This window comes from Scardinius erythrophthalmus (assembly GCF_964197995.2).
Source record: "Scardinius erythrophthalmus genome assembly, chromosome: 2".
Classification (NCBI taxonomy): Eukaryota; Metazoa; Chordata; class Actinopteri; order Cypriniformes; family Leuciscidae; genus Scardinius; species Scardinius erythrophthalmus.
In genome coordinates this window covers 62,300,691-62,361,638 of record NC_138222.1, presented here as the reverse complement: position 1 = coordinate 62,361,638, position 60,948 = coordinate 62,300,691, and the positions used below count along the sequence as shown (strand labels likewise).

General features: G+C 40.2%; 2 protein-coding genes and 1 pseudogene across 3 annotated transcripts; 1 reads left to right on the top strand and 2 right to left on the bottom strand.

The window, feature by feature from the left end:
- Positions 1–3,184: 3,184 nt before the first annotated feature.
- slc12a10.3 (solute carrier family 12 member 10, tandem duplicate 3) lies at positions 3,185–25,639 on the top strand (the record flags this gene model as incomplete). The annotated part of the gene is given in 27 exon segments (XM_081349280.1): positions 3,185–3,430; positions 3,553–3,642; positions 4,055–4,130; positions 4,305–4,400; positions 5,008–5,147; positions 5,435–5,545; positions 5,635–5,681; positions 5,683–5,741; positions 9,577–9,707; positions 9,809–9,893; positions 10,011–10,171; positions 12,081–12,188; positions 12,271–12,394; positions 12,480–12,581; positions 13,978–14,133; positions 14,239–14,338; positions 14,416–14,527; positions 16,049–16,183; positions 16,264–16,370; positions 16,468–16,550; positions 16,668–16,751; positions 17,398–17,496; positions 20,736–20,847; positions 20,925–21,011; positions 21,099–21,231; positions 25,048–25,115; positions 25,501–25,639. Coding segments are annotated over 27 exon segments (2,991 nt in total).
- Positions 17,677–20,618, bottom strand: LOC308685828 (SWI/SNF complex subunit SMARCC1-like; annotated as a pseudogene). Its single transcript has 4 exons — positions 20,593–20,618; positions 19,758–19,814; positions 19,416–19,594; positions 17,677–19,083 (listed from the first exon to the last, which is right to left on the bottom strand). The product of its transcript is annotated as an SWI/SNF complex subunit SMARCC1-like (transcript).
- A 1,948-nt stretch (positions 25,640–27,587) lies between the features above and the next one.
- Positions 27,588–43,354, bottom strand: slc12a10.1 (solute carrier family 12 member 10, tandem duplicate 1; the record flags this gene model as incomplete). The annotated part of the gene is made up of 26 exons (XM_081352726.1): positions 27,588–27,726; positions 27,906–27,973; positions 28,064–28,199; positions 28,289–28,375; positions 29,030–29,141; positions 29,254–29,358; positions 29,453–29,518; positions 29,600–29,682; positions 32,319–32,425; positions 32,657–32,791; positions 32,890–33,001; positions 34,000–34,099; positions 34,191–34,346; positions 34,541–34,642; positions 35,150–35,273; positions 35,386–35,493; positions 36,535–36,692; positions 37,503–37,587; positions 37,769–37,899; positions 38,402–38,513; positions 39,234–39,344; positions 39,432–39,571; positions 41,171–41,266; positions 41,577–41,652; positions 41,741–41,884; positions 43,046–43,354. 26 exons carry the CDS (start codon positions 43,352–43,354, stop codon positions 27,588–27,590), a joined length of 3,102 nt encoding a protein of 1,033 aa, XP_081208852.1.
- Between the last annotated feature and the right edge of the window lie 17,594 nt (positions 43,355–60,948).

The following is a 60,948-nucleotide window of genomic DNA, read 5'->3' as shown; positions in this document are numbered from 1 at the left end:
GTCAGCTCAAATATTAGAGAGGTGGCGCTCCGGGAGTCCCCCGGTAGCGCGTCATCGTCACCGTGTCCTCCATCCGAGTCAGAAAGGCCGAGCACGGGATTGTGCAACTAAAAGCCGGCTTAGTTAATGCTAACGTTACAGCAATTACAATGACCGCAATTCTCCGGGTTCTCCTAAGCTTCTTAGGCGTGTAAAGCCCAAGCAGACCGCGCAGAACGAGAGGGTCCTTAGCGGCGATGAGAGCACCACACGCGGCGGGGCTGGCTCGTTGTGATAGGCTGTTCCCTGAAGAAGCGGCGGTTTAGACAGTCACATAGCCATGGGTGGGCCAGCGGTGAAGAACTCGGAAAAATCCGTGGCGGGCAGCCATGTAAGGAGGAGCAGGTGAAGGACAGCGAGAGCGCGGGCGGCTCCGGATGTAAAAAACACAGCGGATAGGCTGAAGAAACGACTGTCACTCACTCACGTCTGGCGGAGGCTGATCTGGCGATATGTCCTCCTGAAGACTCGAAAGTGAGCAGCGTAACGTTAATCCAACCGAACTGTGTCAGTGCAGAGATCGCGAGAAGCGAATGTCATCTGAGGAATAGCAGCGCGCGGAGAAGTTATATGCCTAGGTAAGGGGTGTGGCCTTACCTGGCATTGGCTGCGCGCTTCTGTCTGTCTAGCCAGACTTGGTGCAACTGGATGCTTCTGCAGAGGTCAGGTACGGATGCCCTTCCCATAGGTGGATCTCGAAATGAGATGATGAAAGAGAACATGTTGCTTATGTTTAAAATGTAACGTATACCTCATGCTTACACATGGTACAATCCACTTTCCACATTAATTAAATTCTCCTTCAGTGTATACATTTGTGGTACATTTGCATCAGTGGAAAACATTCCTTTCCTTGTAAAGAATTTGCCAACTGTACATTATCATTGTTACATTGCACACATACACCTATGTTCATCTCCCTCCCAGCTCCCATCCCTGTGTCTGACATATGATCCTTACACACATGGATTCATGCAATCTATAGCTCATGCATTTTTAACTTCATAAGATAATAAAACTGATTATGAATAAAAATAAAAATAAATCAATATATATACATAATATTAAATGATGAAATTACATTAAAAGATGAAATTTTAGTCTTCATTTACAAAAAAAAAAAAAATCACAATACATCATTTATTGTTTTGAGTTAGTAATCTTTATTCACATTAATCTTACATGTCTCAAGCATTTCGAAAGTGATCTCAACAAATTCTCAGATTGTGTTCAGATCTCCCAAAGTCTGCCATCAAAGGTCAGAGATCTCAATATGAATATGAACTCAAACATTTCCCATATAATCATTCATTTGATAGCACTAGACACTTACTGTTGGACAACTATTGACTCATTTAGGTTTGTTTTTTCTACATTTGAGACAAAGTAGATGAGCAATGAATTAGCAATGTCTGAGCAAGAGTCCCATACCCATTCATTTCCATTTAATCATTGTCAACTGATGTATTAAAGGGGTCATATAAGTTGATTGCACTGAAATGTGTGTTGGCAGTGCCTGTACACAACCATCCTATCAGAATAAAAATCCATCCAGTGGTTTTGTTTTAATCTCTTTATATGTTTGACCCTCTCTGAAATCAAGCCGTTCGATATTGTGACGTCATAATATCCAACGCCCCTCCCGCGATTGTGATTGACAGCCGTGTTTCAACACAAGACCCGCCTTGAGCGAGCTCTGACAGCCGTCGTCATAGTAGTCCGCCATTGTTGATATGCTGGAGCAGAATGGCGTCGGTCTAAGTGATTGTGGTGTTCTGTTCTTAGATGTAATAAGGAACACAGCAGTCATTTGGATGTTCCTAAATCCGAGCGGTTGAAGATGCAGTGGCTGAGTTTTGTTTTTGAAGCGATATGCCCAAAGGATTGACGCGGGGATTCCCTCACGGGGATTCCCCACGATCGTCTGTGCTTTCCTGTTTGCGCGAATCATTTCACACCAGACAGCTTTACAAACGAGAAAAAACGGATCGGTACCAACGTGTTCCTGCTGAACCTCCAGAAGATGTGAGTGTAATGTTTTATTAACCTTTATATTAATATTTAAATTAATCTTTGCGAAATTTGCAAACCTTGCTGCAGGCTTCATGATGAATGCATCTAAGGTTTACACTCAGGGTACATTACGGCATGTTTTCTATGTACGACGTTCTCAATATAATTCTTAGTCCCTCGTTTATAATGAACAATGCGTGGTTATTGTGTTAGAAACGGTGTACACAGAACAGAGGGGCGGGGTGAGCAAAGCTCATTATCATTTAAAGACACATGCACTGAAACGGCGTGCTGAAAACAGAGCTGTTTTTGACCAGGTAAAATGAGTGTTTTCTTACAATACTAATGAGAATTTTTAATTAAAGTATATTACAAACTTTTAATTTAGACCCTAAAGAATCATATTAGCTTTTACAAAAATGGCATTATATGACCCCTTTAAAAATATAATCTATGTCTTTTTTATTTCCTTTGAGGTGTGTGAGCAGGTTTGAGGTGTTGCACGCTGCTCTGATAACAGATGGATAAACTTTAAACTTGCTTGAAAGCATGGTAAATCCCAGGTTAATGACATGTTTCCAGGCCTACACGCAAGTCATTCAGACCAGTAAACTCAATCAAGTGTCTATCTGCACATCAACATGATCTATAATCATTTCATTTATGATGGTGACTTTGGCTGAAGGAGATCTGATCTTCATATGTCCAAACTTCAGTGTTTGTTTTGCTTCTTGCTTGTAATGTTGGCTAGTTTTATATTAATCAACTTTTTTTCTACATGACTGAGTAAGAGTTTAGCTTTTGGCAGTCTCTATTTGAAAGATCTATTTCAAAGATTGCTAGAGAAAACAATATTACCACCAATCATGGTTCTGCAACAATGTTTGTGTATGCATGATGTATGTTTGTGTGGGTGTATGCAAGTTGGCTGAATTAAGGTATAAAAGAAAACGCAACTACTTTTTCTGACAGCAGTTGAAGGTCACTCGGCTCGCTGGATGCGTGGAATGACTCGGCACTGTGATCGTCTGGTGTGATTTCTGTGGATCTGAAGGATCATTTTATGATCTTCACAAGGATTTAGGCAGAAGGGGGCAGGAAAATCACAGGCAAAAGTACCACAGAATCCACGATGGTCAAAAATATTGATCGCATCAGAAACTTAATCCCGGGTCTGCGCCGCCCGGACAACAATATCCCGTCTCAAGGTGTTACCGTGGATATGGGAGAGTTTGATTATGGGAAGGAGCAGGACAAGAGAAAAATGTCATTCTACAATCCGCTTGACCCTGTGCCAAAATATGAATATTACGCTAAAGACACGTGGACGGGACGTATAAAAAGCACCAGACCATCACTGGATGTTCTGCGCAAACCAGTAAGTGGTTATTTGAATGAAAAAAATATCTAATTGAATCTAAATTAATATTGTACATAATATTGTTTGGATGGCAACACTTTGACATTTGGTGTTGATTTTCTGTATGTTTCTGTCAACAGCCGGATCCTGATGATCTTCCTCCACCACCAGAGGATGATGGACGGCCCAAAGTAAAACTTGTTCGCTTTGGATGGGTTCTGGGAGTCATGGTGAGAAAACATGAATCATATATTTGATCTCTTTAACATCGCAAGAAGTTTCTCCTAGAAGTTAAATAGCGAGCTAATGTTTAGGTCTCCCACTTCTCTGAAGTAAGTTTCAAGACATCTCAATGTTAGAGCTGTAACCTTGTGCTTAGGGTCATTCAAAACTCTCCCAATGTCTCCTCTCACACTGTCCTATCAAATAAAAAAGGCAACAAGCCCAAAAATGTCTTAAACTGTTCATATTTGTCCATAGTCCATTTTATACCTCTAAACTGACTAGATATGGATGAATTTCAGGTCACTTTTCACCCCATTGTCAAACGAAAAAATAAAGTACATTTCTCCCAAATGGTCATAATGCATATGAATGGTTTTGAGTTTTTTTTTGTTTGTAATTTTTTGCTATTCATTTCAGATTCGCTGTATGTTAAACATCTGGGGAGTCATTATGTTCCTCCGGCTGCCGTGGATCACGTCTCAAGCCGGAATCAGTGAGTCAATTCATCTGATTTATTTTATTTAACTTCAGTCAAAGTCACCTTTTTTTCTTCAATGCCATTTAAACAGTAAAATGTTTCCTCTCTCAGGGATCTATAGACCAGTTTTACAGACATTTTACATATGTGCCCCAGGAAATGCCTTAAATGTAGCCTTTTTGCTTGTAGTTCTGACCTACGTCATTATCCTCATGTCTGTCACCATCACAACGATCACGGCGACGTCAGTGTCTGCAATCTCCACCAATGGGAAGATCTACTCTGGTGAGTCAAATGAATTGTTTACCATGAAAAAGCAACATGTTTTAATGAGAACGAATGAATTCATACGAATAAGCCTCCAATTCATCAAAACTAGGGATGTCAAAAGATTAATCGCGATTAATCGCATCCAAAATAAAAGTTTGTGTTTACATAATATATGTGTGTGTACTGTGTATAATTATTTTGTATATCTAAATACACACACATGCTTGTATATATTCAAGAAAAATGTGTAATTTATATATAAAAAAAATATATTTATATATAATATAAATTATATATAAATATATACAGTATATGTATGCAAATATTTCTTAAATATATACATGCATGTGTGTGTATTTATATATACAAAATAATTATACACAGTACACACACATATATTATGTAAACACAAACTTTTATTTTGGATGCGATTAATGGCGATCAATCTTTTGACAGCCCTAATCAAAACATAAAATAGTTACGAATTGTCAAGAGATTTTTTTTTTATTTCACCCGAGAATAAAAATGTGGAAGAACTGCATCATTTTTTTTTTTTTTTTTTTTAAACAAATGTAGGGATATTTTTTATTTTATTTTAAGCAAACCATGATCTTTTCTCCAGGTGGCACGTACTTCATGATCTCTCGGAGTCTGGGTCCGGAGCTCGGAGCGCCCATCGGATTGCTCTTCGCCTTCGCCAACGCTCTCGCCTGTTCGCTCAACACAGTGGGGTTTGCAGAGACCGTCAGAGATGTTATGAAAGTGAGACACACTTTCAAATGAATGTATTTATTGTTGGGTTTCAGGAAATTCAGAGAGCTGCTTGAAAGAAAAAGCAGTAAAAAGTTCAATATTTTACCAAACACTGTCCATATTTTCTATGAAGAAAATGTAATATTTTTAATGTGAGAAAATAACATTTCGCATAAATAAATGCAAGAAATTATATTTCGCATGAAGAAAAGTAAGTCATTTTGACATAAAAAAAAAAATCGAATTCTCAGAACCGCTGTTTTTATCTCCCTCACAATCATTTTCTCTCTTCTCAGGACAATAAAGCTCAGATGGTGGATGATGTCAATGATGTGAGAATCATTGGGACAATTACTGTCGTCATCCTGCTCTGCATCACATTTGCTGGCATGAGTTGGGAGGCAAAGGTATGGTCCCCTGCTCCTGTCTTTGCTCGTTTCCCAATACTTGATGGCATGACTGCCATTTGTTCTTATTGGTTTTCGCTCTACCACAGGCTCAGATCCTGTTCTTCATTGCACTCTTGCTCTCCTTGGCCAATTACTGGGACGATCCTTCCCCCCAGCACAGAGAAGCAGGCTGTGGGATTTTTCGGCTACCAGGGTGAGTAAACAAGATCCAGATCTAATGCAGGCATTAGTGCATCCAGTAAACTTTGGTTTATTATTTGGGGAGTCCATATTGTGTCCTGAGACAACAAAACAAATAAAGAAATGGAAGGCCATTTCCACCATATGTAAAAAATCAGCGTGAGACATCATGCTTGTCTGCTCTGGTTTTCAAAGAGGACCTATTATGTTTTTTGTTTTGTTTTTTAAATAGATGTTTGTCAAATTTGGGAAAAATAATGTTTTTGAACATTCAAGCATAAAAACCTATTCCAGTAGAGACCAAAAACGAAATCAAGTCTTTGTAAAAGGTCATAATATGACCTCTTTAACCCTCTGGGGACCAAAAACGCGCCGGCGCGTTTTGCTCGTTTTTTTTTTTAGCAATGAAAAATAAACACAAAATGCTCTGTTAATTTTGATCTTTAATTTTCGTGTTATACATCAATCGATCCTGTTCAGTTTCAATTTTTTTTCTGTATACTCACAATAAAAATAAAGTGTTTTGCTTTTTGACAAATAAAGAAACTTTAATATGATGCGATTTCTGCCTTCCCTCTATCAGTAAACTCCCATTTGAAACGCGTTCGAAAATGATCTATAACTCCGCGAAAATTCAGTCAAACAGGCAAACAGACCCACGGGCATAAAGCTTGAGATCGCAGCTGTTAAATGAAGTCACTTATATAAAAAACAAATATTATCAGCTTCTGTAATCTGTATAAAAAGAGAGCGACTCCAGTCGACCTCATTACGAGATGATTCACACTAATGTGACCACTCCCCCGAGAGCGCGTGCTATTCAAACGCAAATTCTGAGAACTATTTCAGAGCTGTGAAACGCCCACATCAGCTGTAAACAAAGCGCGTCGCGACTCCTCGTGAGTGAGACATTATAGCCTACCTTATGGAAAAAAGTTTCCTCAGAACAGTGCTGATATGAGGAGCAATATATCCTGATATGAGGAGCAGATCCCGCTGAGGAGTGAGGTAGGCTGTTTTCTTTTCTCACGTGTGGAATAACGTTAGTGTAGGCCTATGCAAACCGCAAAAAGATGAATCGCATTTCTATAATATGACTCGCCTTTCTGTGAGATGAATGAAGGGGACATATTTGTAAAGACTGTTTAGTCTAAATATGAATCGCGCGTCTGTTTGTGAAAGAATAAACTGCTTTGCTATAGCCTACTGAGATGAGTAAAAATCGACTGGAATATGTTGAAATAAAATGTATTTGTATAAGCAACATATTAACCTGCAAAAAAATACTATTTTTGTCAAAAATAAATTCATAGACTAAGATGTTAGATGTTCCAATGTTGGCTATATTCAAACTAATGAATACATATGATAAAATGTAGGCCTATAATCTTTTTTATTTTTTTTTATTTTTTTTTAAAGAAAGAGTACACTTGAAATATTGTTGAAATTGTAATTATTGTTGTAATTGTAACATTTTTAATAAAATAGCAAAACATATTTACAAGAGAGATGTAAGCGAAATCTTAAATGGTCAATATAAGTCTTCTAAATACATCTTTTGTCTCTGCATTGTGGCTCAGTCAGTTTCACACCTGAGTGAATGGCTAATTATGCAGAGTGGGTGTGGGACACTGTAATCTGGTGTAAACTACTCCTCCCCCTCGCATATTGGCTTTCCAAGCAAAATCTGTTTTACACCATTTAAATCAATGTATTTTTTTTTTGTGAACGATAAAGCAAGACTATTTTCACATAATTTTGAAGCTAGAACTCAAAGGAACAACATCAATTACTCAAAAGTCTTGTGGACACATATTTAATATGTGTTTTGTGTTCTTAAATCAGCAACTTTCATTTTATTTTTTTCCAATAACCACGCATAAACATTATTCTCTTAAAAATACAAACATCTACATGCACGTTGCTCGCATATTATGGTAGCCCTGTTTGTGCTATATAGAGTGAATTTACACCTTAGCCATTAACATGTTTATAAATAACTGAAAAAAGCACAAATATCAAGGCATGTCAGAACATCTCAAGGACCCCAAAAACAGCTTGGTCCCCAGAGGGTTAAAGCAGTTATGGCACTGATTATCCAGAAATTAGAGACTCATCCTTGTATCCTGAACGTTGTCACGGGACGGGGAATCAAAAGCCCTATTCGCACAGGATAAGTATTATATGGTGACCTCTAGTAATTTGTAATAATTGCGGAGGCTGTCTGTGATCTTAATCCCGTGCGAATCGGTCATGTCTGTAATTTGTAAAGTAAAAATTCCACCGCAAATGACCTACCATATTTTGTCGAACACCGAGGTCCTGTGATAATATTAGTCCCGTGCGAATCGGCATCTCTGTGATTTGGCGGGGTCGTTTATAATTTTTTCAAGGTTTTTGTTTCCTGTGCGCTTTTTTATCCATCTTTCGCGAAGAATGGAGGCTGCGTTGGAGTATTTTGATAGTATTTTGGGTGCTGGGTCATATCGCTATAGCAGCTACACCATGATACGATATAACTATACAATTTGCAGAAAGAGAAAGCTGAAAACCATCAGAAGAGCAAAACAAAAATAATGATTAGATGGAGATGACATATAACAGCATGCGGTAAGGAACATTCTTCTGTTTATGATCATACAGCTAGACCTATAATAACAAGACATTTCCAAGCATTTCCAAGCCTATTGACATCATACCCGGGAGATAAGTCAGTAATTTCAAGTAAAATCACAGGCTTCGTTTATCCCGTGCGAATGCGCCACACGAAATTCAGATGTGGGTGGGTAATTTCTAAATCACACAAGGTCCCCAGATAATACTAATCCAGTGCGAATAGGGCTAAAGACGGCAGACAGAGATGAGGGATCCAAATACAGGGAGATTTTAATGAAAATAAACAATCATAACAAAAGTCAGGAACAATATAACGCTGAAAAAAACAAAGAAAACACTGGGAACTGGAGACACCAGCATGACATCAAACAACGACCGACAGAGAACCAGAGAATAAAAGGGCTATTTAAACAGAGGGGTAAAGGAGCTTAACAAGGTAAACTGATACACCTGGAACAGACTAATGAAAGTGGAAAAGACTACAAAACCTTCAACCTGGCCACAGAAAACACGGACAAACTACAACATAAAAGTCCCATGGAGCACAAGACACAGAAGCAGATCTGTAAAAGTTGTTAATATCACAGCCAGGGGTGCGTTTCCCAAAAGCATCGTTAGCCAACTATGTTCGCAAGTTCCGTCGTTATCAGCATAGTTCAATGAGTCAGTGTTTCCCGAAACCATCGTTCTAACGAACATTCGCAAACAGCATCGCAAAGTTGTGTAGTTGGAACATCAGCTCTCGACCTGATGTGGTTAGAAGCATAGTTTCTATTTTGTATGACATGTGGAATTAATAAATCCTTATCTTGAGCAAAATAAGCAATCTGACATTCAGCACAATCTGTGTGTTTTATTTAGAATACATACAAATGTAATTTACGTCTTTTAGTTTGTCAAGAGATTTAAAGCACCGTTTTTGAAGAGTGCGCGTGTGTGAACGTGATCTAGTGTGTAAGAATGAGCCTATGATTGAATCTGGAAATAAAGCAAAATAACTGAAAAAAATGAGAAATAGTCTCAGATGTCATGTCTGTAATTTATAGCAAAATATCTTGCGTTAATTCGATCTCAAACAGATTCATTAAAAGAAGTTATTACTCCACCACGTGCGTGGTGACGTCATTAACCAACGTGGTTGAACGACCAATTTACAACAATACAGTTTCGGGAAACCCCAGAGCGTTTGACGAAGGTACTGCTAAACCTAACCACAGTTTTTGTTCTTCCAGCTGATATTTTCATGTCCAACCTACTGCCTTCCTTCCGGGGTAAAGATGGATCTTTCTTCAGGATGTTTTCCATCTTCTTCCCCTCCGCCACTGGAATTCTGTCTGGTGTCAATATCTGTGGAGATCTCAAGGTAATCTTATTATTTTTCAGGAGTAGAGCGTGTATAAAAGGAAAGTCGGTGTGCCTTTAAAACGCTAAAGAAATGAGGCATGTTTGTCCTTGTTTTTCCAGGATCCAACAGGTGGGATTCCTAAAGGGACACTGCTGGCCATATTCTGGACCACCGTGAGCTATTTATTTATCGCAATCACATGTGGTGAGATTAGACATTTTTCTGCTCTGTTTTGTATCTTAAACTCATGCAATTAGTGAGATGTGCATCTTATTGTTGATCCGTTCACCTCACTGAATCACTTCCTCTCTTCCTCCTCAGCTTCAACTGTTGTAAGAGACGCTTCTGGCATTCTGAACGATAGTTTAGCGCTACCAAATTCTTCGATCCACTGCAGCGGTCTGGGCTGTAAATTTGGCTGGAACTTTGACCGGTGTGAACAGAACTACACATGTAGCTCTGGACTGGCAAACAACTTCCAAGTGAGCCTTCCGACCCTGTTAGCAATTTTTTTTGTTTTTTTTATGTTTGGTGAACTTATTGCTGGAAGGTGGAGTAGATTTTACATTCACACTAATGCATTTAACAAAATGAGAAGTGACACTACATTTTTAAAGGGGTTTTATCAGTACATATATTCTTGGGGAATCAAGCCCATGACCTTGGCATTGCTGTTGCTCATATTTGTTGTGTCCAGTACAATGCTGTTACTGTTAAGTAAAACTATTAAAAACTTATTTTGTTCTTGCCATAACAAACACAGTTACAGCAGACAGAGAACAACCAATGTTAAAATAAAGAGTCAAACTGTCCAACTAAAGCAAACACTGATCACCATAATGATGATTGTTATCTATTGTCAACATCTAAACCTCTGTTATCTCTCAATAAGTCTTACCGTAAAACTTCAAATAATAGCCCGGGCTTCTATTTACCCAAATCGCCGAACTGCACCGGCTTGTATTTGAGACAGGCGTCTATAAGAGACAGGCCTTTAATTTAGTGTTGAGATGTTCAAGCATGACAGTAGGAGGTTACCACATTATATTATGTTTTATTTATAATTAATTCGAATGTGTTTAACAAATCATTATTAATGTAAGAAATGTCTTTGGCTATTGGCAGCATAAAAAAAATACATAAAAAAAACGAAACGATGTGACAGCACTGGGCAGAACACAAGTTACCGCTAAAATACATCGAGCATATGAACTTGTTGCCCGAAACACATCAACAAGAAAAAATGAAGGCTACCCTGTAAACAACTGCAATCGTGATAGAAAATTACTCTATTCATCACTATCATCATCCCCGCGATCCTCAATTACAAGTTCATTGGCGAATTCCTCCTCCACTTCTCCCTCGCCAACCTCCGCTAACTCTGCCTGCCTTGCTTGCACTAACAGCTCCCGCCCGATGCACACGGCTCTCCCTCTTTAAAACAATGGATAAGGTGATCCTCGCTTACTACTGTCAGGCCACATACCTAAGGATAACATCCCGAAGTTAATGAAATATGTTATCTCCTCTTTCTCCCTCTGAGTCCCTCACACACACACACGAATAGTGATGAGTCGTTCATGAACGGTTGCGTCTGTCACGTGAAATCTAATCAAAACATAGACCAGACGATCTGACGGGTATTAGAAGATCAAATACAACCCGATACTAAAAAACAGACCAGGCCTCTATTTGAGACCGGCCTTTATTTACCCAAACCTGTCGTCACACCAGGCGTTTAAAAGAGACAGGCGTCTATTTGGGACTCGGCTATTATTTGAAGTTTTACGGTAATTGTTAAGTAAGTGAAGCTGGTGATGCTGTCTGTGGAGTTGTTCAATCCTCCTCTGCTGAGATCTTGAAATATTTTATCTTCAGTTGATTTGATGTAAGGCTGTGGCTGGAAGTCAGTTGTAGTCCTTGTGTTTCTCTATTCTTCAGGGATTCTGCTTGCTATCAAGTAAAGTCACCTTTATTTATATAGCGGTTTTTACAATACAGATTGTATCAAAGCAGCTTCACAGTGAAAACATGAAAATAATACAACAAAGTTTATTTCTAGAAGAAAATGGCATCATCGTCCAAAAGGCAGATCAATAATTTTGTTGAATTTTAAATGTCCCCAACCAAGCAAGCCAAAAGCCAAGGCAACAGTGGCAAGGAACCAAAACTCCATCAGTGACAGAATGGAGAAAACAACCTTGGGATAAACCACTCTCAGTCGCTCAGTCAGTTTTCCTCTGGCCAACAAGCGAATAGTGTGTGATTATTATTATGGATGAATGAAAGTATGGCTGGCTGTCTGGATGGATGGATGGCTGGTTGGATAGATTCATGCCTTAATGGATAGATGGATGATTGGATGGATAACTAAGGCTGTTTTTCCTCCAGATTCTTACCACTGTTTCAGGAACTGGCCATTTGATTACCATCGGGATCTTTGCCGCCACCTTGTCGTCAGCGCTGGGTTTCTTAGTGTCTGCACCTAAAATATTTCAGGTAGATGATGTGACTGTTTAATGATAATGTTGTCTATCTCAAATACAGTTGATTGTGACATTGCGTGTGTGTTTTCATACAGTGTTTGTGTAAGGATAACATCTACCCCTACATTGGCTTCTTTGGGAAAGGTTATGGGAAAAACGATGAGCCTTTACGAGGATACATGCTTATGTTCACCATTGCTTTGGCTTTCATCCTCATTGGTGAGTCCTGGATCTCCTCCAGATCAGTTACTGGGGTGTTTCTCCCTGCAGACGCTTTAACATTTGCTGTCATTGGTCTTTTCAGGTGATCTGAACACAATCGCTCCTCTGATCTCCAACTTCTTTCTCTGCTCTTACGGCCTCATTAACTTCAGCTGCTTCCATGCGACGGTCACCAGATCACCTGGTGAGAACTTCATCATCATCATCATCATCAGTTTTGAACTGTATAAATGACAGACTGGATTAACAGACAAACTATATGTAAATAACCAAATAAATAAATGTTAAAATGTATTCATAAAAAAAAATATATATATATATATACAGGTGCTGGTCATAAAATTAGAATATCATCAAAAAGTTGATTTATTTTAGTAATTCCGTTAAAAAAGTCAAACTTGTATATTATATAGACTCATTACATGCAAAGTGAGATATCTCAAGCCTTTATTTGTTATAATTTTGATGATTATGGCTTACAGCTTATGAAAACCACAAAATCAAAATCTCAGAAAATGAGAATATTACATGAAATCACACAGTAATTACACAGTGATACCATGGTCATTGAACCAGGTTTTGGTTCTTTTGGCAGTGTGGGCCGGTGCAAATCCTGCTGGAAAATGAAGGAAGCATGAAATGCTCTGAAAATGTCCTGGTGGACGGCTGCGTCGACTCTGGATTTAATAAAGCACAGTGGACCAAAGTCCTCTTTTCTGATGAGAGCAAATTTTGCATCTCATTTGGAAACCAAGGTCCCAGAGTCTGGAGGAAGAATGGAGAGGCACACAATCCAAGATGCTTGAAGTCCAGTGTGAAGTTTCCACAGTCTGTGTTGGTTTGGGGAGCCATGTCATCGGCTGGTGTTGGTCCACTGTGCTGTCCACTCAACACAGCCGTCCACCAGGACATTTCCAGAGCACTTCATGCTTCCTTCAGCAGACAAGCTTTATGGAGATGCTGACTTCATTTTCCAGCAGGATTTGCACCGGCCCACACTGCCAAAAGAACCAAAACCTGGTTCAATGGCCATGGTATCACTGTGTAATTACTGTGTGATTTCATGTAATATTCTCATTTTCTGAGATTTTGATTTTGTGGGTTTCATAAGCTGTAAGCCATAATCATCAAAATTATAACAAATAAAGGCTTGAGATATCTCACTTTGCATGTAATGAGTCTATATAATATACAAGTTTCACTTTTTTAACGGAATTACTGAAATAAATCAACTTTTTGATGATATTCTAATTATATGACCAGCACCTGTATATATATATATATATATATATATATATATATATATATATATATATATATATATATATATATATTAGATCTTTTGTTGCCTTTTAAGGCAACATTTTTTATAAAACAGTCATTTAGAATTATGCTTCGGTTAAGTTTAGACACTTTAACTTTTTTAATTGTAATATGATTATTGATAAATGAATGGAAATTAAGATATAAAGTTTATCATGGCTCTGTGAGAGACTGAAGATGGGGTTAAAATATATATTTACAGTGATTTAGTCCATAATCTGTGTCTAATATTCGTGTTTGTTGTCTGTCTCGTGCAGGCTGGCGGCCGCAGTTCCGTTACTTCAATCCATGGACGTCTCTGTTTGCTGCTTTCTTGTCTTTTGTCCTCATGTTTCTGTTCACATGGTGGGCCGCTCTTGTCACGTCCGCTATCGTCCTCTGCCTCTTAGGCTATGTCACCTATAACAAGCCTCGTGTGTATATGATGCATATTATGACTTTTTCCAATTAAGATTAATAAAGCATAATTTATCTTCAGTTATTTGAATGCATTGACTGTTGTGTTATCGTCTGTCCAGAGATTAACTGGGGATCATCTTATCAGGCCAGTTTCTATAATATGGCTTTGTCCTTCTCGATGTCTCTGACTGGTGTGAGTGATCATGTCAAAAACTACAGGTAAGACTGTACAAGTAAATATTACCAATATGATCTGATCACAACACACCAGCCGTTCATGATAAGTTCTCTCTTAGGCCTCAGTGTCTCGTTCTGACCGGCCCTCCGAACATCCGTCCCGCTCTGGTGGACTTTGTGGGCACTTTCACCAAAAACATCAGCCTTATGATCTGTGGGAACATTATCATGGTAAGAACTGCAGCTGGGCCATTTTTGATGCACACTGTTAAACTGGCAATATGAACATAATGTATGGGTTAAATTCAAAATGAAATACAAAATTCCTATAATTTCTTATATAAAGATGTTTTCATATTGTGCAAAACTCTGGCCCATGGTTGATATCCTTAACAAAAACTATTAAAAACATTTCCATCATTTGAAATGGAGCTGAAATAAAATAAAATGCCATTATGTGAAGGGTGGAACCAGCCTGACAGGTTGCGGCAAACGCGGGCCGACATCGCTCTGCACACTTCAGACGGGTGGGAGGCTTGGGTCGACAGAAATAAGCAGCGACGGCTTCTTTCAACAGGGGAAAGATTAGTATCCCTTTTCCTTCACGCCGTCAACCGTGGTGAAGGCAGCTGAAAAGGAGTAATGGACATGCGCTGAATAGGGGGTGCACCATGACTTTGTCAGTTCTTCATGGACCTCTGGGAAGAATGGGGTTGGTCGCCTGCTGGTGGTGCCCCGGCTGCAGGAACCACTCTTCGGGGCGGCTGCGGTCGGGCTCTTCCAGAGCCGACCAGTCCAAACCCAAAAAATGATCTGCCTTGGTAAGGACACAGATGAGCTCTGAGTCCTAACGAGTCTACTCAGTCTCATTCTGAGTCATCACCGGAGTTCACCCAGTTCTCAGCCAGAGACATTGGGCCCTATTTTAACGATCTAAGCACATGGTCTTAAGCGCACGGTACAAGTGCACTTAGGGTGTCCGAATCCACTTTTGCTAGTTTAATGACGGGAAAAATGGTCGGCTCTCCCGGCGCATGGTCTAAAAGGGCTGTCCCTATTCTCTTAATGAGTAATGGGTGTGTTTTGGGAGTAACGTGCAAAAAAACAATCAGAATGTAATTTCCCATTAACTTTAAAAGCCAGTTGATAAAGTGCATTTGCTTTTTTAACAACGTGGTGAAGGACGTGAAAATGATAACTGCGTCGGGCTGAAACTAGCAAAAAACACTTGCGTCATGCCTGGCGCTTCATTGCACCAGATGTTTAATAAGGCCCATTGTGTCACCAAAATCCTCCTTGGAGACGCCAACTGAAACCATGCCGCTCGCTCCAGATGATGGGTGATGGTCATCGCAGGCGAATCAGCAAGCTCTGGGGAGAGCAAGGCATGCGGGTGCTGGGCCCTGTTACTCCTCCCTGTGACTCCGCTGTTTCTTCCATCTCGGCTCGAAAGGGGAAGAGAATGGGAGAGTGTGCAAGCCAGAATCGCTCTCTTTAAAAAAAGTGATCCGTGAACGGGCTGAAAAGGCAGGCTGAAAAGCCATTTGTCTGAGCAGTGTTCAGACAAGAACCAATAAAGATTCAGTATTCTGAGAAAATAGGGGAAAGGTCATACATGATTTACAGAAATCAGATCGCTACACATTTGCTTAGTATAGCTGATTCTCCTTGAATTTTAACATCAAATGGCTTATTCAGTGTGCACTCAAGATGTGAAGATGTCGTGGGTTTATTGCGCTCTCATGCTTTCAGGAGGACGAGAAGTCCAGTTTTCCGCAGCACAGCACTGATATGCTGGTGGACTGGCTGAATCAGAGGAAGGTTTGTTCTTTCTACACGTCCTTCAATGCCGGCAGTCTGAAAGAGGGCGCGTGCAATCTCATGCAGGTAAGACCGTCTCTAATCTGTTCTAACACCTTTTTCTTCTCCTCATAACATCCTTCTCAAAGACTCAATCATCTTTCTAGGCTTCAGGTCTTGGTAAACTGAAGCCGAACACCCTCGTTATGGGATTCAAGATGAACTGGAAGGAATGTAAACCTGAGAGTTTACAGGACTACGTCAACACCATCAGGTGGGTTCAGATGCTGCTTCTGTTCACAAATATCAGTTTAATTGTCATGCAGTTCTTTGTATATTGATGTTGATGTTTTTTTTGTTTTTTTTTTCAGCGATGCATTTGACTCCAGCTACGGCATCGCGATTCTGAGAATGATGGATGGATTAGATGTTACAGATGCATTGGAGAGTTCAGGTGTGTACTGTGTGTTTTATACAGTATAATAACTAGAAAATTGATTAATGCTGCAGTTTGAGGCATAAGATAAAATCTTATGATGTGTTTTTTTTTTTTTTTTTTTTTTGGCTGAAGGTCGATCATCAGCAATTGACAATCCGGCATTCGACGCAGATGAAGTCAAGCAATCCGAAAATGACGAGACAGACCGGAATTCAGGTAACCGGTCTTTTTTTCTGCTCTCATAAATATAATTTGACAAACCCTGAGGACATTTAACACCCAGGTCAATAACTATAATGATAATGATAAATATTTAGTTTTTAAAAATCTTTCTAAATGTGAAATAATTTTAGAATTATTTCTAAATAGTCCACAACACAACACAGCTATACTGATAACGACACAGAGGAATGATTGATCATATGAATCATTTTCAGAATGATTTTTTCCTGCCTATAAATGATAAAAACACTGGCAGCCAATCAGATTCAACTTTACTTTAAAGAGCTTGAGCAGAAAAAGTGTCAGACGACAAAAATGTAGCATGCGTTTATAATAAACAGAATGATACTTTGCGTTGTTGTGGATGCTAAAATAGTTATCGTTATAGTTATCCTTACAGTTATTGTTCTTGGTGTGAACGGGCCTTAAACAATCATAATCTAATAGAACATTATAATCAACACTTCAGGTCTTGAAGTGTTGATTATAATCTAATAGAACATTATAATCAACACTTCAAGACCTGATCTCATCACTCAGTCAGCCAATCAGAATGCTTCCATTATAATCAACAAAGCTGTGTTGTTTCAATTAAGCTTTATTTGGTGGGATCTGACCCCTTTTTTGACTCCCCATCCAGATATTTCTGATGATGGCTCGAATGATCAAGTAAGGTCAGTGTTTCAGACAAAACAGGGCAGGAAGACCATTGACATCTACTGGATCTCTGATGATGGAGGTGAGATGCGACTGCATGAATGATACTTAAACTCACTGTTAAAAAAAAACAAAAACAAAAAAAAACCCCGCCATGAAGTTCCAAACTGGTTCAGTCTGGGTTGGTATTGGTCTAGCATCTGGACCAACATGGTTTTGGTCTGGTAAAGGCGGTCAAAGCTCAAGGGGGTCTGATAAACCTTCAGCACTGAACAACTCTAGCGTGGCCTCTTGCTCTCGAGAACTCCTCTAAAGCTGTCTTGGCAGCTGCAGAGGCCACTCGAGGGTCGACCACAGATGCAAAGAAAGCAACAGTGCTCATTACAGGGATCCCTGACTGGCTGAAGGGAACAGACTGATAGGCCAGAGGACCCACTGAGGCTTCAGAGTTCTCTAGTTACAGGTCCTCTATGGGAAACCGCAAGAAGTGAAGAATACAGTCATCCTGTGTGCTGCTGCCAACGTGCTCCGACACCTTATTCCAGTCATCTTTATACATCTCCAAAGCCTCCAAAAGCAAGAGTGTTTCCTGTTCTGTCCATTCTCTCCCTGCATTTGTGCCTTTACTCTTCGGATGTTTCTTAGCATAAATGTCAATCCGTTGACCAACAATTCTGCAGATTAGACAGATTTTTTCTAAATTTCTTAAAGGCTGAAACCTGTTGTAGGTTTGTGTTGTAGTCTGTGTTGGGTCTGTGTTGTAGTGGGACAAGTCCGGATGGTGAGTCTGTAAGAACGTTAAAGTGTGGTGTAGGGGGTTGGCCCATGGGGAGGGATTGACTTTCTGCATCTACCTGATAATTTATCAGCCCCCACTGATAAATCCTCGAAGACGAATTATCCAAAAACGAATTAATCCTTTTAAGTGCACCCACATCTCTTGTTTAGTCTGCAGGAGGTTGAGGTCTAATACTCATGAGGGTTAAGCCGGTATGTGTCAATCATGAAGTTGCGGTATGCAAGATATATTTCTGGTGTTTTGGACTTATTTTTCACATTGAAGAACTCGGGCAGAGCTCGTCTCTCTATATGAGGAATACAGTTGTAGTCGAACCAAGAGGCATAAGTGGGCACAATAATGTGATGCGTTTGCTCTGTGGCACTCTCATCCCCCTCCATCCCACGGCTAAACTCCCTCTGATCTTCCTCATCTCTGACACCAGAGAGCAGGTCCTCTTCTTGATCATCTAAATCAGCCATGATCCCTCCTTTAACTGGAGTGTTTTCACTGTCTTTTTTTCAGGTTCACATTTTTAGGCAGAATGACTTCCTCCATGTTAGGGACTGGCGTGGGATCCTCCATGTCTTTTGTGAGATCCTCCTCTGGCTCCGGCCTCTTCTGGTTGGCCACGCCTCTTATACATCCCTAAGCTTTTCTTTCCTACCTACTTTTTAGACTCAGATGATGGTGGAGTGGGGGAGTGCCGCCGCTTCTTCACAGGTTTCTCTGTGCTTTGGTAGATACGCCTGCGGAAACCCATACTGTTCCCATTCTTGTCAATCTCATAGTCTTCCTCGTACATCCACTCATTATATGTGTCAGTGTCAAGAATCCATCTGGCATGAACCTTCAAACACCTGTCTGGGTTTGGAGGTTCCTCTACATTTGCTGATTTAAGTGACACATACCCCAATGAACCAACACATGCCGATCCAATTGCATGACTGGTCAAAGCCACTCTTCTTCATCTGCTGTGGAGGATGATGGGTATACCTGGTGTCTTTGAGTTTAAGTGCTTGCTTCTGTTCAAGATCAGGGGACAGGTACACCACAGGTCTGTTAATGGTGGTGATTCACCGCAGCCCAAGCCCAAGGACAAAGAAAGAAGTGAGGTCCTTTTGTGGGCCTTGTGGGATGGTACAGGAGATTCATCCCGGAGTTTGCCTCCATCGCCACTCCACTGACCAACCTACTAGCTAAAATGGTGAGGAACCCCGTACCTTGGACAGAAGACTGTGAGACAGCATTCAGAACCCTAAAAGAAAAGATCTGTTCATGTTCGGTCCTGCAAATTCCTGATTTCACCCAGCGGTTCCTTGTTCCAGCATAGGAGCTGTCCTGGCCCAGGGGACCACTGGGGCAGAGAAACAGCTGGTGTTCCTCAGCCACAAAATGTTGCCTAGAGAAACAAAATATTCAGCCATCGAGAAAGTGTGCCTCGCCGTCAAGTGGTCCCTTGACAGCCTCCTGTATTACTTGCTTGGAAGGGAGTTTGAGCTAGAGACAGACCACCCGGTGGTATTTGGCACTTTGGCCCTTCCGCTACAAGGTCCGCTACATACCTGGCAGGATGAATGTTATCGCTGACTACCTGTCTCGGTATCCGAACAGTGCGCTGCCTGGAGAGGAGGAAGGTGGTGTGAAAAAGGGGACCTGATCTGGCGGTGAAATAGCACTGGCACACACTTTTTAATTACATGATTACATTCATTCATGCAGTATTTCCTGTCCATAATACATACTCAGACATTCAAACATTTGATAAGTTTGTTGTAAATGTTGAAGTACATCACATTGTGTTGTATTGTATGTCAGACCTGTTGCATGTTGAGTGTTGTTGAATTATGGGTCGGAGGAGGCGGCGGCGAAAACGAGCCCTGAGTGCGCATCACCTTTATGCCGCTATAGATATCTCCCGCCGACACTGGAAACAGAATAAACTATTTGTGCCTCATGAGGGGGAGGCCGTTATTGTTTGTGCATGTTGAGGGTGATCACTTGTGAATGCATTGGATGTTTTATATCATTGTCTTTCTGATTTTTATGTTTGTATGTCACATATGGTAATATATGTGTAGTATATGTTTATTTATATGTGAATACATTTACCATACACCTGTTATTGGTAGGCTACTAAAGGGCACCCAAAAGGCTTGAACTTTTTCTCTTGGTAGGCTGGATGAGTGAGTGAGTGAGTGAGTGAGTGAGTGAGCCACGAACGAATCACCACCTGTTAAGTATATAGTGGATACGTGGACATATTTTTGGAGTTTGTTCTCTTTTGTGTTGGAAGTATTTGTTTTGTTACTTTGTTATTTTATCCCTTCAGCACTTGTAAATACTTTGCACTTTTTAGTTTTCACGCTACTTCAGTGTAAATAAACACCACCATTGCACCGTAGAGTAGCTGCGAGTTGGACCATCATTTTATTTGTATGACATCTTGGACAGTTCCTCGTCCAGAAGGTGGGCAGTCGAACCCACTTTTCTACAGTTTGCGTTCCCATTTTATTATTCTGAAGGCTGTTGCTCTCTTTCAGGTCTGACTCTTTTAGTGCCGTATTTGTTGACCAGAAGAAACCGCTGGAAAAAGAGCAAAATCAGAGTGTTTATCTTAGGAGACCAGCAGACCATGAAGGAAGACCGTAAAGAGTAAGAGTATCGATGATCATCATTTCTTAACTAGATAGTTTTGATATGCAGACAAGTCAATGTGTTTCTCATTTCAGCATGAAAATGCTGTTGAAGAGATTCCGACTGGAGATCGAGGACATTGTCGTGATAACAGACGTGGATAAAGCTCCTCTAGCTAAAAAGTGAGAAACGTGCACAAGTAAACATGCAGACAAAAACATGCAGGTTTGTAGTAATTGTTGTGGTTTGCTTCCTCCCTGTTCCTGTAGTTTGCAGCGGTACGAGGAATCCATCGCCCCCTTCATGCTGAGTGAGGAACAGGCTGGAGGAGACGTACAGGAGCTCAAGAGACTGAGTCCATGGAAAGTTTCCAACAAAGACCTGGAAGCCATAAAACCCAAGGTGTGTGTGTGTGTGTGTGTGTGTGTGTGTGTGTGTGTGTGTGTGTGTGTGTGTGTGTGTGTTTGTCAGCTATTGTGGACTATGTGTTTGATCGCAACAATCAAGCTAGCATACAAACAAGCATTACTCACCGGGAGAATTTACCAACAGCCGCTGCTACCCCATGATTCCTCCCGTGGGTTACATCTAATGGGAGAAGAGCCTACGGCCTTCCAGCAGTATGTATGCCCGCTGTCTGTGCATCAATGGATGGCTTTCCAGTCTTGTGAAAAAGTCTATAGAGACAGTCTGAACACCAAACGCCAACGCGAGACGAGCTTTTGTTGCTCCGGTGATCCAGGAAAGTGGATAATGCTTGTTAAACTGTTAACCGGGGTATTCTTTAAGAACGGACTTTTTACAGCTGAAAGCCATATTGGTAAGCCTTTCGGATTACAACTCCTGAAATATGTGGCGCGAGTTTTAAAGAAGTTCCCGGTGACACAATCATATCCTGAAGACTTAACATCGGTCTCGATTGCTGACTGGATCCGTGAACAGCTGCGCTATCTGCGGGAAACTGTCCTGCCCTCACTGCGGACGCGAGCGACTCAACCCAAGCGGAACAGAAAGGTGAGCAGGAATAAACTTGCATACCTGTGGCAGCACAGAAGATCTAAAGCGATTCAAGTCATTTTAAACAACAGTGAATATCCTGTCCGTCCATCGTGCTCTAGTGATATCACAGTTATACAAACTTATTATGACAATAAATGCCTAAATCAGAGGCGTAATGATGATCTCCCACCTCCACCATGGTATTTTAACGTGCCGCCAATGAGACCAACTTTTTTCCCTGAAACCACGCACTTCACATTTAAGGAAGTAGAGACTGTCTTAAAAAACCTCCCTAACAATAAAACAAGTGGTAAGGATGGTGTGACATATGAGAATTTTAAAACCACACAGTCATGTAAGATTTTAACAACTATCTTTAACGTCTGTTTGGAAAATAAGAGGGTACCAGATTTATGGAAAGGAGCACTAATCCATCGTATTCCAAAAAAGGACAACATTCCTGATGATCCATCGACATGGAGGGATATATCCCTTCTACCCACCATCTATAAAGTGTTCATGAAATGCATACTGGCCAGAATTCTCCCTTGGTTGGTGGAAGCTAACATCTTATCCACTAAGCAAAAGGCATACATCAATAGACAAGGTATGAACGAGCATGTATTTTGCCTCAAAACAGGGATAGACGACTTTAAGCATGAGTCATGTAGACTGTATTCAGTCTTCTTAGACTTTAGAGATGCATTTGGAACTTTGTCTCACGATGTCATGATCAGATCACTGGAGGAAATACAGCTACCTCAACTGTTCATAGACATAGTGAAAGATGTATATAGTGGCTCCTTTATTGAAGTAATCTGTGGAGAACAGCTCACTCATCCAACACCACTCCAGATAGGCATTAAAACTGGCTGCCCTTGGAGTGCAATTAATTTTATAATTGCCATCAACCAATGGTTAAAGTGGATGTGTCAATGTGCCCCCCCTGACGTGATATCTCCTATCCCAGTACAGGGCTATGCAGATGATGTCCAGATTGCCTCCAGAGAAGAGAGCGTCATTAAAGACATGCTGGCCAGGACAGACTCTTTTCTGAAGTGGTCCGGCATGGAGATTAACAACACTAAATGTGCTGTTCTGTACGAGAGGAGAAGTGGAGGGAACAGGTGGTACCGTTCAAAAACTGATAAATGCCCAATGTTCACAGTAGCAACAAAACCTGTACGTGTATATTCTCTTCATGAGACATACACATATCTTGGACATAAAATTAACATTGCAGGAGAATGGAAGGAGCAAGTAAACATCATCTTGTCAGAATTTACATCCAGGCTGGACCTGATTGACAGATGCCCACTGCCACTGACTCTGAAGTTAGAGGCTATTAGACAGGTGGCGCTGTCTAAAGTACAACATCTATTCTCCAACGTTCATATCCAACAGAAAGTGCTGAGTGAAATGAATAACACGACAGTGAGCTTAGTGCGAAAGTGGTTTGGACTGAACACGCACAGTACCCGTGATATTATCTTTCACCCCAGATGGGAAGGAGGGTTGGGGGTACCAAACGTGATATGGATTTATACCAGCGTGCGGATTTCCCATCTTCTGAATATGCTGAATAATGATGACAAAGATGTGAGAGAGCTGGCCCGATCCTCCCTGTTCCTGGACCTCCGGAGACGCAAGGTGCCGCTGGCCAAGGAGTCGGAGCCACACTTCCTCGGCTTTAAAAGAAAACCCAGCGGGAAACTTGACACCCATTCTGCTGGCTTTGGTGTCTGGTCGGACTGGCCGGACCTGAACGATCTTTGTGTCCGAACCGGAGTATCACTGGAGTGGGTGAGGTCTGACTCTGCGACTGTGAGGGTCTCTGAGGACATCATTACTGACCCCCTGACCTCTGTCAGGGCAACAGCCACATACGGTGGTCACAGTCACACGTTAACATCCACAGGTGCCCGGACAACTCTCCTGGACCTACACCAGTATCACGAGAAACAACACTGGACTGGACTGAAACTTCAGGGGAAGCTTGCGTGTCTCTCCTCTGCTGATCACTCTGTTTCTCACTCATTTCTTAAGAACACTGCACTCAGTGAGGACATTGTTATTTTTGCAGTAAAAGCCAGACTACAAGTTCTTCCAACTAGACTCAACCTTTCTATCTGGTTTCCAACAGCTCAGGTACCTCATTGTTTGCATCACACTACAGAGCAGATCACTGAGACACTGCCGCATATCTTGAATGGCTGCCATGCCTATAAAGGAATGTACATCGCACGCCATGACAGAATAGTAGATCTTATAGTGAAAGACATATCAAGTAATTTCTCATCTTCAGTAAAAATGTACAAACATTCTTGTGTAAAACCATCTATGTTTCAGAATTGTAATAGCTCTGAAGCTTTTTCTCATGTGTCTGCTAATACACCAGATGTGGTTGTGGTTAATGAGGAGATCAGCGAGGTGTTCATTGTGGAGGTTGCATGTACCTTTGACTATAGTATGGAAGAAGCATTTATGACTAAGATTATTAAATATCAACCACTTCTAAACATCATTTCAGAGTTAGGTTATCAGAGCCGACTATTTGTGTTCATATTTGGCAGCTTAGGACACACACACAGGCTGGTTGTAAGAGGGCTTCAACAACTAGGGATGCCCAAAAAGAGGGCTAAACGGCTAGCGAAGTACTGTGCCCTGTCTGCTATTATAGGCAGCCGTCATATCTGGCGGAGACGGTGTTACTTGTATCCATAACAACTGAGTGATGTTAAATATTGTGAAGATCTGCTGTATGCCACTGGTCCATGATTATGTACATGCATTTGACTGCATCTATAGTATTTGTGTCCCTGTAGATCATTTCTTTTAAGTGGACTTAAATAAATATTTAAAATGTGTGTGTGTGTGTTTCTTTTTTTCTTGGTTGTACAAATGTTAAATGAATACAAAATCGAATAAAACATTATGGGAACATTACTTTTTAATATTTTCTGAATGTTCTGAAACTAGACGAATGTTCAATTGAAAATTTCAGATAAAAACATTCCATAAACGATATACGAATAAGGTTTTTGTGCTATTTTGTGCTAATGTTTTGAGAACATTATTAAAGACTGTAACTATTCACTACTTTGAATGAACATTCTGTTAATGTTACTGGAAATATTTTTGTTCATATCTTGCCAGAAAGTTATGAGAATGTTCCCCATTAGCTTGGATCCATCAGTTCCTCTATTTTTTTATTTTCAGTTGGAGAGGACGGTGAGACTAAACGAGATCATCAAGAAGAACTCCATACATGCAGCTTTAGTTGTAATGTGAGTATAAATTTGATATAAAATTAACAATAAAATAAACACTAAAATAAAATTAAAAAAACTAATAAAAATGACAAAAACACTAAAACTAACTAAAATTGGTAACACTTTAAAAAATGTTCTCATTTGTTAATATTAGTGAAAAAAAATACAATTGTTCATTATCGGTTCATATTATTTCAGTGAATTAACTAATGTTAACATAACACTTTTGATTTTAGATTATTATTATTTTTTTATTTCTTCATGAGCACAGTTTGTATTTGTCTCTAAAACTAATTTTGAAGCATCTAAGAAGGTGTTTGATTGGTAATGTGTATATTTAATGTCTCTTCATCAATAATGTGTGTGTGTGTGTGTGTGTGTGTGTGTGTGTGTGTTTCAGTTCTCTTCCAGTCCCTGATGTCAACTGTCCCAGTTCTCTCTATATGGCCTGGGTGGAAGCGCTGAGTTACGGGATCCACTGTCCCGCCCTGCTCATACGAGGAAACCAAGAGAACGTCATGACCTTCTACTGCCAGTAAAACACTAACAATAATGTGAGTTCATCATTAAACACAATCATTCCTGAAGGTGAAGCTGCTGTCAGTTTCAGTCATGTGAAGATGTTAAACTTGCTGTGAATCAAACCTGTTGAACTGAAATGAGCTGCTTAATCCTTTTGTACACTGATTGTATTACTGCGGATGTATATTTATATCATGTTCATATGGCTGTGTAATCTTCGAGGATGTCAGGTCAGACAGATTCGACTTGAAAGAATACAATAGAAATACAGTGCAGTTATGCTGGTGGAGGGAAGCAATAAAACTTTGTTTTGTGCAATTTAAACAAGACAGAAATATAATATTTTAAAATGTTTATTTGTTCTTGCTTTGTAAAATTACATTTCATTGATCAAAATATTATAATGAAAATTTGAGACAATTTTACATTTTGACTGCATATAAATACTAGATCATTATGAATTACAAGCATGTTCTTGATCTGCTTTTCAATGTGAAAAAATATAATTTAGCACAATGATGAACATCTCAATTTCCATTGATTGTCTCATTACACCAAGTGAAAAAAAAGTTATAAAAGTTGTTCAATCACATGGAAAGATTTTAAGCATCACAACTTACAGAATACACACTACTGCTGAAATAAACTCAGATTGCATGGAGTGTTTCTGTTTCTGTGTATTGGCCCCCTTTCAATAAAATAATAATTAAAACTGAAGATATTACAGTATTTATCACATAATTAAAATGACAAATTATTTAAATTACACTTTAACTCTAGTAACTTCAGCCCTTCACCATACAAGACCTTGACACAGACATGGGTTCAAGTTCACAGCAAAAAGAAAAATTAGAAATACAATAATACATACTATATACTGAGCTTTAAGCAAGAGGATAAATTAGCAAAAAAGAATAAGGCAAAACACACATTTGATACACTGAAAAAATCTAAATTTACAGTGGCCTCAAATATATTTAAATTTATACAATGCCATGTCACGGGTTCAATTATCAGCGAATGCATTAATGCATGTAATATATTTAATCATAAAGTGTAATATATTTTATATATAATACATGTTATATAAATTATATGCATATATTTCAAAGTGTGATCAGTGTTTGAGGCTGCTGTAGCTTATTTTAAAGTTTTTTTTGCAGCAAACGACAAGCAAAATCTATGAACTGCTCATGGCCAAGTGAGTCGACACATTAAGGCAAGACACCATAGGTAAAAAGGGTTAAAAAAATTAATAGATATTATCACCATAGTTGATTGATTACATTAAGAACTGCAATTGTTTTTGTAATACAATTATTTTCTGAAATGTTATTTATAAATATGCATATGAGGCAATATGTAATGAAATATGCACTAGCTTGCATACATTTCCAGAAAATAAATCTGAACAGTGGATAAAGACAGGTTAAAACTTATTGTTTGATTTTTTTTACAGATAACTGTTTTTATAGAGGGGATTTTGGAAGATCTCTTTTTATCACAGCATAAATCAGAAAAAAACTCTCAACAGACAGACAAAAATAAACACCATGTTTTTAGTAATACAATGTTGAATAAAATGATATGAATTATATATGAACAAACCCCTCAGTAAAAGCCTTTAGAATATAGATGCGAATAAAACTGTAAATTTTGGTGTATAAGTGCTGCTATAAGTCTAGAAAAAAACCTTTTTGAGAAAATGTCTTTTAAAGATATAAATTTTAAGTGAAATCTACAGATGCAAACAGACAAAATAAAATAAACACCTAAAAGTGTATTTTGGATGTTTTTTTTGGAAGTCTGAAATAAGACATTTTTTAAAAGCAAACTAGCCAAAAAATCTCAAACTTGACCAGTGGATGAAAAAAAAAAAACAACAACAAAAAAAAAACCTATGCGTTTTGCCTGAAGTGTCTTTGCCTTAAAGATCCAGGATAAGCCAGTTAATCACGTGAGACTTTACTGGCAGTAGAAGGTCATGACGTTCTGCTGGTTTCCTCGAATGAGCAGGACGGGACAGTGCAGACCGCAGCTAAGCGTGTCCAGCCAGGCCATATAGAGAGATCTGGGACAGTCGGCCTGCGGTACGGGGAGAGACCTGAAACACAGGGGTGTTAATAATTAACAGCTGTGTTTACCCTCCAATTATGATTCTTAACATTACAGATATAAATGATTTATGAGGCTCTAATATTATCAGATTGTGCTTTCTTTGTGTATGAATCACATTTTGACCAGCAGCCAGTAATGGTTAATGGTCTCACAGTCAATACTCACACTAGAACCAGCGCGGCGTGCTTCGAATTCCTCCGTATGATCTCGTTCAGATGCACTTTTTTCTCCGACTATCAAAGGAGGATGAAAAAAATGAGCTGCCAAGTGGGATTTATGATTGTAGCAGGACACTGAGGTCCAACACACACACACACACACACCTTGAATCTCAGTGCGTCCATCTCTTTGTCCGTGACTTTCCATGGACACTCTGTCCTCTGCTGTTGCGCCGTCCTCTCGTCCAGCTGTGCCTCGTTCAGCCTGAAGGGGGCGAGCGTTTCCTCGAAGCGCCTAGTACTAATGACAACTAAGATGTTCTGTTCCTGTTTGGTTGTTAAAAGTCTTATATTTCACATTAAATTCAACCCTGTTTGGGGCAAACCTACTTTTTAGCAAGTGGTGGCCGTTCGCTGTCCGTCATCACGACGACATCGTGAACGTCCAGTCGGAAACGCTGGAGCAAAGTCATCATTCTGAGCAAACAAAAACATTTTATTAATAAATTAGTTACTCAAAATAGGAGAAAATAGAGATAGAGTGAGATACAGTTACTGACAGCTTTTATGTACATTCAATATACAAGCAGGCTTACGATACAAGACACTCTTCGCCATAAAGTTTCCAATGATTCAATGACTCTCCTAATTCTGTTGTGTCAAATAACTGCTGATTTGAGGATTCTAATGAACGAGTCTGAATTTGATGATTCAGATTATTCATACAATGACAGCTGTGGTGAAATATAATGATAATTAATATGAATGATTCTGATGATCCGCATGATTTGAAATAACGAGGTCTAATGTTCTTGTTAAATCTGATCATTTCAGTGAATATAGAGTAAGATATCATTTGATCTCGGGAGAATTTGATGGAGAAATGCTCCAAGAGCTCATATTGAGATGCCTGACTTTTTTGATCTCAGACTTTGGTATCTTGTCAAATCTGAGCACAGTTTGAGACATTACTGAGATCTCTTCTGCTTCTTGGAGTCGTTTTTTCTCAGGAGAAACATCAGGAGACTTATTTAATCTAAATGCTGTCTATAAGAATTAACCGAGATATTCAGATATCCTCTGTCATAATGATTCAGATGATTCTGATGATTAAAGATTCACGAGTCTCACTCTTTGCGGTCGTTCTCCATGGTTTGCTGCTCTCCAATGATGAACACTCTGACTTTGCATCGTCTCCAGCGTTTTCTTCTGGTCAACAGGTACGGCACTAACAAAGTCAAACCTGAGACGGAGAGCGAGGATCACATTACTCAATGGTTTAGACTTAACTGAAGGGTTATCAAACCCAAATGATGACGACTGAAGCCTGGTAATGATTACAGTCCGTATCTCACCTCCATCGTCAGAGATCCAGTACACGTCAATGGTCTTCTTCCCTTGTTTATTCTGGAACACAGTTTTGATCTGATCGTTCACCGTGCTCTTTGTGTTGTCGACGTCTACGAGGGAGAAACAGATGAGAAGAGAACAAAGAAGTGAGATAAGGAGTGAAGAACAAAGAGAAGACTCATCGATCGGCTTGAGTTGATTCACCTGAATCGGCGTCTGAATTCTGCTGATCAGACTCGATGGCCTCGTCCATCTCAAAGGCCTGATTGTCTGTCAGAAACACAGGACACAATTACCGCGATAATCCACATGTACATTACAAGCACACACACATTTGCACACGGGACATACCCTCAGTCTGCAACTCGTCTCGGACGTCCAGACCGTCCATCATGCGCAGAACACACACTCCGTGGTTGGAGTCGAAAGAATCGCTGAAACCAAAGGAAAATACTTCATTTCTGCTTCTGGCAGAGTGAATCTCACAACAACATGTCCAGGTCACGTTTCAATATTTTACATAAAAGAAATTAAGCCTTTTTTAGGACCATTAATAGTATTAAGCACATTCTCCCTTTCAAAATTGAAAATGGAGGTTCTCTTTAGAATAGCATACTTTACAGCAGGGGTGTCAAACTCATTTTCACTGAGGGCCACTTCAGCATTATGGCTGCCCTCAAAGGGCCGGTTGTAACTGTAAGACTTTTAAAATGTTAATATAGTGTCTCTTTATTTGATTATTACTTATTTAAGTTACAAATATTGTATATGCATTTGGAGGGGTGTTTCTAGGTTTTAAAAACATCTGGGGATGAGCCCGAAACATCAGGGGCTGGGTAATAATGATTTGATACAGAGAATAATGTATTATTGTATATATGCAAGGGTAAACTGGCTCAAAAATTCAGCCCTGGCACTGTAGCCACACCAGCACACATTAGCACACAGTTATGCATATTGAAATGTGAGGTAGTTAGGGTGGTTCGGGGGCTTGCTCCCCCGAGAAAATGTGGATTTCTCGGACCTACATATGTGCATTTTAAGGTGTTTAAAGGCCAAAAAATTAGGATAACAATAGCTTTAAAAGCATGTCAGTGGGAAGTAGCATAAATTATTTGTCAAGATAACAGATTCTTAAAAATGAGAATGAGGATAAATATTGCAATGAATGATCCAGACTACAAAATGGAAATGCAGAATGTTTCTGCTTATTGTTGACAATACACAATCACATATTCCAAACAGGAATGGCCTTAAATGAGAAATCTTTCAAGGATTATTTTGCATAGATGTTACATTTCAATCAAACACCAGTGCAAACGTTTTGTGTCCAGAGGCAAATGAGCAATTTATATTAGCATTAAAGATTGGTTTCAGCAACTTGTTTCTTTCCTGAGTTAATCATTGTTTTTGGCACTAATCAGTTTTAAGTTCAATTGTTCACTCATAAAGACAGTCACTTGTCGCCACCTACTGGCTTAATGATGCAAGTGGCGCAAACACAGATAAGCGGAGTGATACAAATGGTGCAAAAGTTAATACTGGTACCTACAGTATTTTAAAATAATATAAAATATCAATATATTATTCTTCAATCAGTTCTATGCAGCAGAATCAGATTTAACAGATTTATTTTTTGACCAATTGTCAAAATAAAGTATAGTCCTACAAAGCTATTTTCATCAAAGCATGAGCAGAGCAGGGAGAGGACCAGTGGACGAGAGGATCGTGATTCGTGTAATTTTACCAGTGTTGCCCAGCACGGCTATACACACCATGACTATACACATGTTGCAGCAGCACAGTAGTGCTATTGCAAAAAGAAACAAGTCCAGAGAAATTTCATGTCGGCACGTTTTTTTAGCGGACTTTGTCTTTCTGGTGAGCGTGAGCAGAGCTCGCCACACACACACACACACACACACGGAGGTTGCTTGCGGAACATTGAGCAGAACGCGCTGTGAACACGGAGCGGAGAGCACAGCGCACACACACAGCGGAACGCGCTTAGAAGTTATGCATCTTCGGAAACGGACTCGCACGCAAAGTCATAAAACACGTTGAGCCAGAGTCAAACCATCGCCGAACAAGGAGGGGCGCGGCGTCTTTTTAGTATCTTTCGGTCAAAAAACGAAAATGTTATTTTCAGCCGAAATTTTTCGGCAGCCTAAATTTTCATATGCTCTCACGGGCCATATAAAATAATGTGGCGGGCCGGATTTGGCCCGCGGGCCTTGAGTTTGACACATGTGCTTTACAGTGTTTTATATTATTAAAATTAAATATAAGCATAAATTAAGTTAATAGAACAAAAATGTCCATTGTGTATAAACATTGTACGATTTAAATAAATAAATTATCTTTTTTTTTTTTTTTGCATTACAATAAAGACAATAAGATGAATTACTGGGCGCGTACATTTTTAATATACAAGCACTCTTACAATCACTATTCGGTTTTAAACATTAACATTTATTTGTGAAGCAACTTGGATTTATGTTGTTTGATTAATTTACTGACAGGTTCCAATAATTGGGATGACTCCCCTGATTCTGATATTTCATATATCAAATTTTCACTCCAAATTGTAATTTTCGATCTCAGTGGAGATTCTCTTTATAAAAGGTTATTTTATTTTAATTTATGCTGACTTTTTTTTCATTACAGTAAAGAGAATTGTATGTTCTTTTGCATTACTGGGCATGTGTTTACGTCAATTTTCAATATGAAAGCAGACTTGCAATCGCTTTTCACTTTTTTAAAATGATGCCATTGATTGCAATAGATGTGAAATGAAAATTTTCACATTTTCCCTCCAAATTTCACATTTCCCTCCAAATTGTCTCAACTGAGATTCTCTTTAGAAAAGGCTTATTTAAAAAAAAAAAAAAAAAAAATCTGCATAAATGGTGTCTACTTTACCAGTAAAATAAATAAATTATCTTTTTTTGCATTCCAATAAAGATATTTGTATTTTTATTTTTATGATTAATTGTGTTTATTTTAGCCAACTGTAGTTTGATATTTCCTTCTGGACAGATTCTAGGGTTTGTGAAGTAGTTTCTCTCACTATATGGTGTTGATGTAGTCCTCTATGACTTGATTGCTGCTCTCCTGCCAGTTCATTTTGAATCCCACCACCAGTATATTCGGCTTCAGCTTTCCCAAACCAGAGGCCTTAAGAGGGGAATATGATCACATTTTCTACATTAATTTGAAAACTCAAAAAAACTCACTAGAAAATAAAATAAAAATCACTGTGCTTTATGCATAAAACACAAGCAGTCACTATGTGCAATGAACAAAATCACTTTTACATACAGTAATTGTTTCGCTGTAATAATTCATGTCAAAAACGATTTGCACAGTGATCCGTTCTGCTCATGTTTCATGAACGAGGCTTGTCACCTGTAGAAGATGCCGGGCTCCGTCTCTCAGGCTGGACGCCTTGAAGGCCGTGTAGAAGGAACGAACCTTCCTCTGATTCAGCCACTTTATCATGTCATTAGTGTTGCGCTGGGACACAACCGACTTCTCGTCCTCCTGAAGAGACAATAACAGATCCATGATATTCTGCTCTTTTGAGGGCAGAATGTTCTCATTTAGAAGTGTTTTAAATACCAAGAAAGGAAGAATCTTACCATGAGAATGTCTCCACAAATCATCAAACTGACGTTTTTGGTGAAAGAGCCCACAAAGTCCACCAGCGCTGGACGCAGATTCGGAGGACCCGTCAGAACCAGACACTGAGGCCTGATGAGACGAAACGAACGAGTGAACTTGTGGGTAAACACCATGTAGTTTAACATTTATTTTATTGTGAATGTTTAAAATGTTTTAAAATGTGAATTTATGAGATTATAAAGATTAAATTATGACATAATAATAATTTGTCATAATTATGAGATAATAAAAAGTATTAAAAAGTAATGAGACAATGGCCCTATTTATGACACACTAAGTCGTAATTATGAGATAAAAAAGTAAAAATTATGAAAAAATCTAAATTACAATTACTTTAGAAAGTCATAATTGTTGGTGTCTATCTCATATTATTTTTATCTTAAAATTACTTTTTATCTTGTAATTATGACATAGTAAGTCGTCATTTTGGTTACTTATCTCATCATTATTATTATTTAAGAAAATACTTGTTATCCCATAATTATGACTTAGTAAGTCATAATTTTGGTTTATTATCTCATCATTATTACTTTTTTATCTCATAATTGACTTTTATCTCATAATTATGGCTTAGTCATTATTTTGGCTTTTTATCTAATAATAATTTTTATCTAAAAAATTACTTTTTATCTCATCATTATTACTTTTTTATCTCATAATTGACTTTTATGTCATAATTATGGCTTAGTCATTATTTTGGCTTTTTATCTCATAATATCTCATAAATTTATCTAAAAAATTACTTTTTATCTCATAATTAGGACATAGTAAGTCATAACTTTGGTTTCTTATCTCATTATTATTACTTTTTATTTCAACAATGACTCATAATTATGACAGTCAACATTTTGGCTTCTTATCTCATAATTATTTCTTTAATCTAAAAATGACTTTTTATCTCATAATTATGACTTAGTAAGTGTCATCATTTTGCCTTCTTATCTCATAATTATATATATATTTTATCTAAATATGACTTTTTAATCTCATAATTATGACGAAGTTCACAGACAGTGCATCAACAGTATCTCATTCACATCCCATTAAAACCTCCTGTAGCATCTGACCTGTAGTTTTTGACATGATCTTCAACTCCTGCCAGAGACACGGAGTAGGACAGAGCCATGTTGTAGGTACTGGCCTGGACAGACGAACCCCAGTTCACCTCTTGAACGACACAGAAACATCATTACGGTCAGTAAAAGCACACCGTTTCAATGCAATCTTTACTCTGATGGGTCATCATGGTCCTGCTCACCTGGTTTCTTGTAGGCCACGTAGCCGAATAAGAAGATGATTAAACCTAAAGAGATGAGCGCGGCCCACCAGGTGAGCAAGAACATCAGTACGACAGAAATAACGGCCCCAAACAAACCCGTCCAGGGGCTGTAATATCGAAACGATGGCCTCCATCCTGAGACGAGCAGCAGAAATGACCAGAAAACAGAGGGTAGAAACAAAAAACGTGATAGTATTTATATCTGGACTGAACAAACTTCCTGAGAAATGTAACTCAATGTAACTTCACATGATTATGAAATACTCAATCTTTAAAATATGTACAGAACAGATAATGAGACTGATTTTGCTTAGGTATTTTGAACTCACCAGGTGAATTGGTGATGGAAGCGTGGAAACAGCTGAAGTTGATCAGCGCGTAAGAGCAGAGGAAGAAGTTGGAGATCAGAGGAGCGATTACGTTCAGCTCAGCTGCCAGGATGAGAGGGGAATGTTAAAAGTGATTATACCATAAAATACATGGCATACAGAATATGTGCGACACTCTAAAAAATGCTGAGTTGTTTCAACCCAACTTTGGGTCAAATATGGACAAACTCAACCGTTGGGTTACATTTTTTAATTACATTTTTAACCCAACATTTGGGTTTGATCATATTTGACCCAAAATTGGGTTAAAACAACCCAGCATTTTTTAGAGAGAATAGTAGTTTTCACATCAAGATTTAAGGATTAAACTGTATATGAATGTTTATCTGTAACTGGTCACTTATTTAAACACCCTTTGTCTTCACTAGTTCATTTGAAATGATCCTGCAAATTTGAAAGTATAAATATTTGAATATATAATATTTTATGCCCTGAAACTGCATAAACAACACGTATGCATATAAAATATAAGAATATACAGTATTAGTGTTGAATATTGCAAGTTGAGATGAATGTTATGTAGCTTTATCAGATATATCTTTGACTCACCAATCAGAATGAAGCACATGGCGATGATGTAACACAGCAGATAAGCTCGCAGTGGCTCGCTGTTTTTCCCATAACCCTTCGCAAAGAAGCCGATGTATGGGTAGATATTGTCCTTACAGAGACACTGTACCCAGAGGAGATGTTCAAAATTCTTTGAATTTTATAAGCCATGCTCACTTTGATGATCGTATGAAGTTATATATTAGCTATTATCTGTGTAAGGTGTGGTGTTTCACCTGGAAGACTTTGGGTGCGGAGACGAGGAACGCAAGGGCGGACGACAGGGTGGCTGCGAATATGCCCGCGTAGATCAACGGACCAAAGCCCGAGACCTGGATCAGAACCTGCGGATTTGAGCGGGAAAGCACATGAATGTAAAATAAAGTTCACCTGTGTTGGAGAGAGCCATCCAGAACAGTGTCCAACATTTTAACCAGCGAATCTCTACTCTAAGGAAACTAATTCACACACTGTCAAGGCAAACCATAGAAATGTGTCCCCTGAGATTCTGAGGCAAGTGGATTTTGAATACAATAAATAAATACATAAATACATCTAGTAATATAATTAATAAATACATTTAAATAAATAATAAATACATACATACATAAATCATTATTAACTCCAGTAACCCAACTAATAAATACATTTAAATAAATAAATTAAAATAACTCTAATAACCAAAGTAATAAAAAAATAAATTTAAATAAATACATAAATAATTATGATTAACTATAGTGACCTAACTAATAAATACATTTATACAAACAAATAAATTAACTCGAGTAACCAAAGTATTAAAAAATACATTAAAATACACACGATAAACAAATAAATTATGATTTACTTTAGTAATGAAAATAATAAATAAAAAACTACATAAATTTAAATATATACACAAATAAATGACAATTCAATCGAGTAACCTAACTTATGAATAATTTTAAATAATTAAATAATTAAATTATATTAGTAACCCAAGTAATAAATACATTTAAATATATAAATAAACTCTAGCAACCTAATAAACAAATAAAAATAAAATGATTGATACTGAAATCAGTTTTAATAATGCATGATTGTTATAGGTCAAAACAGCATTTCTATAAAGTACTGTGGCAGAAATCATGTAAAAATCTAAAAATCTACTTTTGGTCAGTCCAGTTGGGCCACATCTTTGCAGATCACTCGCTCTTCACTGAACATTATGATCTACACGTCCTTCTGTCGCTCCAAACTCTTTCGTCCTGTTCTGTTCCGATCCATACAGACATCCCTGGTGATCACTGTCTAGTTGAGTGGTGTTTTGCAACTATAACCAACAGACCAACCCATCTGACATGCATACACCACAATCTGAGTGTGTCAGAAGCGGATCTGTTCACCTGGAAGTTGTTGGAGAGGCCGAAGGCACAGGAGCCGCTCTGCTGGCACTCGGTGAAGTTCCAGCCCAGACTGCAGCTCAGACCCTCACACGCCTCGGTGAAGTTCAGCGGAAGACTGTCGTTCAGGCTCCCGGAGGCGTCGCGCAGAACACACGCTCCTGTGGGACAAACACACACTTCAGGACAAAACTGAGACATCCTCACGCTGCCATTACTATCACTGCACGCATTCTTCATATTCCATGTTTGGTTCCCATGGACAAGAGAGCAGAATGACTCGTTTTTAGAAATGAAACGTTTTTCTTTTGTCATTGACTGCAAAAATGATGTTCTTCCTCAGTAGTTTTGTCTTGCTTTCCAGTACAAATATCTAAATATTCTTAAATCGAGATAGATTTACAATTAAGATATAAAGTCTTGCTTTCTGAAAAATGTATCCAAATGAAGGGAGTTTGTTTGAAAACAAGAAAAAGTATTTGCCAATAAAAAATTATCTTTGAGCGAAGTTTATTTTTGTGACCCCATCGGCAGATATTATTCCTTCATTTAAGCTTAAACTCATTTAATTTTAAATTTAAATTTTCAGAAATAGAGACTTAATATGTCAGTTTGCTTCTCTTTAATTTTTAGGTTCAAAGTGAATTGACTCAAACTTGTGCTTGCAAGTCTTAAGACCCATTCTCACCAATAATAACTATAACGGTAACTATATTAGCGTCCTCAACAGCACACAATATCGTTCTGTTTATTAAAAGTGCAGATTAAAAGTTTTTTAACTTTTTGCAAATTAAAGAAAATATTTTCAATCATGAGCAGCCTGTTATTAAACTTAATAACTGTATAAGCTAGAAATACATTGACTTATTGAACATTAGTGCTGATACTCACTGCCTCTATTGGCATATGATTTTAATACAATTAGGTAATGAACTGAGTAAGTTCTGTTGAACGCTTGATGAAATACTCACCCACAGTTGAAGATATGGCTAAATAACTAATGGTGGTGCAGAATATGGCCATCAATGTCCCTCTTGGGATGGCGATCTCAGGTTCCTGAAACATTCACAAACACAACATTTGATTAATACCATATTTGTCATTTCAAAAACACTGAGACAAAACGTAAAGTTTATTTATTCATTGATGGACTTATGCTCCATGTGTAAAGAACCATTAATAACTCAAAGCTCAGTAGCGTCACTTTGGTTTTGACATGTTTGCAGATGTTCTTCACCTTCAGATCGCCTGAGATGTTTGCTCCGGCGAGGATCCCGATGGCAGATGGGAAGAAGATGGCAAACATCCCGAAGAAGTCGCCGTCTGGCCCTCTCCAGTCCGGGAAGAGGTTCTCCATGAAGATCTCGCCTGGCAAAAACAACGTGGATATCAAAATACATTAGTTATATTATAATTTCCAGAGCAGTTTAAAGTAAAAGTTGAAACATCTATCATTATTTATTCTCAAGTTGCTTCAAAGCTGTATGCTGTTAATGGACAATCTATCCAACTTTATTGTTGTTTTTTCATGGAAAGTTTTTTTATAGGGACATCATAACATTTTTATAGAGACACCATAAAATTAGTCCATGTTTTCTAGCTTTGTGTGGTATTTAAGTCACAAATTCAAAAACAAAATGATGTACTTTTCTGTATCACAAATTTGCAAGCAACTATTGCATAAAGCTTTAAACCCAGACAGCAACATAGTGTCGGCCCAGATCCGGGCCACATCTGGCACATGTGGATTCAACACGTGGGCCGGTTACTGTCTGGGAACCTATTAACTTTATAGAAGTTAAGCATTTCTAAACCAATCAAACTTCTAGGATCTTGACAGAGAGTTGACACTTGAGCGTTCGAAACTCACTGCGATAACTGAAGAAACCCATCGACTGTTTCTGGGGAGTCGCAGGAATCACGGTGCCAACAAAGTAGTTGGTGAAGGCCACCATAAGAACCAAGAAGAACAGGATCTGAGTCTGTGAGAGAATGAAAGCAGAACCATTGTGAAGGAAAGCACTACACTATGAGCTGATGGTTTGTGAGAAGATGCTCAGAGTTTCAGAACAAGGGCTTTGTAGAGCCTCTAGAGGAGAGCGAGGGAACTGCAGGATCATGAGATTCGGATAGAACGGCTCAATATCAAATAAATTGAATTCAGCTGTGTCATTTTCAAAGAATGAAATGCATAAAATGTTCATTAATGTGCTTAAATAAGAAAAATAATAATAAATAACATTCAACTAATGATCATGCATTAAAGGGTGAAAGGTTAGCTTTTCTTGAAATCTCAGATAAATACATTAAATCACATGGATTCAACTGACAAAAAAAGGTCAGGAACCCTAAAGGGACGTTCAAAAAGTGACAAAACAACCAAAAAAGCGTTCATTTTCACTAGGAAACGGGTCAAATTTCTGTAATAGTACTAATAAACTGAATGCTTCTAAATACACAATAACCAGGTTTATGTATTTATTTATAAATTCATGCAATATAAGCAATTTGAATAAATGCATTTTGAAATATATTATTTAAATAAACCAAATAGATGCAAATACTTAATGAAGACCTATGGCATGAATTATTGAGTGTAGAAATCTAGCGTCTTTCATACCTGCTCATTTATGTAATAATAACAAATATGTGTCTTTATTAGCTTATGTTAAAATTGACTGTATTTATTTTGAGGAATGTACCTTCGCCTCCCACTCCATCCCAGCCAATGAGATGAGAAGCAACATGGTGACTGTGATGGATCCTATAATTCGGACATCATTGACTGAATCCACAATTTGGGAGTCATACTCCTGTTGCATCATAAACAAACATCATATCACAATCAGCAAAAACACAACATAAAGTCATGCAACAAAACGTCTGTGTTCGTTTCTTACAATGAGAAGATCTCTGACTGTCTCGGAGAATCCCACCGTGTTGAGCGCGCAAGCGAGAGCGTTGGCGAAGGAAAACACCACGCCGATGGGGCCTCCCAGCTCAGGTCCCAGTGTGCGGGAGATCATGAAGTACGCGCCGCCTAGTTGGTGGAGGAGAGACAGAAGGACAACCATGACTGCTATGTGGATGCTAATGTCTCTTCAGTGGTTTCTAGAGATGGTTGGTCTAAAAGTCAAGTCCCCTTCATTTATTCAATGTTTTTAACTATATAGATTGTTTCAAAGCAGCCTTACAGTGATAATAGGAAATGCATGTAACAGATATTGATTATTGTCCAGCTAAAGTTAGTTTTGATTGATTCACTTCCATTGTAAAGATCATTAGTTATTGATTTAGGGGCCACTAACACGACACCGTTTTAACTATTTGGTCATTTCATGACTTAATAATTGATAGTGTAACTACATCGTTGCATACTTGTAATTTCAATACCATCAAATTGAAACCTCACAACGTTGCGAGTATGATCTCCAAAGGTTATAGGGATAACCAAGAGTAATTCAATTATGTACTATATTTGTAATATTTTGGCAATTTCATGATTTATTGGCAACGTAACAGCAATGTTATGTGCCCATAATTTCATTACCATCAATTTCAGAATCTGTATATATTTTCTGATGACTGGAATTTGCTATGTGGGTAATTAATGTGTAATTCATATGTAATGAATGTGTAATTAATGTGTAATTAAACGTGAGTCACAAAAATTGAATTTTTTTTTAAGATAAACTTTCACCTAGTCAGAATAATAGAGCCCAGAAATAAACTTTGTTCAAAAGTAATTTGATTTCAGCTAATGGATTAGATCAAATCTTTAAAATGGGTCCTTCTTCTTCAAAAAAGGTTTTGGTTCTGATCTGGATCAAACCCACAGTTCAGAACTTCTAGGATTGGGGTTTGTGTAACACTGCAGTTCTTTGCTCAGTTCGCACCAACAATATGAAACAAATGAAAAATCAGTTTCTTGCTGGTTACATCACCGATTAATAGCTGAAATCAATTTTACTTTTGATCAATTGTAACTTCATAAATGACTTTTCAAATACATGAAATCGAACCCATTTTTTTTTTGTCTTGCAATTCATCCTGATCCCAGCAGAACTGTGGATTCAAGGTGGATTTCAGGAACAAAAAAATGAATAAAACTTCTAAATTGTATTTGAATCATGCAGCATGCATATTTATTTATATTTTGCATTTGATTTGTTGAACTATTACAGTGATTACATAGAAAAAGTGCACATTATGTTAAGACTTTCAGCACAGTAGTTTTTGGGGGTTTGATTTTATGGGGACAATATCTATCAACTCTATTTTTTTTAATTTTTTTTTTAATCACTGTATATTCATCAGTCATCTGGAAAAGTATGAAAGTTGATCAGGTAGATCCAATCCACAATTGTTGCTATGAAAAATAATTTTGATCATGGTTAAACTTTTTGTCTGTAGATACAGTATGACTCCCTTATTTCAATTAGAATATATTACATTTTTTTGCCCCAATCTCTTGAAAAAGCAACAGCACACTTCTCTGCGATACGCCACATCATTATACACCCATAGCACAGGCAGTGAAGGACGAGTTACACAGCAAATTAAGCGTCATCATCGGACATAATCAAAATCAGTACAATCACTGATCAGTGTGATGTCATGCTCTTGTCAATGGACTCACCAGAAGAGACTCTCCCATTGGTGGAAATGGCAGATACAGACAGTGCCGTTATGGACGTCACAAGGACTGACATCAGTATAATTAACCATGTAAGAACTAAAATAGAGGAAATGAAAAAAAAAATTATTATAAAAAAAACTAATAGGACACTATGTCTGTACAGAGCTCCAGTTCAAAGAATAGACAAAACACATCAAAGATAAGTGGCCATCAGAGATTACACACACAGTTCTGGGAAGTCCTTCTATAAAAGATTTTCACAGGGAATTTCTTAAGCAACATTATCTTTACTAAAGTAAATAGCCCGTCTGGCCTGTGGTTCATTAAAGGAAGTTGTTTTATTGCATTGTGCAGACGGTTTATCTTAGAATGTCTTTTCCCGAGTCACCAAAAAGTATCCACTCACGGATTCCTGCTTGAGATGTGATCCAGGACAAACGCAGGAACAGAATGACTCCCCAGATATTCAACATACAGCGAATCTGAAACACAACAACAGAGCATGTACAGTATGTATATGCGTGCGTGGCCGTTTGAAAGCACGAGTGTGTATTTTTCACTGTTTCTCACCATAACCCCAGTCACCCATCCAAAGCGCACTGGTTGGGAGGTCTTCCCTCCTTTTCCGTTTTCCTCAGACTCGTTTCCACTCTCTTGAAGAGCCGAAAGGCTTCCAGTACTAGAGACGCACGTGTTACTGCAAGATTCTCCATCCTAAACCAATACACACACGCATTCTTAAATCACAAAATTGAAGTAGGCCTGCATACAATGTAAAAAAGTTGCTGCCTTAAATTAAGTCATTTCAACTTAAATTACATTAAACTGACTTAAAAAAATGAGTTGAATCTTGTATAACATAAAAAAGTTGAAAATTGCTTAACTTAATTCTATGAGTTAAAGCAATGTAAAAACATATGTTGTCACAACTTTTTGATCATACTTAACGTAATTTTTTACATTGTACAAAATCTTTGGAAGTATGTTACAGCAGATGATCTTGCAGTACCAGGCGTTACAGTTTCGGGACTGCACTTCTAGAACTGTGCTCGTACTTTATACTATTTTATAGCATTTACTGTTCAGCTGAATTCAATGATTTACTTTTTTAATTTACCTTTGTCACCTTTGGCTTTTGGCTTGCTTATTTGGGGACACTTAATATTCAACAATAATATTAATCTGCTTGCATTGACACAATTATATGAGAACTGAACTGAGCTGGCAGATGACATCGCGGTTTTCTCCAGAGCGGCTATATATCTAAATTAATAACTTCTTTACAACAAAAATGAACTATTACTGAGCTTACTTAAGCTGGACTGTGACGCTGTTTTCTTTTGGAAAAAACTTTGTTGCATCATTTTCCTGTTATCTCTGTAAAGCTGCTTTGAAACAATGTGTATTGTAAGAAGCGCTATATAAATAAAGGTGACTTGACTTAATTATTCAAATTTAATTGATATATTATTCTATTCAACTCCTAATCCTAAACATAACCGATGACAACCCTCTTGACATTTCTAAACATATGTGTTTAGATTTCAACTGGGAGGTAAGCTAAGGAGCGTTGTAATACTTAGTTCCCTTGTTTTAGTTAAATCAAAACGAGGGAACGGATTAGTTCAAGGTGGCCACGATTTAGGCTACTAAAACGAGGGAAGAAATTAATAAATCATGGTTCAAAATAAGATGAAAAGATTTGAATCGACTCAATAATTTCCGTAGCTATCGTTTTGCGCCTTCTTTTATGCGGTCTCATCGGATGGAGTAGATTTGGTCAGGTGGTGCTGTCATATAAAACAAGGGCTCTAGAAATGCGGTCCTGAAACTGTAGCCTCTGGTACTTTTCTATTGTTTCAACGCGCGACCCACATCGCAAGCCTTGCGCAGAGTCTCCAGCGAGGGTCTGCTGCGCCTGATGCGGCCCGTGGCAGTGGCGTTGGCGTAAAACTCCAGATGTGGCATTGCATCCATGGGGCTGTATATGGAAGGTCTCCTATTGTCCTGCCTCGAGTTCAGAGCCTCAGACGTCCTTCGTGCCGGTGTCTCCACCGTGACGGTCGTCTCCTCGCCGGTGCTGTGAGAGGAGTAATGTGGCGGAGCCTCTTCACTGACCGAGAAGCGACCGGAGGGCAAGACATCTGACCCCTCCAGCCTGCGTTTGGAGAAGCGTTGACCCATTTGTGCACGCTCAGAAACACTGCTTTGACTGTAAAAGTAAAAGATAATGCATTTTAGAAATAGGTTTAGACCAGGGGTGGCAAATCCTGCTCCTGCAACCCTAATCAAACACACCAATCCTTAAGATTCTGCATTACTTCTAATCTAATTCTACTTCAATCAAACTTGTGACATTGATATTAACTCCTTGTACAGACAGATTTTGCTTTGGGCAAACTAAGCTTTAAGGGGGATAAAAAAAATAAGAGGTTTGATTTTTACCCCAAAATATTCAATAACTTACTTTATGTATGGACAGCTGATCTCCTCTTCTTTAATTCCTGAATGAACTTAGAAAAAAAATGAACAGAGCACAAAACCACCAACAATATTAATCTAAAGAGCTTCCATCCTATTATGAGCAGTTATGCAGTTTTGTTTTCTGTTATCATCATGGCTTTCTTAATTTATAGCAAAAGTTACACCTCCTCTCATCCCACGTGGACGCGCACTACTTCTGAGACGCGTTTCTGCGTAACTGATGACATAAAAGATGTCAAGCGCGCTCTGTTTCCTCTTCGGATTATCCTGATAACGGTATCTGTGTCAACTGGCTCGGATTAATCATTAACCCAAATAATAACATCTAATATGAGACTGACATTACATTACACAGAAGGCGACAATAAATGCGATGGGTGGTTAAAAGAGCTAGAAAAATAGCCAGACTCCTGATTTTGTGATATGATTGAAAGTTTCCTATTCTGGCTTCATTGTACTGAGATTAAAACGTTTGCATTGGAAGTTCTTTATATACACTTGATACACAAGTGGTCCTTATCAAAATGTACACCAAATGACACATAAGTAGTGTGCTTTGTTACCGAGTTTATGATCTTTTTGCAGAAACTCCTTTTATAAACTTTCTGTAGACTTTATGGCCTCGAGGTCTCAAGTTCACTTGTGTAAAAAAAAAACAAAAAAACTTAATGGTGTTCAAAGCGCCTTTATAGAGTGGAAAAAGCACTGATTTGTCCACACACACACACTCACACACACTTGTATAAAATCTTTATCTAGAACAATTGGTTGGCTAACCGCTCATTACTGACTGACTGAGGTAATCATGGGTTCATCTGGCAGAACTTTGCATTAAAAAGAGGGTGTGCGACTCTGTAAGACTGTAAACGGGCGTAAAGTTGCCAAAACTGTTCAGATAATTCCTGGAATTAAAAACAGCACTGAATATAGGGTCCAGGATTAATGTTTTGCAGAGATTTCATGAGAGAACGTCATTTATCACACCATAAATGCTTTATTATTACTCACATTTTATCTTTGTAAAACTCGGATGCGCACATTCATTCACCTTACGGATATTTGTATAAGAAACCCACTGGATTTCAATACCATGATAGTCAGACCATGATTTTTCCTGATGTTGAATGCAACAAACTATAGATATGAACATAATGAATTAAAGTTAATAACAAAACATTTCAACAAAACGTTTGATTCCGAAAAAAAATTGGTTACAAGCCACAAATAAAAACATGTATACGGCTGTCTAATTTTGAAGTGGCTCAAATCATGTGAAGAACCACAAACAGACTTAACTAACAATTTTTACAATAACTTCTTGTTTACTTTATAACCGATTTACAGAAAGCAGCCGTAAACACATTCCCAGACTGCAGCTGTTTTAAAGGACAAGAGCTTCCAGCACTTTCCTCGATATTCACCACAGAAATAACGGTGAGTTGGAGTAGGTTAAACTGTAATCAAGGGAGTATTGTAGAGTCATTATTCATGTTTAAGAGCTTTCGTGTGTCAGTCAGCGTCAACATGCCTGTGTTTCAGCGGGTCACCTCTGATATAATGAGCGTGATAGCAGGACTGAGGGAAGTTCAGGCCTCGTATAACAAAACTAATGAAGAAAACCTCCTCGTTTTTTCTTTTCTTTTTAAAGGTATTGCCAAGAGACATTACTTATTAACTTTGTAAAAGATAAAGTATGTGCCACATGTGCTTAGAAATATGTACGCTACTGTAAATACAAGAAGTAGACATATTGACCCTTACCAATTCATTAGATTGAACTATTAATCTTACACTGAAATGTGTAACTGTAACTTAAAATCAAATTGTTTTAGGAAAAATAATATATTCTTACAAAATAAGAACTGTGATGATAAATGTGATGGGTGGTAAAATGATAATATATATTGTGCTTTGTCACTGTTTTGATGACCTTTTGTGTTTTGTTGCATGATCTTTTACAATATATATATATATATATATATATATATACATATATATATATATATATATATATATATATATATATATATATATATACATATATATATATATATATATATATATATATATATATATATATATGTATGAAGAGTTCAGATGCAAAAACCTCTAAATGCCATCTGAAATTTCCTCCTAGAATGATAATTTTTATCAAGCTCATATATATAAGTTCAATAATTTCACTTAAATGGCAATTAATAGGTAATTTTCATTGCCATTTAAGTGAAATTACTGAACATAAATATACAAGCTTCATAATATATATATATAGCTGGTTCAGATAGTTGTTCATTAACTGAGTGATTTCACTCTTTTAATAGGTTACTAATGTCTCAGTACAAAACCGGAGGGAAATTAGAGAAAAAGGATGCAAATATGCCCATTCATCTCCACTGCGGTTCTTCTGTGAAGTCGCATCACATCCTCAAGTCTAAAAATAAATGTTAGAGAAAAAAAATCCATCATCCTTACTCCTCCCACTTCAACCTTTTCCCCACCCACTTTCAGAAAACCTCCTTCTATAGAGCCCCTCATTGACCCAAAGCTCCACCCCTTTGTGTTTTCCACATACTACAAGGACTCGAGGAGGAGGGGCTTCTACTGGACTGCAGTTTAAAGCTCCTAGGCAACCTCCACAAAGCTCAGTGACTGGTGCTCGCTGCTGTCAGTCAAAGGGCAGAGGCGTGGCTGTTATCTGGAGAGGCGGGGCTTATGGAAGTGGAACTGGATGGAGGACGGATGACTCCTGCAGGACTGAAGACTGTACTGGACTTCAGCCACAGCGGAGAGGTGGATAGAATATGTATTACTATACAGTATATAATATATATATGTATACAGAAATAAATATACCAACAGAGTTGCTTGATGCAAGTAAATGTTGGTCTAATTATTTTATGGTTTCATATGCTGTTTATGTGTCAGAATATATGATCATGTAACAGGCTGTAGGCTTATTTATATATATTACACACACACACACACAGATGTTAGTAAATGGACTTAAACTTCCAAAAACCTGTAGAGTTGTGGTCTGGGATCAAGCATTCCGACAATCAAAGTGAAGCATTCACGAGACTGGACAGAAAGTGCAGCTTCATTTTTCGCTGATCACGTGTTTCTCTGAAATCAATACACGCTCCGGCACGGAGATTCATGCGATATTGCGTTGCGTACTCGATACGCGCGTTGAAGCTTCAGTGTCAAATGTAACATCACTAGGCCGAGGACATATGCACGTTCCTGATGAGACAAGAGCCACACTTGTAGACCACATTCTCAATCATGGGCTTACAATGGCCGAGGCTGGTCGAAGGGTGCAGCCAAATGTTGGGAGAACAACTGTGTCCTCAATCATTCAGACTTTTCATCGACAGAACAGGAATGCAATCTAACAATAGGCACTGTACTGTAATACTGTATACTTTCTGTACTGCTTCATGCAATATTACAGTATTCCACTTGCATTTTACAATATACAGTAAGTATACTTTAAAGCAGTGTTCTTCAACCCTGCTCCTGAAGGACCCCCAACACTGCATGTTTTCTTTGTCTCCCTAATCAAACACACCTGATTCATCTCATCAGCTCATTATCACATGGGCTAATCAGCTGATGAGTTGAATCAGGTGTGTTTGATTCGGGAGACAAGAAAACGTGCAGTGTTGGGGGTCCTTCAGGAGCAGGGTTGAAGAACACTGCTTTAAACAGTGACATTTTATCTATGTGGAAAAAATATAGTAATGCAAAACACAAAATTGAGTAAGGACTGCAAGACAACTTCACAGAGGACCCTCTTCACATCTGAACGGGAGGAGGCTGTTTGCACCATGGTTGTAGAAAACAATGCCATAAGACTAAGGGAGATAAAGAGTCCCATTATAGAGGACAACAAGATCTTTGAAAACATCCAAACAGTCAGCATCTCAACCACTGAAATGAACACACCAAATGAATATGAAGTAGGGTGACCATACGTCCTCTTTTTCCAGGACATGTCCAGCCGGGATTTCGAGATCGCCCAAAATATCCGGGATTCCGCTTTCTGTCGTCGCCAATCATTTTGTTTACATGCACACCTTTTGATTCAGTAGGATTAATTCCGAATCTGAATGTAGTGTTTACATGAACGCTAAACAAGTGATCGGTTGATGTGCGTTTTAGCATTGCTAAGAAAATTCCTGTGTTTTCGTCTCGGTCGGGATACGTGTGAAGCAGAATGCATGAGCTGCAAAGCTGGCACATATGTGTCAATGTCAAATAATGTAATAATGTAAACATAATGAATGATGACTGTAGAAAGCAAAAGCTGAATCCCGGGCATTTTGGGCGATCTCGAAACACTGTTATACTGACAACATGACTAAGCAATTTGACTGTCTTATCCGTACACAAGGACTTGTCATTCTGATGGCTCTGACATGTTCACTGACAGATATTTACTTTTGAGAGATGAACTAAGGATTTTGAGCAAGAGTCTGGCTTTTGCAGGTAATCCATGGTGTTTTGCTATTTGTACGAATTGTTTTGAATAATGCCAAACATAAATGTATTTAAAATAATAATATATAAGTAAAGAAATGAAACTAAAATTAAACAATTAAAGGAACTATATTTGTCCAAATTAATACTGCTTGTTCAAGACATAAAGACAGAAACTCAATTAAGTAAAATTAATAAATAAAACAAAAACACTTAAAATATTTCTGGGAATTAGTGCTGCTTATGAAAGTTCAAGACATAATAGGCATACGTTTTAAAAAAAAAAAGATTTTTAAAAAAATTATTTAAACAAATTCATTTACAAATAAAACTAATTGAAGACACAAACAAAGCACTTTCTATGCACTCAAAACCCCCTCTTTTCTCTCTTTTTTTTTTGTCTCACTGTCTCTGTGCTTTTGAGTAATTCTTGAACTTTGCTGAATTTTTCATGTTATTTTGTCCCTTTCAGGAAAAGCATCCACTAAATGAATAAACATAGAAATGTAATTAATGTCAAATGTATTTTTTACTGTCTAATGTAATGAAAGACTGTTAGCAAAAACATTTTTTTTTTGACTGTATGACAACGCATAGAGCAGCAGGGGGCGGCATCAGCGTATTCAGACTCTCTCTCTCTCTCTCTCTCTCTCTCTCTCTTTGTGCGCATGCGTGAGCGTTTGTTGAGCGGGCGAGTGAGAAGTGTGGTGAGTGTTTGACCTTCTTTTTTCTGGCCGCTGTGCCTAAAAAAAAGTTTCCTTTTCTCTATCTTTTGTCTCCTTACCTGTGGTATACGGGTTATAAGTATTAAGATAGTGTGTTGTTGTCTTTCTGCCAGTTTTTATAACTGGCAGGATGACTTCAGGTGTGAGAACGTTTCGGTTACTCACGTAACCTCTGTTCTCTCTAGAAGAGGGAACGAGTATTGCGTAGTTGCTTACGCTACGGGAAAGCCTTTCTTTCTCGAGATACTGAAGCCAAAAATTATCCTTAATTTTTATAATCTTGTCAACGCAGTGCGGCAGCCTGCAGACCTAGGGCAAGCTAACTAGCGTGCCCATTGGCTGCCCTGCGGCAACTGCAGCAGCCTACCGCTGAGCCCTTGGCGTGACGTCACGACCAATGAGCGCGCTTGGCGCGCTTAATGCGTCACAGCCCGCGAAAAGGGGTGTGGCTTAGCGTATATAAACAGGGCTCGGAGGCTGCTTCTCTGGTTTCTGTCGCATGAAGCGAAATGAGCTCGTGGCGCGAGCACGGCGGGCTACGCAATACTCGTTCCCTCTTCTAGAGAGAACAGAGGTTACGTGAGTAACCGAAACGTTCTCTTACGAGAGGTTCTCTCGTATTGCGTAGTTGCTTACGCTACGGGAACGCCCTTGTCAACGCCGTGCGCGCCCAGCATCCACTGAATGAGTCCCAGGGAGAGCCCGGGGAACGTGATAGCGGAGAGCCGGGCAGCCCGAAGAGGGCTAGCGCCGTACATAAGCACACACTAGGGGGTTAGGAGCGGCACGGCCGGTCCTAACTGACAATTCCCTGCATAGTGCAGCTCAACCAGTAGAGCTAAATCACACAACGTAGCCCGCGCACAGATAGTGGGCTGGCATACGCGAGACTTAGACTGATAAGACTTTCGCCTGCAAGGCGGGAACATCCAGGTTGTAAAACCTAACAAACGTGGAGGGGGAGGCCCAGCCTGCCGCTGCACAAATGTCATGAATGGGAATCCCGCTGGACCATGCCCACGACGAGGCCATGCCTCTAGTGGAATGAGCTCGAACGCCCAATGGGCACTGCAGGTCTTTAGACGCATAAGCAGCAGCAATAGCGTCCACTATCCATCTGGACAGGCTGTGTTTCGAGGCGGCGAGACCCTTGGTGCGCCCACCAAACGAAACAAAGAGCTGATCCGAGCGCCTGAAAGCGGCGGACCGTGAAATGTAGTTTCTCAACGCCCTGACCGGGCAGAGGAGATTACTATCGGCCTCGCTGCCGTGCGTCGGCAGGGCTGAGAGGGAAATGACCTGTGCTCTGAAGGGAGTGCCCAAAATTTTTGGAACGTACCCATGCCTCGGTCTGAGAATGACTTTGGAGTCATTAGGTCCGAACTCGAGGCACGCGGCGTTAACAGATAACGCGTGAAGGTCTCCCACTCGTTTGACTGACGACAGAGCTATCAGAAAAACGGTTTTGAGCGTGAGGTATTTCATATCCACAGTTTCCAAGGGTTCGAAGGGATGCGCTCTCAGGGCCTCCAAGACCAGAGAGAGATCCCACATAGGAACCGAGGGGGGTCGCGGGGGGTTCATCCTCCTGGCTCCCCTAAGGAAGCGGATGACGAGCTCGTTCCTTCCTAATGCGCGGCCCTGCTCAGAAACCGAGAGCGCTGAAATGGCCGCAACATAGACTTTGAGCGTGGAGGGGGACCTGCCCGCGTCCAGCAGCTCTTGAAGGAAACACAGTACTCGCGATACCCCACATGTCTGTGGATCGAGCCCCTTAGCAGTGCACCATGTGTTAAACACTGACCATTTCGACATGTAGAGCCGCCTCGTAGAGGGGGCTCTAGATTGTATGATCGTGTTCATGACCCCGTCTGGCAGATCAGCGTGTAATCGTTGAGGCTCCACGCATGCAGAGACCAGCGCTCTGGATGGGGATGCCATATCGATCCGCGTGCTTGAGAGAGAAGGTCTCTCCTCACCGGTATCGGCCAGGGGGCTGAGTCTGCCAGCTGTATTAGATCCGGGAACCAAGCTTGGTTCTCCCAGCATGGGGCTATGAGGAGCACTGAGTGGCGCGCTTCCCTGATTCTCTCGATGACCTGAGGCAGCAGAGAGACCGGGGGAAAAGCGTACAACGGGCCGCTGGGCCAGATCTGGGCCAGCGCGTCCTCGTTCTTCGAGAAGAACTCTGGGCAGTGAGCGTTGTCCTTTGACGCAAAAAGGTCGACTTTCGCTTTGCCGAACCGTCGCCACAGTGACTGGACTGCTTGGGGGTGTAGAGACCACTCCCCAGGGGGAACGTTGTCCCTGGACAGTCTGTCGGGGCCCTCGTTCAGGTGGCCAGGCACATGCGCGGCTCTCAGCGAGCGCAGAGAGTGCTGAGCCCACACGAGGAGGCGTTCCGCCAGGGTGCAGAGCATCTTTGATCTGACACCGCCCTGGTGATTCACGTAGGCCACTACCGATGTATTGTCCGTGCGGACTAGAACATGGTGACCGTGGAGGAATGGGAGGAAGTGTTTGAGCGCTTTCTCGACCGCGAGCATCTCTAGACAGTTTATGTGTAGGAGATTCTCCTGGTCTGACCAGCGGCCATAGACCGGTCTGCCTTCGAAGAGCGCTCCCCAACCTAGGTTGGAAGCGTCTGTCGAGACAACTTTCCGGTGTGAGATCACTCCCATAGTCACTCCTGTGTGATACCATTCGGCTGCCAGCCAGGGCTGCAGGGCTGAAATGCATCCCTGATTCACTCTGACTCGCAAGCCGCCGGCCGCCCAGGCTCGGTGGGGCACGCGCATTTTCAGCCAGCGTTGGAGCGGGCGCATGCGCAGTAAACCCAGCTGGAGCACTGCTGCAGCTGAGGCCATATGCCCCAGGATACGCTGGAATGTCCTCAGCGGAACCCGGCTGCCTATTTGGAGGGATGCGGCGAGGAGGCGGATGCGGCGCGCGCGCTGCTCCGACAGTCTGGCCGTCATAGCCACCGAGTCCAGTTCTATTCCAAGAAAGGAAATTGACTGACGGGGTGATAGCGAGCTCTTGGTCCAGTTGACCGAGAGACCCAGCTCCTCCAGATGGCTGAGAAGCGCTGTTCTGTGAGACACAAGTTCCGTCTCTGACTGCGCTAGAATAAGCCAATCGTCCAGATAATTCAGTATTCGCAATCCCTGTTTCCTCAGGGGAGCGAGGGCCGTGTCCATGCATTTTGTAAATGTACGGGGTGCCAAAGACAGGCCGAACGGCAGGACTGTGTACTGATATACTCGACCCTCGAAGGCGAATCTCAAGAATGGCCTGTGACGGGGAGTTATCTGGATCTGAAAGTCTTCCTTTGCGCAGCAGCTTCGCTATTTCTGCTTGAAGCAAGTGCGCAGCTTCTGAACTCACTCTCGTCTCCGTCTGTGCTGTATAGCGCGGAGGGCGACGAGCGAATTGAAGCGAATAGCCGTGTTTTATAGTTTTCAGCACCCATTCTGACGCGCCCTGAATCGCTTCCCATGCTTCCGCATGCATAGCTAGGGGTCGAATGGTCTCTGGGCTCAGATCGCCGCGCTGCGCGGGATGGGGAGCCTGTATCAGAGAGAAAGGCGCGGCGCGCGCGCCGCTGGTGCTCGAACACGGGGGCTGGTAAACAGTATTGGCCGACTGTACAGCGTTCAGTAGCTCGGTCCCATCGGATGGAGCGTGATTTGCTGTCAAACATCCCAGGCGCGAGAGAGGCGTGGGGATTATAATGTCTACAAGTGAGTGCGCGTGCTCGTGAGCGGGCGCAGGGTTTACACTTATGACACGGCCAGTGTTTGGGAGCTTTAGAGGGTCCGTGACCCAAGGTAACTGGCTGGCAGAGCGAGCAGCGGGTAGGTGTGAGCACAAGGTTGTGGGCACATTTCCTACATTTAATACTCGAGCGGCTTGCGACCGCTTCATGAGAGAGCGCTCTGTACGTGTTACCATGGGGACCCTGTTTGTGTGAAGCAGTGAGCACATGGGAGTGGGCACATTTTCTACACTTATAACACCCTCGGCTTGAGCCGCTGTTGCCCGGGGTAACCGAGTGGCAGAGCGAGTTACAGGTAGATGTGAGCACAGAGTTGTGGGCACATTTACTACACTTATTACTCGAGCGGCGTGTGACCGCTTTATGAGAGAGCGCTCTGAACGCGTTACCATGGGGACCGTGTTTGTGTGAAGCAGTGAGCACGTGGGAGTGGGCACATTTTCTACACTTACAACACCTTCGGCCGGAGCCGGGAAGCCCGAATTTACACTCTTTCTGAGATTTATTTGGGCCGCCGTAAAAACGGCGTTTGTGTGCAGGCGAGCGAGTGGTATTACTGGCTCGTTGGCTGCGGTGTAAGCTGCTGCAGTAGCCTGCACTGAGGGGACTGACAGAGCTGGGCGTTTTGATGGCGGTCCGGCCGCAGCGGGACTCAGCCATCTCTTCCTCCCTGCGGGTGCTAGGAGGACTTCGCGGGCTCAGACTTCAGCGTTATCTTGGGACGCGGACCCCGGGGGGGCGGCGGTCTGTGACGGCTGGTCGAGCGCGACCTAGGGCGGCCGCCCTGGCGTCGCTGCGAAGTGGTTGGTGGCCGAGACGAGCGCTGTGTGGAGCTGCGCGCAGGAGGCTGAGCTTGAGAGCGGCCTGCGGCTGGGCTCGAGCGGCGAGGCAGGAAGAGATTCATAGCCTGCGACGCCTTCTGCACTTCAGAGAAGCGGTCCACAATCCCGCTGACCGCAGGGCCGAAGAGGCCGGTGGGCGAGAGCGGGGCGTTGAGGAAAACAGCGCGTTCTGACTCACTCATATCCGCCAGCGTCAACCATAAGTGTCTGTCGATGACGGTGAGCGCGGCCATAGATCTGCCGATGGCTTGTGCAGCGGTCTTGGTAGCACGGAGCGAAAGGTCCGTCGCGCTGCGCAGATCTGTTAAGGCTGTATGATCCGAGCCCTTCTCGTCCAATTCGCGGAGGAGGTCGGCTTGCAGGATCTGAAGAACAGCCATCGAGTGCAGGGCAGAAGCAGCTTGGCCGGAGGCGGCGAATGCGCGGCCGGCGAGAGCTGATGTGGTCCTGCAGGCTTTAGACGGCAGGGCAGACTTTGAGCGCCATCTAGCAGACGGCGGGCAAAGGTGCGTTGCCACCGCTTCCTCAACGGAAGGGATGCCGGTATAGCCTTTCTCGGCGGCCCCGTCCACCTGGGAGAGAGCCGAAGAGACAGACGAGCGGAGTCTAGCGGAGAAGGGCGCGTTCCACGACTTCGATAGCTCCTGGTGGAGCTCAGGCAGGAAGGGTGCTGACCTAGAGGCTGGCGCTTGGCGGCGGCTAGGCAGAAAACACCCGTCGAGTCGGTTAGGCGCGGGCTCCTTGGGTGGGGACCAGTCCAATCCCAGTCGGTCGACCGCTTTGGTGAGGAGGCGGATAAGCTCCGCGTCGACACTGGAGCGGGACCTGCCAGACTCAGGAGTCGAGGAGGCGGAGCGGTGAGAGCCCGACCACTCCTCGCTGTCCGAAGCAAGCAGAGAGCAGCTGTCAGCGGCGTCATCTGCTTCATCCCCTGAGGCGACGGCAGTGCGGGCAGTAGCCGGCCGCTGCGCGTCGGTGAAGGGCGGGGGAGAAGGAGAAAGCGAGGCTCGCGGGAGGGGCTCCGGCGAGCGCTCAGCTATAACCACCGGCTCGGGAGGCCTTTGAGAGCGGCGTTTCTTCTTACGCGGCCCTGAAGAGGCAGCCGGGGAAGGTGGAGGATCGTCAAACATGGCGAGTCGAGCCCGCAGGGTCGACATCGGCAAGTCCTCACACTGTTCGCAGCCGCCCGAGGAGAGGGCGCGGGCTGAGTGGTCGAAGCCCAGGCAGAGAGCGCAAACCACGTGGCGGTCTCCATCGCTGAGCGGGGCTCTGCACGAGCCACAGGATGAGCGAGGCATTTGCAACAACGCCTCGCGCTCTTTTAGATGCAAAAGTGTGTCGCGGGGCGAACACACAAACACATACAACACAGAGCAGTAAAGGATATGATCGCCGGATAGCGAAGCAGGCAGGGAAAGCTGAAGGCGGCGAAGGCGGCCGGCGTCCTCAGGCTGAGATCCTCGGCGTGCTGGTCGCTTGTTTCGACGGCGGCTTCCTCAGAGAGCAGCGATGCGAAGAGCTTCGCTGAAAAGACAGAAATCAGAGAAGCAGCCTCCGAGCCCTGTTTATATACGCTAAGCCACACCCCTTTTCGCGGGCTGTGACGCATTAAGCGCGCCAAGCGCGCTCATTGGTCGTGACGTCACGCCAAGGGCTCAGCGGTAGGCTGCTGCAGTTGCCGCAGGGCAGCCAATGGGCACGCTAGTTAGCTTGCCCTAGGTCTGCAGGCTGCCGCACTGCGTTGACAAGATTATAAAAATTAAGGATAATTTTTGGCTTCAGTATCTCGAGAAAGAAAGGCTTTCCCGTAGCGTAAGCAACTACGCAATACGAGAGAACCTCTCGTAAGAGAACGTTAGATTTCCTCACACGGCGTCATGCGGTGAAAATAAGTTTGAATGCTAGCGTGGAAGAGTGCAGTTTAGCTGTGGGAGTATGGCGAGTACTCCGTGCCAAAATCAAACATCCGAACGACCGACCGACCGATCGAACGTCTATCCGAACGTCTTGAACTTTCAAACGGGTGACCCACGTGACGACCTGACGTGACGTCATCGTCTTGAAATTTGCAGCTTTTTAACCATACAAGTATACAAGCTGATGTGTAAGACTATAAATGGACATGATAGGCACTAAATAGGCCTACATATGTGATACCTAAAATAATACTCAACCATTTCCTGCACTTCCCTGAATAAGCCTATAAGTGATGAACTGAACAAGTTACCACCTATAGGCTATATCATGACTTTGTGTATTTTATAACTCTGTTTCAAAAACCAGACTCACCTATTGTAACTGTGTAGGCTACAGTGCAGGCTTTTAATTAATGTTGTTGTATTTTTCTTTTCTTTTTTTATCTGTCAAATTGATTAATTGTATATTGTCTGATATGTTGTTTTGAAAGTAGGAGTTAAAAGTTATAAGATAAAGGGTTTTAATTTCAAAGTCTTCAATGCCATGGACCATGTTGTCATTAGTTGCCCATTAACTTTTCATGGTAGTAACAGAGAAAGACCCAGTTAAGATTATCCAATATAATGTATTGCCTATAGGCTACTTTGTTCATTTTTACCATGATTTCATTTTCATTCTGAAATTTACTTTGCTGACTCCGCTGACTCTTGGGCTTAGGGTTGCCAACCGTTCCGTATAATACGGAATCGTTCCGTATTTGACACATAAAAGTCTTGTTCCGTATTGAACTGATACGGAACGCACTTTGTTCCGTATTTTTTAAAATAAATTCAGTGCACTAAAATAATCTAAATGTTTAGTTTTTAAAAAGCTGGCTATGTCTTTTTTGATGTTTCTGCGCAAGTTCAGCAGACAGTGGTTCGGATTTGTTCCGATCAGAGCTCGTGAGCGGAGAGCGCATTTCTGAATACCCCGATCCGCTCGCTCATTCCACAGGGTCGCTCGCTCAATCCAGAATGGCCTGCTGCTGGTTCGAAAATATGTGGAATAAAGGCTGCCTTCGACTATTTTTTTTTCCTAGTCGACTAGTAGTTGTTCATTTAAGCCATTTGTGGACAAATCGCCCCTTTATATTAATTTAATTAGGCTACTTAAATAGGCTGGTACAGAATAATAAGCGTTATGACCGCATGCACGCATAAAGCTTGCCACAAAGAACCGGTTAAATTAATGATTATGAATGTGTCTAAATTAGCAAGGATACATTTATTTGTTCAGTAATAAATTGGTGTTTTCTGTGTCGCTGCAAAGAGAAATGCACATTTCGGATAATCAGAGAGTAGCCTATTTATTTTGGTTATAATATTTTAGTTTAAAAGTAGACATCTCAAGCTTTCTGTAATAGTCTATATTTCTCAAATCTGTGAGGCACAAGCTGAGTTTCGGCGCCCTCCGGTTCACGTGAAATGCAAGTTGTGCTGCATGGCGCCTTATTACATTGCCTGCTATATATTCGCTTCTTATTTGATAAATACGGGCAATTTGTTGATAAAATATTGATCAAAATTAAGATACAATTTATACAAAACGAAAATCTTTTAAAAAGAGTTTTCTACAAAACAAAACTGAATAAAGTCGTCAAAATAATGTTTTACCAAAAACAGCGCCGTTGCTAGGAGGGCGCCAGCGCCTCTGCCTCCCGAGTGGATGATAGCCCTGAAGACGCCTAGCAATGGTATACCTTTAGTGGTAGTATACCTTTAGTTAAGTTATATCTTAAGACTCTTAAGTTAAGAGTCTTCGTAGCGCGCTAAGAGTAACGTTATCGGAAAATGCAGCCCAGGTCTGAAGCGTAATGGAGATTCCAAAGCGCTCTTCTTTGGTCAGAACCATGGAGAGCGATCGTGGATATAGGTCGTCCTATGCACCGAAACTTTTAACAATGCAACAACAATTTTAAAGAGCACCAAGCTATTACAATCTATATTATGTATACTCACAGATAATATAACAGTAGGCTTTATCAGTCAATAGTTATTTATTAGGCTAAACAGTGATTGGATAACGTTTTTAATGCATAAAGTGGTTTGCAGCATGGCATTATAATCGTCCCAAATCCTTGTTAGGCCTACATAAAGATTATTGTAAGATTGAATTAACATTAAAGAGTGCTAATAATTATAAATAAATATAATAATATTTATAGCCTCTGTTATATTTAACTTTAATAATACACCGTATGTAACTTTCTAAAACAGCCATTGCAGTAATCAAATGTGGACTAGTAGAGGATACAACCGAAGAATAAGAAGTTAAACTAAGGTAAAAAAAAATTAAATAAAATAAAATAAAAAAACGTGTTACAACGTGTCTTAACACGTAAAAAACACGTTGGGAAGACGATCAGTTACTCGCACTTCCGACCGGTCGCCATGGGAACGCGTTAACAACACGTAAGCACATGTAGGAACGTGTTACATATGATTTTATTTAAATGATCATTACATTTATTTTTTATTTATTTTTGGCTCGTTTATATGTGGCAGACATGAAAATCAACGAACCTTAATTACAAAGTAAAGTATATTCAGCTGATCTTGTCTAAATGTAGAAAGTTATATAGATGTTTTTGATAAACCTTTCCACTTTAACATTTATGATGTTTATTTGTGAAAGATTATGTTTATTTATTTAGTTTATTTACTAGATTATTAATTTAGTAATGTTATTAAGATAACATTACTTTATTTGTTTGATATTATGTATAAAAAAATGCATGTTTTTTAATCTATACAGTTTTCCTGAATTGCTAAAATACATTTCCTGGAACCATCACCCACTTTCTCAAAACCTTAAACACAAAACCAAATCTTCAAACTACATTCAGAGAACATCTGACGCTTGTCAAAATAAAGAAATTTACTCATTTTTTCTGTGCTCAAAATCCAACAATGCTTTCAGATCATACACACAGCTCAATATCATAAACACTACAGAGCATTCATTATATCATTCAGTCCAAATATAAATCTAATATGAAAACCTTCTGGATCAAAAAGTAAAAAATAAAATAATAGACTACATTTATTTTTAGTGTTTTTTATGGACTGTGGAACTTTGTACATTGGGCAATAAAATTAACAATAAAAACTAGTTAAAATGATTATACTGGTCAAGACTATTGAATGTCTGTAGCCTATATAGGCAGTATTTCTGCTCTTTGAAAGTAAAACACATAGCCCCACAAGCACAGGATCCAGGAAAGTTGTTTTTGGGGTACAATATTTAAATGTATTGCCTATCATGTCCATTTATAGTCTTTACACATCAGCTTGTATACTTGTATGGTTAAAAAGCTGCAAATTTCAAGACGATGTCGTCACGTCAGGTCGTCACGTGGGTCACCCGTTTGAAAGTTCAAGACGTTCGGATAGACGTTCGATCGGTCGGTCGGTCGTTCGAATGTTTGATTTTGGCACGGAGTACTCGCCATATGGGAGAGGTGGTCGGCTGTGAAAATGTTCTGTCGGCGTCAAGAATGAACAACGCGGTTGTTGTTTTTTTGAAAACCGTTGAGTTAGCGAACGTTTTGGTTGAAAGTGGTGTTGTTATTGACGGTGTGTTTGTTCCAGTGTTACCGTTATCTACTCCGTCCAAAAAGGTTATTTTGTCAAACGTGCCGCCTTTCATTAAAAATGAGAAGCTTGAAACTGAAACACGTAGTGTCGTTCAGACGTTTTGTGTATATGGTTTTAAAGGATAACAAAGAGGAATTGGATTTGACGTTTAATTTCAATCACGATGATTTCAATTATGTGGTTTATGCCACAACCAACAGCATGAAATGCCTTGGTTGTGGTGAAATAGGACATCTCGTGAGGGTTTGTCCGAAAAAAGATGAGCAATCTAAGAAAACTGTTTCATCAGCACCGGTTGGAAAAGTTGGTGAGGGAGAAGAGGTAGCAACAGACGTTAGGAGTGAGGTGCCTTCAAAAGTGGATGTAGTTGAGGTGCCTTCAACAGTGGATGTGGTTGAGGTAAACAATGTACAAGAACCTGTAATCTTAACCGATTCATCAAGTGAAGCTGCAGCTTTGAAGCAAATGGGCAATGAGCAAATAGAAGCTTCTGTATCTGATGAAGGGCAGCAGTTAACTGTTGGTCTAGATATGCAGAGTTCTGAAAAGGTTCTAAACATGGAGCTGGAAAGAGACCAGTGTTCTGGGGGAGAACAAGATGAATGCGTTTTTAAAACGCCACAAAAGAGGAGAATGAGGCAGAGCCATGACAGTAAATCGAAAATAATGGAAAATAGTCAAACTGATACCGACAGCGAAACTGACCTTTCAGAATGCAGTTTTACTTATGATCAAACAAATATTGAGTTGCCAGAACAATCCTACAGCGCAGACGATATTAAGCTCTTTTTAAGAACAACGAAGAATGCGAGAAATGTGCGCATTACAGAGTATTTTCCTGATCTAGAGCAATTTGTAGAAAAAGCAAAGGTTGCTAAGAGTGAAGGTCTTTTTTCTGATCAGGAGGTTTACAGACTGAAAAAAATTCTCACTAAAGTAAATTCTCAAGTAGGAATTAATGTCGACAATGCCAAGCTTTAAAAACACACTTTTTTTGTGTGTCTTGATTATCCTTTTCTTCTCTTTAATGAGGGAATTTAACTTAGCCTCTCTTAATTTAAATGGGGCACGAGAGGAGAAGAAAAGGTTTGAATTATATGAGTTAATCAAGATAAAGAGAATAGATATTCTACTTGTACAAGAAACTCATAGTGATGTCTCTAATGAGGAAAATTGGGCAAGAGAATTTGATGGGTTACCCATTTTTAGTCATAACACATCTCTGAGTGGCAGTGTTGCTATCTTATTTTCTAAAAACTCCATTCCAATTTCATATGAAGTAGAAGAAGTGGTGAAAGGCAGATTTTTACAAGTAAGAGCTCAATTTGAAAATGCTTTCTATTGTTTTGGTTGTGTTTATGCTCCCACCAATGCAGTTGAAAGATTGGGATTTCTAAATATATTATGTAAAGCAGTAAGTAATTGCAATTCTGAAGATTTGCTCTTGATTGGAGGAGATTTTAATTGCACTGAATTTGCATCAGATAGAAATCATGTTGAGCCGCATATGGCTTCACGAAAAAGGCTAATTCAATTTATAGAAACACATGAACTTGTAGATATTTGGTGGAACTTTCATAAGACACAGAGACATTATACATGGAGTCACACTTATAATAATATGTTGTCCTTAGCAAGATTAGACAGATTTTATGGTTTTAGCCATCAACTTAATCTTTTCAGAGATTGCTCTATTATTCCAGTTAGCTTTTCGGATCATAGTTTAGTTCAGTGCTTTTTAACTTTAGGATCCATAAAACCAAAGAGCGCTATGTGGCATTTTAATAACAGACTCTTAATTGACATGGAATTTAGAGATATCTTTAGATTTTTTTGGAATGAGTTTAGAACCACCAAATCTGATTTTCAATCTTTGCAGCAGTGGTGGGATTTCGGAAAAACCCAAATCAAA